The sequence below is a fragment of the Rhinoraja longicauda genome, chromosome 9 (assembly GCF_053455715.1).
Source record: "Rhinoraja longicauda isolate Sanriku21f chromosome 9, sRhiLon1.1, whole genome shotgun sequence".
NCBI classification, from domain to species: domain Eukaryota; kingdom Metazoa; phylum Chordata; class Chondrichthyes; order Rajiformes; family Arhynchobatidae; genus Rhinoraja; species Rhinoraja longicauda.
Window position 1 is genome coordinate 61,658,806 of NC_135961.1, and position 72,089 is coordinate 61,730,894.

A 72,089-nucleotide genomic window follows, 5' to 3' on the forward strand; every position below is an offset into this window, starting at 1 on the left:
ATCTGTTAAGCTCATAGGCTTTTAAGTAGTCAAATTTCATGTTGATTTTCAACAGTAGCACGCTCAGCTAATTATATTGCACCAAGCGTATTATTCTCTACTGTAGAACCTTTTGGTCTCTGCTCTGATTTCACCACTGACGAGAATCCCACCAGGCAGAGCTGTCTATTCATCTGTTTCACGGGGGATAATCAGTTCAATTAATGTAGAAACAAAGAAAGGCAGATGCTGGTTAATACACAAAAGGACGTAGAGTGCTGGAGTAAATCAGCAAGTCAGGCAGCATCTCTGGTGAACAAGGACAGGTAAAGTTTCAGTTTGAGACCCTTCTTCAGACTCTGATTTCCTCCATTCATTAATTCAATTGGATCATGTTCAATTGGGTAGCGCAGCGGTAGAGTTGCTGCCTTACAGCACCAGAGACCCGTGTTCGATCCTGACTACGGGTGCTGTCTGTAGGGAGTTTGTACGTTCTCCCCACGACCTTCTCCGGGTGCTCCAGTTTCCTCCCACACTTCAAACACATGCAAGTTTGGAGGCTAATTGGCTTGGTAAAATTGTAAATTGTCCCGAGTGTGTGCAGGATAATGTTAGTGTTTAAGGATCGCTGGTCGGCGTGGACTCGGTGGGCCGAATGGCCTGTTTCCGCGCTTTATCTCTAAACTAAGCTAAACTAAATGTGCAGACGGAGGAGATCAATTTAACTGGGCATCTTGTTCGGCCCAACATTGTGGGCCGAAGGGCCTGTTCCTGTTCTGTGTTGTTCTGTGTTGTATGTTTCTAGTTCCTGTCATTCTTCAATAGGTTGGCAATGCTAATTCAGCAACCAAGCAAATTGATTCCCCTCTTTTCAAACTAATCTGTGGTGTGGACTCGACGCCTAAATGCTCCTTTTTATAATTTATTTTTGCTCTCAATTTATAAAACGTACCAGTCTGCACAAACTATCGTCAGCTTGGTCCAGTCAGTATTAAACCCCCTACTACTTTGAAAGGCATGACGTTGCAGGGAATTTTTCAAACATTTTTATAAAGTGCTACTTATTTGAGCTTATCTTGCCGAAACCCTCTCTCCTTTCAGTTAATGGAATGGCATGATATGGAATTGCTTTTTACGTTGATGCATTATTTCTAAATAGACATTCGAGGATGGTCTTATCGCCAGCCAGCTGCAGGAACGCACGATTAGAATCCAGAAGCCTCAAGACCTCACCCCTTCCCCTCCTCCTTCTTCCCCCACCCACTTTCGATCTTAACCTCTGATCTCCTGCAAGCTTTGACCCTTAATCTTCAGGGTGATCCTGGACAACAGAGTGATGGACTTATTTTGCAGCTAAATTTGAATGACGGTCACCTTGACAAAGCCAGGATGACCGGAAGACATTCGGACAGGTACATGGATCGCAAAGGTTTGGAGGGATATGGGCCAAACGCAGGCGGGTGGGACTATCGTGGAAGGAGCAGCTTGGTCAGAATCGGCAAACTGGGCCAAGGAGCCTGTTTTTATGCCGTGTGAATCTGTGACCCTACAAGTCATCGTATTGGATTCCTGGAGTCTTTAGAGTCATGGAATCATTCAGCACGGAAACAGGCCCTTCGGCCCAACTTGTTCATGCCGACCAAAATGCCCAATCCACGCGAGTCCCAGCTGCCTGCGTTTGGCCCGTACGCCTCTAATCCAGTCCTATCCATATACCTGCCTAAATGTTTTATTTAAATGTTGTGATAGTCCCTGCCTCAACTACCTCCTCCGGCAGCTCGTTCCATACACCCACCACTCTTTGTGTAAAAACGTTGCTCCTCAGATTTCTATTAAAACTTTCCCCCCCCTCAATTTAAACCTATATCCTCTGGTTCTTGATTCCCCTACTCTGGTTAAATAAAAATCCTATCTCTTCCTCTCATGATCTTATACACCTCTTGTTCTTGATTCCAGGTGGATTTCATTGGCTTCAGGTAAAGCCCTTGTGTGCTCACCTTAAACCTAAGTCCTCTGGTTCTTGATTCCAATGGAACTGCAATGATTCCAATCGCTCTGTGGGAAATTAAATGAGAGTCAAGCAATATCTACAGAGGGAAAAGGTTAGGTGATGTTTCAGATCGGGAACCTTCTTCAAAGGAATGTCTTCAAAGGAACCCATTGTTTAGAGGTACAGCGCGTAAACAATAGACAATAGACAATAGGTGCAGGAGGAGGCCATTCGGCCCTTCAAGCCAACACCACCATTCAATGTGATCATGGCTGATCATTCTCCATCAGTACCCTGTTTCTGCCTTCTCCCCATACCCCCTGACTCCGCTATCCCTAAGAGCGCTATCTAGCTCTCTCTTGAATGCATTCAGAGAATTGGCCTCCACTGCCTTCTGAGGCAGTGAATTCCACAGATTTACAACTCTCTGACTGAATTTTTTTTTCCCCATCTCCGTTCTAAATGGCCTACCCCTTATTCTTAAACTGTGGCCCCTGGTTCTCGACTCCCCCAACATTGGGAACATGTTTCCTGCCTCTAACGTGTCCAACCCCTTAATAATCTTATATGTTTCGATAAGATCCCCTCTCATCCTTCTAAATTCCAGTGTAAACAAGGCTAGTCGCTCCAGTCTTTCAACATATGACAGTCCCGCCATTCCAGGAATTAACCTAGTAAACCTACGCTGCACGCCCTCAATCGCAAGAATATCCTTCCTCAAATTTGGAGACCAAAACTGCACACAGTACTCCAGGTGCGGTCTCACTAGGGCCCTATACAGGGCCCTTCGGCCCACCAATTCCGTGCCGAACAGCGATTCCTGTACACCAGCGCTCTCCTACACAAGGGGCAATTTACAATTTTTACCAAAGCCAATTAACCTACAAACCTGCACGTCTTTGGAGTGTGGGAAGTAAACCGAAGCACCCGGGGAAACCCCACGCAGGTCAGGGGGAGACCGTACAAACTCCGTACAGACAGCAACCGTAGTCAGGATTGAACCCAGGTCTCTGGTGCTGTAAGGCAGCAACTCTACCGCTGCGCCACTGTGTCGCCTCTGGATAATTAACACCAAATTGTTTTTGAGATTGTTGGTATTGTTAACAAACACATTCCTAACTGGTGGCGATCGTGAATGCATGGAATAGATTTTACTGTTTTGTTGCGGGTCTGTTTCTCATTTTAGAGTGGACTAATTTTAATGTAAAGAACAGGTCGTTTCTATAGCAGGTGATTGTCTGGCAGGTTGAAAATAATATACCTGCCTGATTCTTCACCTGCCAGTAATTGCCAATTGCCAATTAGTGGATATTAAACTTAGATAGTAACATGAATAACATGAATATTAACCTTGCAAAGTGAGCCTAATTTTAAAATGACAGCAGGAGGTCATTAACTGACTATTATTAACTACGGAACCTCAGGAGGAGCACAATGGGATAAACTATTTGCTTTAACCTCACGCATATCTTATAAAAACAGGAGGCAGGCGGCAATCATAAGCTTTTTGAATTCTGATTCTCACTTCATCCCTACAGGGATAGTTGTGCTTAGTTTAGATTAGAGATACAGCAAGGAAACAGGCCTTTTGGCCCACCGAGACCGCACCGACCAGCGATCTCCGCACACTAACACTATCCCACACACGCTAGGGACAATTTACATTTTTTACCTAGCCAATTAGCCCACAAACCTGTAGGTCTTTGGAGTGCGGGAGGAAACCGGAGAAGATGGAATTCTCTGCCTCAGAAGGCAGTGGAGGCCAATTCTCTGAATGCATTCAAGAGAGAGCTAGACAGAGCTCTTAAGGATAACGGAGTCAGGGGGTATCGGGAGAAGGCAGGAACGGGGTACTGATTGAGAATGATCAGCCATGATCACATTGAATGGCGGTGCTGGCTCGAAGGGCCGAATGGCCTCCTCCTGCACCTATTGTCTATTGTCTATTGTCTATAAGATCTCGGAGAAAACCTACGCAGGCCACGGGGAGAACGTACAAAACTCCGTACAGACAGCACCACCCGTAGTCAGGATTAAACCCGGGTCTCTGGCTCTGTAAGACGGCAACTCTACCGCTGCGCCACCGTGCCGCCACTAAAGTTGTGATGTCGTGTGATGTGTTGGACATTAGTTTAGCTCAGTTTATTGTCACGTGGCATGGCAGCACAGTGCCACAGCGATAGAGTTCCAGCGCCAGGGACACTGGGCTTGACCCTGATTGGCACTATATCTTAAACGCCACCACCACCGGCACCTCGTTCCAGACACTCACCAGCCTTTGCACAAGACACTTGTCCTGCACTTCCCCATTAAACTATCTGCTTTGACAGACCGGCAGATGTCACGGCCTCCGAGAGGAGTCCAACGGTACTGGAACCTTCCGCCCAAAGATACTAGAGGAACAAGGTAGACCACTCGACCCTAAAAACCGTACTATGTCACGGCGCCATTTTAGTAGGCAGAAACTTGCAGAAACATTTAAGAAGAAAAATAAGAAAGATCTATGAATTGATAGATGAGATATATTCTGCATTTTGATGGTATCATCACACATACTGTTCCCCAAAACACTGATGACACTGCGAGAGCCATAGCGGACGGCAGGTTTCGCCTACTAAAATGGCGGACGTCACGCTCCTCTGCGCGCTACACTTCAGTGTAGGCGATTTCGACGGAGTGGTCCATCTTGCTCCTCTAGTATCTTTGGTTCCGCCTAGGCTGCTGGTTGGGCCGAGATACCGGCCCCGCAAAGTCGGCCTCGGGAGTCGGGCTACGGGAACGGATCTGCCGGCTCCAGCCGGGCCGGAGTTCCAGAGCCCCGCCAGCAGGGGGGGCAAATTCCACCCGCCGATCGGCCGCGGAAGTCCCGATGAGGTCGGGATCGGCCGCCTCACCCAGGCCAGGCACCACATTTTCTGGGGGACTTCCGGTGAGGATTTCCAGTGCGCTCTGGTACTTTTGCCCGGATTAAAGGAGGTGCCGAACCAACCGTTTGCCGGATAATCGGTGGTGGACCTATATTCGAATTTTCCATCCCGGGCAAAAGGTTCTGATTGTCTATCCTAGTACTGCCAGAAGGGTATCACAAGGGTGGCAGTACTAGGATAGACAATCAGTCTGAAGAAGGGTCTCGACCCGAAACGTCACCCATTCCTTCTCTCCCGAGATGCTGCCTGACCTGCTGAGTTACTCCAGCATTTTGTGAATAAATCGAGGGTATCACGAGGGACTGTATACCCTATCTATGCTTTGAAAAGGGAATTAGATAACTACTGCAGAGATATGGGGAAGAAGGACTATGGCACTGTGTTCGGTATCATAAGGTCATAAATAATAGGAGCAGAATTAAGCCATTAGGCCCATCAGGTCTAGTCCACCATGGCTGATCGATCTCTCCCTCCTAACCCCATTCACCTGCCTTCTCCACATCACCCCTGACACCCTAACTAATCAAGAATCTATCTTTCCCTGCTTTAAAAAGATCCACCGACGGCCTCCACAGCCTTCTGTGGCAAAGAATTCCACAGATTTGCATCCCTCTGACCAAAGAAATTCCTCCTCATCTCATTCCTAAAGGAACTTCCTTTAATTCTCAGGCTGTGACCTCTAGTCCTGGACTCTCCCGCTAGTGGAAACATCCTCTCCACATCCACTCTATCCAAGCCTTTCACTATTCGTGTTCTTTGAGTTGGGATGTCTCTTTGGGCTAAATACTGTGCTATTCCTAATCTTCATGGTTCACTAATGATGTCCGCTGTTTGTCATTGACATTTAAGCAATGCGAGTGAGCTAAATTTCCTGTATCCAAATTTACTCGAAGGTAGTCGTTAAATAAATACGTTAAAAAGATCTAAATGTACAAAGGCCATGTGCTTTCACCTTATCACTTCCTGATACTCGGTTCAAGAGGAATCACCAACGCAGCAGCTGCTTAATATACTGTCCGCTTTGGAACAAAGGTTAGTGTAAACTTCCACTCAACCTGACTTGCCTCGTTACCAAGCAAAACATCTTTGCTTCTCCATAAGCGAGCCTTAAAGCTTTAATCTCCACTCTCAGAAGGCAGTGGAGGCCAGTTCTCGGAATGCTTTCAAGAGCGAGCTAGATAGAGCTCTTAAGGATAGCGGAGTCAGGGGGTATGGGGAGAAAGCAGGAACGGGGTACTGATTGAGAATGATCAGCCATGATCACATCGAATGGCGGTGCTGGCTCGAAGGGCCGAATGGCCTATTCCTGCACCTATTGTCGATTGTCTATTGTCTATTTACAAACATTTATTGGATTTCTGGTTTCAGGAGAAGCTATTTGACGATGCAATGGGATGACATGATTTTTTTTTAAATATATTAAAAACAATAAAATATCTATCTATATATATATACCTATATCTTTCTATCTATCTATCTATCTATCTATCTATCTATCTATCTATCTATCTATCTATCTATCTATCTATCTATCTATCTATCTATCTATCTATCTATCTATCTATCTATCTATCTATCTATCTATCTATCTATCTATCCACATGTGTATATATATATATGCGTGTGTGTGTGTATGTGTGTGTCTATATGTATATATGTGTGTGTATGCATGTATGTATCTATATAACTATAGTTATATATATAGGCTATATATATATATACAAAGTATATGCACACACACACGCACACACACATACATATATATATATATATATATAGGTATCACAAAATGCTGGAGTAATTCAACGGGTCAGGCAGCATCTCTGGAGAGAAGGAATGGTGATGTTTCGGGTTGAGACCCTTTTTCAGATATATATATATATGTGTGTGTGTGTGTGTACAACCCGAAATATATATATATATATATATATATATTTATATTTATATGTGTGTGTGTGTGTTTATACACACACACACACACACACACACACACACACACACACACACACACACACACACACACACACACACACACACACACATATATATATAAAGTATCTGTACGAATGGTCTGGTTAGATATGATGAGATCATAGATTGAGCTCAGACGATACAGTGGTAAAGGAGGCGTTGAGAGGAAGGGCCCCATGTTAGAAAGTAACGCTCCTATGGCTAAGGGCTAAGTATGAGACAACCCACAAAGTATCTGGTACCGACACAATGAAAAGTTCATCGGCTACGAGACCTCCTATCTCAGGTGTAGTGAAAGAGAATAGGCCTCCATTGTTAAGACAGGATAAGGACACAGCTTTGTTCATTTCTGTCCTCTGGCATTTCAATAATGATATCTTGTCAGTCAAGAGACATGTTGGCATGGATGGAACGACTGATGGATAGACTGCAAATACATGGTCAAACTCGTGCATTCAAGCCGAGGGATGTTGTCGTAATTTCTTTCAATTGAGCTCGGAATCTGAACAACTGCAGTTAAAAGCTTGACATGCGGTGAGACATGATGAGAGATTTAGGGAAACAGAAACAAAAAGTTTTCCCTTTCTTTTGTAGTTTGACATTGTTGTTAACACGAGACGCTAGACTGAGCTGAACTTTCCAAATTGTAATTATTTCATTTCCATGTTTAGTCATCAGGGATTAGTGCGAAAGAAACCAAATGTACAGAGGGGGCCAAGTAGTCATTTAGAGGGAGGAGAGACACCAGAGGACAAAACTGAACTGACATTTAATATGAAACTCCCCAGTTCGGTTTGTTGTCACCTGTACCGAGGTACAGTGAAAAGCTTTTTAGTTTAGTTTAGTTTCGTTTAGAGATACAGCGCGGAAACAGGCCCCTGGCCTACCGAGTCCAGCGATCCCCACACATTAACACTATCCTACACACTAGGTACAATTTACACATTTACCAAGCCAATTACCTGTACGTCTTTGGAGTGTGGGTGGAAACCGAAGCACCTGGAGAAAACCCCCGCAGGTCGCGGGGAGAACGCACGAACTCCATGCAGATGGTGCTCGTAGTCAGAATTGAACCCAGGTCTCTGGCGCTGCAAGAGCTGTAAGGCAGTAACTCTACCGCTGCGCCACCAAGCCACCGCACTAACCAGCCAGCGGAAAGACAATACATGATTACAATCGAGCCATTCGTAGTGTACAGATTCATGATAAGGGAATAATGTTTAGTGCAAGGTAAAGCCAGCAAAGTTCGATCAAAGATAGTCTGAGGGTCCCCGATGAGGCAGTAAGTAGTTCATCACTGCTCTCTGGTTGCGGAAGGATGGTTCAGTTGCCTGAATCTGGAAGTGCGCGTGTTCACACATCCATACCTTTTGCCTGATGGGAGAGGTGAGAAGAGGGAGTGGCCTGGATACGACTCATCCTTGATGATGCTGCTGGCCTAGCCGAGGCAGCGTGAGGAGTAGATGGAGCCAACGGAAGGGAGGTTGGTTTGTGTGATGGTCTGGGCTGTGTCCACCATTTGCTGCAGTTTCTTGTAGCTTGTGACTACACTACTGCTAAACTACTGTTTTCATGAACTAAATAATGTATCAATAGATCGTAAGATCATGTGATTGGAATAGAATTACGCCATTTAACCCATCAAGTCTACTCCGCCATTCAATCATGGCTGATTTATCTCTCCCTCGTAACCCCATTCTCCTGCCTTCTCCCCATAAACCCTGGCACTTGTACTAATCAAGAACCTATCTATCTCTGCCTCAAATATATCCACTGGTTTTGCTCTTGGCAAAGGATTCCACAGATTCACCACCCTCTGACTAAAGAAATTCCTCCTCATCTTCCTAAAGGAACATCTTTTCAATTCTGAGGCTATGACCTCTAGTCCTAGACTGTCCAATGTCATAATTATAAGAACAATTTTCATTTGCGTAATACTCATCGCATATCTCAAGATGCTTCACAGAAGCATTCGCAAGTAATATTTAACTCTATCGGCTCTCCATCTCAATATCAGATCTAAATGTGTAGGAAGGAACTGCAGATGCTGGTTCAAAAATCATCAATAAACTTCAATACATTCAAAACTCCGCTGCCCGTCTACTCACACACACCTCGATCCGTGACCATATCACCCCCGTCCTTTATAAACTCCACTGGCTCCCCATCCCCCAGAGAATCCAGTACAAAATCCTCCTCATAACCTACAAAGCCCTCCATAACCTGGCCCCATCCTACCTGACCGACCTCCTCCACAGGCACACTCCCACCTGCACCCTCCGCTCTGCCGCTGCCAATCTCCTGTCCCCCCACATCCGGACTAAACTCAGATCCTGGGGGGACAGGGCTTTCTCCATCGCTGCTCCCACCCTATGGAACTCACTACCCCAAACCGTTAGAGACTCCCCCACACTCACCACATTCAAAACATCGCTGAAGTCTCACCTGTTCAGTACTGCCTTCAACCACTGAAGGTCACCTCACCTGCTGTCTCCTTTCTCTGTTCATTTATTTATTTACTTATTTATCTATTTATTAATTTCCCTATGTTCTCAAAATCTCTGTAAAGTGTCTTTGAGTATATGAAAAGCGCTATATAAATAAAATGTATTATTATTATTAAAACCAAAGATAGACTCAAAAACCTGGAGTAACTCAGCGGATCAGGCAGCATCTCTGGAGAAAAGGAATGGGTGAAGAAAGGGTTTCCCTCTCCCCTGACTCTCAGTCTGAAGAAGGCTCTCGACCCAAAACGTCACCCATTCCTTTTCTCCAGCGATGCTGCCTGACCCGCTGAGTTACTCCGGCTTTTTGTGTCTATCTCTGATCTAAATATTTGGTCATCATCATGTGTTCCAGAATAATAGAAACATAGAAACATAGAAAATAGGTGCAGGAGGAGGCCATTCGGCCCTTTGAGCCAGCTCCGCTATTCATTGTGATCATGGCTGATCGTCCCCAATCAATACCCCGTGCCTGCCTTCTCCCCATATCCCTTGATTCCTCTAGCCCCTGGAACTCTATCTAACTCTCTCTTAAATCCATCCAGTGATTTGGCTTCCGCTGCCCTCTGTGGCAGAGAATTCCACAAATTCACAACTCTCTGGGTGAAAAAGTATTTTCCATATTTCCATAGGCAGTAGGGTTGAGATATACAACATGGATTCGGGCCTCTCAGTCCACCAAGTCCGCGCCGGCCTTCGAACACCAGCTCTATGTTATCCCACTGTCTACACATTAGGGGCAATTTTACAGAAGCCAATTAATCTAGGAACCCAAAACGTCTTTGGGATGTGGGAAGAAACCGGAGCACCCACCCGGTCACAGGGAAGGGCGTGCAATCTCCACACAGACAGCTCCCGAGGTCAGGATCGAACCCGGGTCTCGCACGCTGTGAGGCGGCGCCTCTTCCCCCTTTTAATTCTCCTAAGGCCTTGGGTACATAAGTGCACTTCATATCATAACATTTGCCAGGGGTGCAAAGCCCTGAGGTAAACAGAAAGCACGTGCGATGAAGTTTGCACTTCGAGTGAACGGGGAGAAATGAAAAGTGGAATCCTTCATAGAACATGTCAACCTTTTTTGCCTAAAATGCTTCACGTTAGAGTAAAGTCCGTAAGTAAAACCATCTGGGAGAAACAAGCTTGTGTTCGCTGATAATAAATCTAGCGAAAGTTGTTGAAAGCCGACCTCTTATTTGTGGATTTTTGATCATTTCACATATGAATCGGTGCTGGGGGGGGGGGGGGGGGGGGGAGGGGGGAAGGGGGCTTGCACTCAAAGGAAATTGCCTTTAATTCGAACTCTTAGAGCTACTTTATGTCAGTGGATTACACGCTTGCCTGATTAGAAGCTTGAGTTACATAAACACACTGTGTTTAGGTTTAAGCTTTGCTGTCTGATCTCAAACAGCTGCCTGTGCTTAACTCCAGCAGCAAGCCCCCTTGGTTTAATCAAAGAGACAGGAGTATTTTACCTGTTTCTCTCACAACTGAGTAAGGAGTCAAGAGCATTACTGATGTGTGTGTGTGGATTTTGCTGGCAGCCAGTGCATGACAACATAGCACCTTCACTGTGAGTTGCAAAGCAGTTTCAAGGCACTTTGGGTGAGGATTTGTGAGAGGAGCTGGCTGAGCCCCAGGGGCAGCACAACTGCAGATGCTGGTTGAAAGCGAAGATAGACCCCACAAAAAAAGCTGGAGTAACTCAGCGGAGACTGGCAGCATCTCTGGAGAGTAGGAACGGGTGACGTTTCGGGTCGAGACATTTCTCCCGACTGGTCATTTTTTGTTATTTCAAATCGAGGTTTATGATGTCAAGGTGCTAATGGTTTCTATTTTTTTTTAAACTCGCTGGAAAGCTGAATAACGTTTACTATGTGTTTATGATTTTCAGCAGTCCCGGCAGAAGACGGGTTTATAAATAAACGACACACACACACACACACTACTTGATGCATAGTGGGGGGGGGGAAGGATTTGAAAGGTCAGGTGTTTGTGGGATTGTTTGAGACAGGTGTGGAAGGTTTAAAAGGAGCATTTTAATAGTCTGGATCATTCACATGCTCATACGCTAATTGAGTCCCTGGTAGGATAATTAACACCTTGGCCAAAAGAAAAAGCGCTCGATGTTTAGGTGTACGCGTGGACTGAGTTCGGTTTAGTTGTGACAAATGGGAAATTTGATCTCTAATCTGCGCGCGGCATTTCAATGGAGTCGGCTCTGAAATAAAACCCAGGTCAATTGGAGAGAAACAAATAGGAAATGGCCGGATCGATTCCCCCCCTGAAATGTCACCCATTCCTTCTCTCCTGAGATGTTGCCTGACCTGCTGAGAGTTACTCCAGCATTTTGTGAATAAATACGGATCGATTCATGATGTGAAAGTGAACAGGTTACAAGAGTATAAAAGCAATCCGTTTTCACTGTGCAAAATGTCTGTTGACCTGAGGACCTGGCTGTACAGGAAATTGTGGCCATTGTAACAGAAATTGCAGAGAGACCGCCCAGTTCTCAATACATGTGAGGGGGTGTTTGGAGTCACTGTGATGGACGTTTGTGTTGGGGTCATGTGTCTTGTGTTCTTTTTTGTGTGTGACTGCTATGTAATTTCGTTCGGTACCTTGGTACCGAATGACAAATAAAGCTCTGTTGAACTGTTTATGATTTTAACAAAGGCAAGCACACCAAAACATACAGAAGAAACTATCCTACCTTCGGTCTGAAGAAGGGTCTGAAGAAGGGTCTCGACCCGAAACGTCACCCATTCCTTCCCTCCAGAGAAGCTGCCTGATTCGCTGAGTTACTCCGGCATTTTGTGATACCTAACTTCAGTCCTGGTAGGTCTACAGTCTCCTTTGGCTGAGGTAATCTGAGAGGTTAGACCCGAAATGCTGGGGTAACTCAGCGGGACAGGCAGCATCTCTGGAGAGAAGGAATGGGTGACGTTTCGGGTCGAGACCCTTCTTCAGTTGCAGTTCCTTCCGACACGTAGTTTAAGAGGTGGTTGGTTGCCTCAAGTTTCCCTTTCCCCTGGCTCTCAGTCTGAAATAGGGTCTCGACCCAAAACGTCACCCATTCCTCTTCTCCAGAGATGGTGCATGACCCACTGAGTCACTCCAGGGGCAGTTTCTTCCCAGCTGTTATCAGGCAACTGAACCATCCTACCATGACCAGGGAGCAGTGCTGAACTACTAAGTACCTCATTGGTGACCCTCGGACTATCTTTGATTGGATTTTACTGGCTTTACCTTATTCCCTTATCATGTATCTGTACACTGTGGATGGTTCGATTGTAATCATGTATTGTCTTTCTATTTACTGGTTAGTGCGCAACAAAACCTTTTCACTGTACCTTGGCACACAATAAACTAAACTGAACTGAAATCGTCTAAGAGGTGATTCAATTAGTTATCTCTAGTGTCTCTAGTGGCGGTACAGGCTCGAAGGGCCAAATGGCCTTCTCCTTCACCTATTTTCTATGTATCTCTCTCCCCTGACTCTCAGTCTGAAGAAGGGTCTCGACCCAAAACGTCACCTACTCCTTTTCTCCAGAGATGCTGCCTGACCCATTGAATTACTCCAACATTTTGTGTCTATCTTTGGCCTCGTTGCTTAATTGGTGGCACATAATAGGGCCTAGTTTAAAATGTAGAAACAAAGAACAGCAGATGCTGGTTAATACACAAAAGGACACAAAATGCCGGAGTAACTCAGCGGGTCAGGCAGCATCTCCGGAGAACATGGATAGGTGATGTTTCAGGTCTAGACCTTTCTTCAGACGTTAATTGATCGATCGATCGATTCATTAATCAATTAATCAATTAATTAATCGATTGATTGATTGATTGATTAATTAATTTGATTCATCCTGCTTTAAACCTGAGCTCATTCCTGAAACATCACCCATTGCCTCTCTCCAGAGATGCTGCCTGACCCGCTGAGTTACTCCAGCATTTTGTGTCTCATCCCTGAATTGTTCCAAACACTAGGGTAGTAAAGTAAATATTGGGGTGAAAAAAAGAGACACAAAGTGCTGGAGTAACTCAACGGGTCAGAGGGCAGAACTCGGCGAGTCTAGAGATCGTGGATAAGCGACCTTCTTCAGACTAAAGACCTGAATCGGTGTCTATCCATGTACTCCCGAGATGCTGCCTGACCCGTTGAGTTACTCCAGCACTTTGCATCTTTTTTTTTGTAAACCAGTATCTGTGGTTTTCGGTCTGACGATAGGTCTCGATCCGAAACATCACCTATCCAGTTCCGCAGAGATGATGCCTGACCCAGCCGAGCTACCCCAGCACTTTGTGTCCTCGTTTAAAGTGTACTGTCAGCTGTTACTGCCACCTGTGTTTATCTTACCAAAGAGTTCAATGTGCTAGCGGAACTAAGACATAAGGAACTGCTGATGCTGAAATCTTAGACAATAGACAATAGGTGCAGGAGTAGGCCATTTGGCCCTTCGAGCCAGCACCGCCATTCAATGTGATCATGGCTGATCATTCTCAACCAGTACCCCGTTCCTGCCTTCTCCCCATACCCCCTGACTCCGCTATCCTTAAGAGCTCTATCTAGCTCTCTCTTGAATGTATTCAGAGAATTGGCCTCCACTGCCCTCTGAGGCAGAGAATTCCACAGATTCACAACTCTCTGACTCAAAAAGTTTTTCCTCATCTCTGTTCTAAATGGCCTACCCCTTATTCTTAAACTGTGGCCCCTGGTTCTGGACTCCCCCAACATTGGGAACATGTTTCCTGCCTCTAACGTGTCCAACCCCTTAATAATCTTATACGTTTCGATAAGATTCCCTCTCATCCTTCTAAATTCCAGTGTATCTTGAGCAAAACACAAAATGCTGGAGTAATTCGGCGGGTCAGGCAGCATCTGTGGGGGGGGGGGGGGGAAATGGGTAGGCGACGTTTCAGGTCAGGACCCTTCTTGTCTGCATTCCATAGTGAATAACCCACTGATAGAGTTACTGTAATAACTCAGTAATAGGATTATATGTGCGGTGGCGCAGTGGTAGAGTTGCTGCCTTGCAGCGCTTGCAGCGCCAGAGACCCGGGTTCGATCCCGTCTGCGGGTGCTGCCTGTACGGAGTTTGTACGTTCTCCCCGTGACCCGCGTGGGTTTTCTCCGAGATCTTCGGTTTCCTCCCACGCTCCAAAGACGTACGGGTTTGTCGGTAAGTTGACTTGGCATAAGTGTAGAACTGTCCCTAGTGTGTGTAGGGCAGCGTTAATGCGCGTGGCTCGCTGGTCGGCACGGACTCGGTGGGCCGAAGGGTTTGTTTTCGCGCTGTATCTCTAAACCGAAACCAAATGAAACATTCCCTCCACAGATGCTGCCCGAGTTACTCAAGCGCTTTGTGTCTTATTCCAGTGGGATGTGTTATTGCTGGAGAGCTCCTGCCACTGATCAGCCTGACTGCGGGGTGATGAATTGACATACCTGTTCTGCTAAACAGCAAGAGGCATTTCCGTGCCCCTCCGCCACCAAACCTGTCCCAGTAGCTTCTATCCTTCCCTCTCCAAAAGGAGGAGAGCCAGTAATTTAAGTTACCAAACATAGGTACTTTATTTATTATTGGGCGGCAAGGTTCGATCCTGACTACAGGTGCTTGTCCGTACGGAGTTTGTACGTCCTCCCACTGACCTGCGTGGGTTTTCTCCAGAATCACAGGTTTCCTCCCACACTCCAAAGACGTACAGGTTTGTAGATTAATTGGCTTGGTGCATTTGCAAATTGTCCCTAGTGTGTGTAGGACAGCGTTAGTATGCGGGGATCACCAGTCGGCGTAGACTCGGTGGGCCAAAGGGTCACTTTCTGCGCTGAATCTCTAAACTAAATTAATAAAAGTATGTAGGAAGGAACTGCAGATGCTGGTTTAAACGGAAGATGGACATAAAATGTTGGAGGAACTCAGAGGGACAGGGAGCATCTCTGGAGAGACGGAATGGGTGACGTTTCGGGTCGAGACGCTACTTCAGACTTCGTGTCTTCCCTTTGCTAGTATCCATGTTAGTGTCTTCCCTTTAATACCATGGGCTCCCATCTTCCCTGGCAGCCTGATGTGTGGCACCTTGTCAAAGGCCTTTTGAAAATCTAGGTTAACAACATTTACAGCCTCCCCTCTGTCCTGCTAATAACTTCCTCAAAGAACTCCAGCAGATTCGAAAGGCAAGATCTTCCCTTCGCAAAACCATGATGAGGGTGGCACGGTGGCGCAACGGTAGAGTTGCTGCTTTACAGCGAATGCAGCGCCGGAGACTCGGGTTCGATCCTGACTACGGGTGCTGTACTGTAAGGAGTTTGTACGTTCTCCCCGTGACCTGCGTGGGTTTTCTCCGAGATCTTCGGTTTCACTCCAAAGACGTACAGGTATGTAAGTTAATTGACTGGGTAAATGTAACCCTAGTGTGTGTAGGATAGTGTTAATATGCGGGGATCGCTGGGCGGCGCGGACTTGGTGGGCCGAAAAGGCCTGTTTCCGCGCTGTATCTGAAATATGAAAATAAAAATATGCTGACTTCGAGCTATTTTGTCATGAACTTCTAAGTAATGCATAACCTCACCCTTTATAATTGACTTGAAACCTTACCAACCCCCAAAGTCAGGCGAACTGGCTTCCGCTCTTCTGCTTTGCTGCCTTCTTGTACAATTTGCAATTTTCCAATCTTCAAGAACCACTCCTAACTCTAGTGATTCTTGAGATATCACAACTAATGCCTCCACAATCTCTGAGGCCACCTCCTCCGGAACCCTGGGGTGCAGTCCATCCGGTCCAGGTGACTTATCAGACCTTCAGTTTTCCTAGTACCTTCGCCTGAGTAATCGCCATCCGCTGCTCTAGATGTCAACTTATTTACATCGGCGAAAACAAGCGCAGGCTCGGCGATCGCTTCGCTGAACACCTGCGCTCGGTCCGCATTGACCAAACTGATCTCCCGGTGGCCGAGCACTTCAATTCCCCCTCCCATTCCCAGTCTGACCTTTCTGTCATGGGCCTCCTCCAGTGCCATAGTGAGGCCCACTGGTAATTGGAGGAACAGCACCTCATATTTCGCCTGGGCAGCTTGCAGCCCAGTGGTATGAACATCGACCTCCAACTTTAGATAGTTCCTCTGTCCCTCTCTTCCCCTCCTCCTTCCCAGATCTCCCTCTCTCTTCCCGTCTCCATCTATATCCTTCCTTTGTCCCGCCCCCCTCTTTCATATTATTGGCTGGCTTACATAGGTACTTCATCTTTTCTCTCTGTATTGTCCGTTTGGGGTTGCCTTTTGTTGTTCTTTAAAAACGTCCCAATCCTCCGACTTCCCACTAATCTTTGCAATGGTATATGCTTTCTCTTTTGCTTTTACGTTGTCCTTGACTTCCCTTGTCAGCCGTGATGGTCTTATTCTCCTCCTGGAATCTTTCTTCCTCTTCGGAATGAACCTTCCGAATTATCCGCAGAAATTCCAGCCATTGCTCCTCCACCGTCATTCCTACCACAGCCCCTTTCCAGTCAATCCTTGCCAGACCTCCCTCATGCCTCGTTAGTCCCCTTTGCACAGGTGTAATACCGACACATCCGGTTTTGCCTTCTCCCTTTCAAACTGTAGGTTAAATCTTATCATATTGTGGTCACTACCTCCTAGTGGTTCCTTTACCTCAAGTTCTCTTATTAAATCTGGTTCTTCTTCTTCTTGCGTTTGAGACAGCAGAAGTTATGAAGCTGCTTCTGCTTCTGATGTCTCTGTTTGACTGTCTCAGTCTGAAGAAGGGTCTCGACCCGAAACGTCACCCATTCCTTCTCTCCTGAGATGCTGCCTGACCTGCTGAGTTATTCCAGCATTTTGTGAATAAATACCTTCGATTTGTACCAGAATCTGCAGTTATTTTCTTATATTATATATATATATATATATATATTCTGTTTGTTGTCGTTCGCCTGACTGAGGTCAGTTGACAGGGCTCACCACAGGGAGGTCGACAACGTGACCCCATTAAATCTGGTTCATTGCATAAGACTAAATCTAGGATTGCATTATCCCTGCTAGGCTCCATTACAAGCTGCTCTAAAAAACTATCTCTGAGGCACTCCACAAATTCCCTTTCTTGGGGTCCAGTGCCATCTCGATTAACCATATAACCATATAACAATTACAGCACGGAAACAGGCCCGTTCGGTCCTACCAGTCCACGCCGACCACTTTCTCTGACCTAGTCTCATCTACCTGCTCTCAGACCATAACCCTCCAATCCCCTCCCATCCATATACCTATCCAATTTACTCTTAAATAATAAAATGGAGCCAGCCTCCACCACTTCCACCGGAAGCTCATTCCATACAGCCACAACTCTCTGAGTAAAGAAGTTACCCCTCATGTTACCCCTAAACTTTTGTCCCTTAATTCTGAAGTTATGTCCCCTTGTTGGAATCTTCCCCACTCTCAAAGAGAAAAGCTTACCCACGTCAACTCTGTCCGCCCCTCTTAAAATTTTAAAAACCTCTATCAAGTCCCCCCTCAACCTTCTACGCTCCAAAGAATAAAGACCCAACCTGTTCAACCTCTCTCTGTAGCTTAAGTGCTGAAACCCAGGCAACATTCTAGTAATATAAGAAAATAACTGCAGATGCTGGTACAAATCGATTTATTCACAAAATGCTGGAGTAACTCAGCAGGTCAGGCAGCATCTCGGGAGAGAAGGAATGGGTGACGTTTCGGGTCGAGACTCTTCTTCAAACATTCTAGTAAATCTCCTCTGTACCCTCTCCATTTTTTCCCAATCTACCTCCCATGACCACCGTAGCACTACCTTTCCTACACGCCAATTTTATTTCGGAGTCACGTGAGTGACTACGTGAAGACCCCGTCCAGCACGCATGCGCGACATTAGCGTTCACGCAGTGCACCCGCGACGAACGGGAGTTCAAGGTGCTCCCGCTACAAACTAAAAAGTCGGGCCGACAGGTAAGTCTACCGTGGCCGTGAGTATTTTCTCTGTGGTCTGCTTTAGGTACACAAGATGACCAAGACCAGAGGAAAGAAATTTCAGCTTGCCCCCGTTCGTCTTCCGTTGAGGAACGTTCTTTGGAGGGGGGGCAAGAGGCGGCAGCAACTACCGAGCCGAGCCCAGCATCGCTAGCGCAGCCTGAGCAGCGAGCTGGAGGTACCTGCAGCCAGAACCGGGCGGTAGTGTCCGACGTTTCGGATGAAGATGCCACACCGCTACACAGCGGCACTGGCAGCCGCCTAAAGCCAAACGGCTTATGGAGCAAATGCTCCAGCGAGATCTGCTGAGAGAGCAGCAGCAGACTCGCCAAGGGAGGGCCCAGAGCGCCCAGGCACTCCCGCAGTGCCCTTTACGGCACTGGCCATTGCCTCACCTTCTTTTGAAGGCAGCATTGGCGACCAGGTCTGGGCTGGTCAACAAGATGGGTTCTTGGCTGAAGATCTCCGGAGTACGCAGGGTGTACAGGATCAGGAAGAGCTGCTGGGTGTGGTCAACCGCTACGTGGTCATTCCACGAGGGGGTCGGCTTTTAGAGCCAAAAACTTGCAGCCAGCATTGACCACCTGTCCTCAAAACCCCTACAAGAACGGGTGGTCAATGAGGCTCTTAAACTATATTCAGCCCCAGAAAATTGTACATCATTGAATGTACCAGCTGTAAACAGCCAAATTTGGGGACATCTGGGGCAGAACATCAGGAACCTGGAGTTGAAGCTCCAGAAAATCATATGCTCGGTCCATTGATGGTGTGGACATCTCCACAAATCAGCAAGATACATTAGCTCTGCTGTGCACCACTCAATATGAGATCATCAAGCCTGCCCTCAACCCTAAGTTTGCAGGCTTGCAAAACACCGGGTTCAGAACCTCCAATTCTGCTTTTTGTAAAGGACCTTCCAAAAAAGGTGAAAGACCTAGAGGAAGAGTCCAAGACCTTTGGTCTCGTGAGGGCAGGTTTAGGACCGAGCAGACCCAACAAACCCAGGCGGCAGTACCCCACGGCGTCCACCAGTCGTCGACCACCATATGGGACTGGTGAAAGCTCGGGGCCCGCAACCATTCCCCGTAAGCCTTTTTTAGGCCAGGGCCCAGAGCGGACCCCATGGAAAATGTGCCACCCCCAACAACATCAACGCCAACAGCAGGCCTCTACAGCCCAGCAGACACCTCATCGTCCAGCGAAGAGGCAGAAGTAGCACCAGTAACCATGGAGGTAGGTGGGTCTGGTCCCTCTCAGCATATGACCAGTACGGGCTCTATACTATCAGGGGGGAGATTGCACTGGTTTTTGGATGCATGGGAAACCATCATTAATGACAAGTACATACTAAGCTGCATTCATGGCTATAAAATTGACTTTGTTCATAAAAATATTCCGCCAGTTCAGCTTATACCCCAAAGGGTATTCACCCTCTCACTCAAAGAGAAACAAGAGGGTCAAGCTGAACTTATGAGGCTACTAGCAAAAGGTGTCATTGAAAGAAAAACATGAACCTTTGGAATTTGTGTCTAATATTTTCACTAAAACTAAAAAAGATGGTGGATGTCGCATCATCATTGACTTAACTACGTTTAACGAGTCAGTTAACTATACACATTTCAAGATGGAAACTTTTGAAACCGCCAGACTTTTGATTTCTAGAGGGTACTTTCTAGCAGGCATTGATTTAAAAGATGCTTACTACTCAGTACCCATACACAAGGAGCATCGTAAATACTTAAAGTTTATCTGGATGAAACAGCTATGGCAATTTAAAGCCTTACCAAACGTTTGTTTGAAACTTTGGGGTTTGTCATACATCCAGATAAATCCAATTTTACACCGTCCACTACCATGGACTATCTTGGATTTACGATTGATACTGTTCGCATGTTTGTAACTCTGCCGAAGGGGAAAGCATCAGAATTGGCACTATCATGCCACGAACTAATGAATAAACGTCAGCCAACCATACGGCAGGTAGCTAGAGTTTGGTAAAATGGTAGCAGCTTTTCCAGCTGTACAATTTGGACCTTTGCACTACCAAAAATTTACAAAGAGCAAAAGTGCACGCACTAAAGCAAAACTCAGGTCACTTTGACCGAGCCATGTATTTAACTGCTGAATCCATTCCAGAGTTACAATGGTGGACAAGGAACATTAGGCTCAGTTCCAGTCCCATAATAATAACCAACCCAGTATTAGCCATGCAAACGGATGCCAGTGCTTTGGGCTGGGGAGCAACTAACATGCAATCCAGCACAGGGGGCAGATGGACTAATTCTAAATCATCTTGCCTACAGACACGGGGTATCAACTATTTAGAAATGTTGGGTGCGTTTTATGGTTTAAAAGCATATTCATCTAATACGCATCATGCACATGTCCGGTTGCAATTAGATAATACCACGGTGGTGGCTTATATCAAACACATGGGTGGTGTAAAGTCGATATCGTGTGACAAATTGGTCAACCTAATCTGGCAATGGTGTGTCGAAAGACATACTTGGTTATCAGCAACTTACCTACCAGGTAAGCAAAATACAGTGGCAGACACCAGGTCACGCAAATTTAACGATAACATCGAATGGATGTTAAATCCCAAAGTATTTGCCGAAATTACAAAGCAATATGGCACACCAGATATCGACCTATTTGCATCCAGGCTGAATCACCAGGTACCAACATATGTCGCTTGGGAACCAGACCCTGAGGCAGCAGCAGTTGATGCATTCACGCTGCATTGGGGGAAAATGTCCTTTTATGCTTTTCCTCCCTTCTGCCTCATCAGTCGGGTATTACGCAAGATTCAATTGGATTCCGCTTCAGGAATCTTGATAACACCCGACTGGCCTACACAGCCATGGTTCCCAGTGGCCCTCGACATGGCTGTCGAAACACCGTTGGAATTCCCCAGCAGTCCGGAATTATTAATCCACCCAGTGTCAGGCATTAGTCACCCGTGCCATGACAGAGTCAATCTCCTGGCTTGCAGATTCTAAAAAGACCTCTACTGGGCCTGGGACTGTCTGAGGACGCCATCAACATGATGACCGCATCCCACCGGGAGTCCACCAGGAGACAATACCTGACCAACATAAGGAAATGGGAACGTTATTGCTCCAAAACAGGAACTACCTACACTACAGCGACAGCCACCAGTGTTGTGGAGTTCCTGGTTGGATTACATCGGGAAGGACTCGGCTACAGCGCCATAAATACAGCCAGGAGTGCGTTGTCAGCTTATTTGGTTCCAGCAGCAGGACAACTGACTTTGGGGTCCCATCCATTAGTGGTAAAAATCATGAGGTGCATTTTTTAACACCAATTCCCCCAGACCAAGGTACACTCAGATCTGGGATGTCAGCATTGTGCTGACGTACCTTAGGGGATGGCCACCGCCCAGGGCACTCACGCTGGAACAACTTACACTGAAATCAGTCATGCTCATGGCACCAGTGTCAGCTCAAAGGGTACAGTCCCTCCACCTTCTGAGGCTGGACAGCATGACAGAGTCATTGGACTGTTTCACATTCCATATTCAGGGACTGGTCAAACAAACTAGACCAGGTACCACGCCTCCAGTCATGGAGTTCTGGGCATATTCATCTGACCCACGGCTGTGTGCCAAGACCCATCTCGCCAATTACATAGACACAACATACAACTTAAGAGGGAGAGAAAAAGCCTTATGGATAAGCCACAAGAAGCCTCATGGTCAGGTGACGAGCCAAACCATTTCAAGGTGGCTCAAGCAGGTGCTTAAGTCCGCAGGAGTGAATACTAATGTTTACAAATCTCACTCCACCAGGGCTGCATCTACGTCGGCGGCTAGTCGAATGGACGTGCCTATCGACCATATTCTGGCCAGACCAGGATGGTCCTCGGAAAGAACTTTCCAAAGGTTTTATAATAAACCGCTGGCGCAACCTGCTACATTTGCAGACAGAATTTTAGAGTCTGCAGATAATATTTAATTTGAGCCCTGGGGAGCTCTCTGTTCTTTGTTGTCATTAATAAACCTTTTTTGTTCACAAACAGGGTTCTTGATTGCGATAACATACTTCCTCCCTCTAAGGTCTTCAGACAGTGAGTGAAGCATGAGCTGGTACACGGTTCGGAATCACAGAGCTTTGAAGTCTTCACGTAGTCACTCACGTGACTCCGAAATAAAATAGTAAGATTAAATGAGAACTTACCAGTTCGAAGTTTGATCTGTATTTTATGAGGAGTTACGATGAGGGACTACGTGCCCTCCGCTCCCACCCTCTTTTATACAGATCAACTGGTAATTAAGTTCTTATCCTTTCTTTACTATGTTTATTTCAATCATTGTGTTTTTTCTGTGAATCCACACCGCTGCTTTGAAGAATGTCGCGCATGCGTGCTGGACGGGGTCTTCACGTAGTCCCTCATCGTAACTCCTCATAAAATACAGATCAAACTTCGAACTGGTAAGTTCTCATTTAATCTTACTATTTTATTTCCTGTCGCAACTTGTAACTTGTATCCTGGCTACTGTTTGGGGGCCTGTAAATAACTCCCATTAGAGACTTTTTACCCTTGATGTTTTTCATCTCTACCCACAGGGACTCTACATCTTCTGATCATATGTCACCCTCTGCTAAGGGCTGAATTTCATTCCTTACCAGCAGAGCTACCCCGTCCACTCCGCCCACCTGCTTGTCCTTGCGATAGGATGTGTAGCCTTGAATATTTAGCTCCCACCTCCAATCCTCTTGCAGCCACATCTCTGTAATGCCTACAACATCATTCTACCAATTTCCAACTGTGCTACAAGTTCATCCACTTTGTTCCTTATGCTACGTGCATTCAAATATAATACCTTCAAATCGGTGTTCACCGCCCCGTCTCTCGCTAACATCGTGATTTTACCCGACCTTACTCTCTTCCCCCTTTTTAAACTTTCTATCGTGTTCTTTGTGGAGACTTCCAGAAATCCATAAAACGTGGGCAGCACAGTGTCGCAGCGGTAGAGTTGCTGCCTTACAGCGCTTACAGCGCCAGAGACCAGGGTTCGATCCTGACTACGGGTGCTGTCTGTACGGAGTTTGTACGTTCTCCCCTTGACCTGCGTGGGTTTTCTCAGAGATCTTCGGTTTCCTCCCACTCTCCAAAGACGTACAGCTTTGTAGGTTAATTGGCTTGGTAAATTTAAACATTGTCCGTAGTGTGTGTAGGATAGTGTTAATGTTCGGGGATCGCTGGTCGGTGCGGACCCAGTGGGCCGAAGAGCCTGTTTCCGTGCTGCATATATCTAAGCTAAACTAAACTAAAAGTTGGAGAATTAGTACGGGTGTCAGAGGTTATAGACAATAGATAATAGAAAATAGGTGCAGGAGTAGGCCATTCGGCCCTTCGAGCCAGCACCGCCATTCAATGTGATCATGGCTGATCATTCTCAATCAGTACCCCGTTCCTGCCTTCTCCCCATACCCCCTGACTTCGCTATCCTTAAGAGCTGTATCTAGCTTTCTCTTGAATGCATTCAGAGAATTGGCCTCCACTGCCTTCTGAGGCAGAGAATTCCACAGATTCACAACTCTGACTGAAAAAGTTTTTCCTCATCTCCGTTCTAAATGGCCTACCCCTTATTCTTAAACTGTGGCCCCTTGTGCTGGACTCCCCCAACACTGGGAACATGTTTCCTGCCTCTAACGTGTCCAACCCCTTAATAATCTTATACGTTTCAATAAGATCCCCTCTAATCCTTTTAAATTCCATTGTATACAAGCCTAATCGCTCCAGTCTTTCAACATATGACAGTCCCGCCATTCCGGGAATTAACCTAGTAAACCTACGCTGCACGCCCTCATGGGGAGAAGGCAGGATAATGGGGGTTAGGAGGGAGAGATAGATCAGCCATGATTGAATGGTGGAGTAGACTTGATGGGCCGAATGGCCTAATTCTGCTCCTATCACTTATGAACACGATTGAATGGTGGAGCAGAGTTGATGGGCTGAATGCTCGTACGATTTATGAATTTATCTCCAGCAGCAGATGCTCGGCTGAAAACTCCAACATTGCTAATGTTGTAGCAGTAGGTCACATTTTACAAATCTTTAAGTGTTTGGAGCAGATGTGTGTGGGTGCAGACCTTGGCTCTGCCAGCCTTGGTCCCAGGCTGTCTTTAGCTTCATCCCAAGTGTACCAAGTCCATGGATGATGATGCGTTTTCCATGGCTTCACTTCGTTTTGCTCCGCAGGAACGTTAAACCTTCCACGTCAGAGCGTGAATCACAGCAATGAGTTCACTTGTCCCGCCTCGTACTGACTTCCCTTCACTTTAGAGATACGACGCGGGATCAGGCAGGCCCTTCGGCCCACCGAGACCGTGCTGACCAGTGATCACCCCGCACTATCCAACACACACTAGGAGCAATTTACAGAAGCTAATTAACCAACAAACCTGTACATCTCTGGAGTAAAGATACTAGAGGAACAAGATGAACCACTCCGTTGAAATCGCCAATACTGAAGTGTAGTACGCAAAGGAGCGTAACGTCCGCCATTTTAGTAGGCAAAACCCGCCGTTCGCTATGCCTCTCGCAGTGTAATCAGTGTTTTGGGGGAACAGTATGTGTGATGATACCATTAAAATGCAGAATATATATTATCTATCAACTCACAGATTTTTGTTATTTTTCTTTTAAAATGTTTCTGCACGTTTTCTGCCTACTAAAATGGCGCTGTGACATACTACGGTTTGTAGGGTCGAGTGGTTGATCTTGCTCCTCTAGTATCTTTGCTCTGGAGTGTGGGAGGAAAGCGGGGACAACCAACGTGGGTCACGGGGAGAGCGTACAAACTCTGTGCAGACAGCACCCAGAGTCAGGATTGATCCGGGCCTCTGGCGCTGTAAGGCAGTAACTCGACTGCTGCGCCACTACTCAGTGCAGCCCTACTGAGAGTCTGCTTTCCTGGCATCTGATTCTGGTGCGTAGATTCAGTGAGATCCAATTATCACCGTCACAGAATCATACATTATGGAAACAGGCCCTTCGGCCCAACTTGCCCACGCCAACCAAGATACCCCAGGTACACTAATCCCACCTGCCTACATTTGGCACATTGGCGAAACCAAGCGCAGGCTCGGCGATCGTTTCGCTGAACACCTGCGCTCGGTCCGCATTAACAAAACTGATCTCCCGGTGGCCGAGTACTTCAACTCCCCCTCCCATTCCCAGTCTGACCTTTCTGTCATGGGCCACCTCCAGTGCCATAGTGAGGCCCACCGGAACTTGGAGGAACAGCACCTCTTATTTCGCCTGGGCAGTTTGCAGCCCAGTGGTATGAACATCGACTTCTCCAACTTTAGATAGTTCCTCTGTCCCTCTCTTCCCCTCCCCCTTCCCAGATCTCCCTCTATCTTCCTGTCTCCACCTATATCCTTCCTTTGTCCCGCCCCCCTGACATCAGTCTGAAGAAGGGTCTCGACCCGAAACGTCACCCATTCCTTCTCTCCCGAGATGCTGCCTGACCTGCTGAGTTACTCCAGCATTTTGTGAATAAATCGATTTGTACCAGCATCTGCAGTTATTTTCTTATACATTTGGCACATGTCCTTTTAAGCCTTTCCTGCCCATGTACCGATCCAAATGTCTTTTAAAGGTTCCAGTACCTGCCTCCGCTGGCATCTCATTCCATACACCCAACACCATTTGGGGTCGAGACCCTTCTTCAGACTTCAGATTATGAATTATGATTATGATGATATTATGGAATATGAAAATATTTCCACAGTATTCTGCAAATTTAGTTAGCTGGTGAGTCTGGGAGAAGGGTCACGCCAGCTGTTTGGCTCAGCCAAGAGTTGGAGTCTTTTACCAAGAGTAGGGGGAAATCAAGAACCGGAGGACATAGGCTTGAGGTGAGAGGGGAAAGATTTAGTAGGAACCTGAGGGGCAACTTTATTCTTGGTATGTGGTGGGTAAATGGAACGAGCTGCCCAAGGAAGTAGTTGAGGCAGGTACAATAATCACATGTAAAAGGCAAGTGTGCGGGAAGGTTTTGGAGGGATGTGAGCCAAATGTGTGCAAATGGGACTGGTGTAGATGGGGCATCTTCTCCGTGGATTGTCACCGTGTCGTGGTGGAGAAGCTTGTGTGGTCCTGAGATCCTGAGAGCGATGCCATCTGGAGCCACGCTCCTGGTAGGGTCACCCATGGCGGTAAGGTCGAGGGGCAGGTCCCTGACAAAGAGCAATCGAACCAAGACCTCAACGGTAAAACAGGCGGAGGGAGGATGATGGCTGACTTTAGTGGAGCGTCACAATGGCTGGGAAGGCGGATGGATGAAGGCTGCAGCAGAAAAGGGTCCCCGGTCGTCTTGGACTCCACACCACTGGATCCTGACCCAGATCTGTCAAGGACCGTGTGGTGGCTGTCTGTGCACCAGTCTCCCCACGTTAAACAAAGTCACGCACAGGCGTCCTCCATAAAGGGAATGACTCTACGGGGAGGGCAGACATACTCGCTTCGAGTGACCACCGATGACGAGATGGGGCATCTGGGTTGGCATGGATGAGTTGGGCCATGGATGACTCTATGGCTCAATCTCATACTCTCTGTAGTACTCACCTCCTGTTCTCTGTTCATCTAGTGGTTCTTTTCAATAGGGTTCTGGCTCAGAAATCGAGTTCATGCTTTCATCGTACGATGTCCTGGGTTTAATGTCTGATATTTCTCAATCAAACTTTTGACCATTTCAGATGTACGTACACACAATTAACGACACACTGGCGCAGTAACAGAGTTGCCACCTTACAGCACCAAAGACCCATAGATACATAGACAATAGGTGCAGGAGTAGGCCATTTGGCCCTTCGAGCCAGCACCACCATTCAATGTTATCTTGGTTAATCATCCACAATCAGTACCCGGTTCTTCTCCCCATACCCCTTGATTCTACTTGCCCTACAAACTCTATCTAACTCTCTTTTGAATGCATCCAGTGAATCGGCCTCCACTGCCTTCTGAGGCAGAGAATTTCACAAATTCACAACTTTCCGTGTGAAAACGTTTTTCCTCATCTCAGTTCTAAATGGCCTACCCCTTATTCTTAAACTGTGGCCCCTGGTTCGGGACTCCCCCAACATCGGGAACATGTTTCCCGCATCTAGCGTGTCCAAACATGTTTCCCGCGCCACCGTGTCTAGCGGCACGGTGATGCAGCGGTAGAGTTGCTGCCTTACAGCGAATGCAGCGCCGGAGACTCAGGTTCGATCCTGACTACGGGTGCCGTCTGTACGGAGTTTGTACGTTCTCCCCGTGACCTGCGTGGGTTTTCTCCGCGATCTTCAGTTCCTCCCACACAGGGACAATTTACATTTTCACCAAAGCCAATGGACCTTCAAACCTGCACGTCTTTTGGAGTGTGGGAGGAAACAGCAGCAACCGGAGAAAACCCACGCAGGTCACGGGGAGAATGTACAAACTCCGTACAGACTCCATGGTCAGGATCGAACCCGGGTCTCTGGCGCTGTAAGGCATCAACTCAATCGCTGCGCCACCGTGCTGCCCTTGGGTATGAGACAGGCCCAATCGCATTTTAGGATGCATGCTAAGTTAGCATTTGTAAATTAAAGGCATGATGGATAGTATAAGAAAATAACTGCAGATGCTGGTACAAATCGAAGGTATTTATTCGCAAAATGCTGGAGTAACTCAGCAGGTCAGGCAGCATCTCAGGAGAGAAGGAATGGGTGACGTTTCGGGTCGAGACCCTTCTTCAGACTGATGTCAGGGGGGCGGGACAAAGGAAGGATATAGGTGGAGACAGGAAGATGGAGGGGGATCTGGGAAGGAGGAGGCGAAGGGAGGGACAGAGGAACTATCTAAAGTTGGAAAAAGGCATGATGGATGGTCACTGAAAATGGAGCCTATTAACAATAAAACTGAATTGAAAACTGATTAACAAACCACTCATTTGTCGGGCTCCTGAATGAAATAATCTTATGGAGTTCATGTTTCCTTGATTTTCTCCGATCATGTCTGATCACTTTATAGGATAGATGTCAGATTCCTGCCCTAAACAGCAGCAAGGCAGTAAGGTTAGTGCATCAATGTAAAGAGGCCTAGACCATTGAGGCCAATAGTCTATTGGCTTTCAGCCAATATCCAAGTCAATGGATATTCCTAAGGCAGAGATAGACAGATTCTTGATCAGTACGGGTGTCAGGGGTCGTGCAGAGAAGGCAGGACAATGGAGTTGAGAGGGAGAGATAGATCAGCCACGATCAAATAGCGGTGGAGACTTGATGGGCCGAATGGCTTAGTTCTCCTCCTTGAACTTATGAATTCAGACATGCAAGTTCCTCCCACACTCCAGAGACGTACGGGTTTGTTGGTAAATCGGCTCCTGTCAATTGCCCCTCGCGCGTAGGATAGTTTTAGTGTAAGGGGGCCTCTGGTCGTTGCAGGGTCGGTGGGCCGAAGGGCCTGTTTCGGCGCTGTATCTCTGAGGTGATGAAAAGCCAGTACAAGGCGGGCCAAGTGAACTCAGTCCTGCGAATCCCACCAAAATAGCTGGGGAATTTACTTTCCAGGAATGATCTTCAGCAAAGATTACGAAGTTACCAGATTGCTATTTAAAAATCCATCTGTTTCACTCATGCACTTTAGGAAAGGAAATATGCATATTTCTCCACCATGCTGTCTATTTGTGTCTCGAGACCATCACGTGCGGTTGGTTTTCTAATGGCTCTCCGAAATGGCTTGGCATGACACTTCTGGGACCTGTGTCTGGGACCAATTAAGAATGGATAATAGGAGTTTTCAACCAGGCACTGTCACACATCTTGGGAATCAATGTGCTGTTGATTCCAGTTGAGCAATGCACACTACCACGTTTCAGTTCAGTTTAGAGGAACAGAATGAACCCAGGAACGAGCGGGTTAACTTATCATGAGCGTTTGACGGCACTGGGCCTGTACTGGCTGGAATTTAGATGAATGAGAGGGGTGAGACCTCATTGAAACATACCGGATAGTCAAAGGCGTGGATGTGGAGAGGGTGTTTCCACCAGTGGGAGAGTCTAGGACTACTGGTCATAGCCACAGAATTAAAGGACGTTCCTTTAGGAAGGAGATGAAGGGGGTTGGTCACGTTAGAGGCAGGAAACATGTTCCCAATGTTGGGGGAGTCCAGAACAAGGGGCCACAGTTTAAGAATAAGGGGTAGGCCATTTAGAACTGAGAACTGAGGAAAAACTTTTTCAATCAGAGAGTTGTGAATCTGTGGAATTCTCTGCCTCAGAAGGCAGTGGAGGCCAATTCTCTGAATGCATTCAAGAGAGAGCTGGATAGAGCTCTTAAGGATAGCGGAGTCAGGGGGTATGGGGAGAAGGCAGGAACGGGGTACTGATTGAGAATGATCAGCCATGATCACATTGAATGGCGGTGCTGGCTCGAAGGGCCGAATGGCCTCCTCCTGCACCTATTGTCTATTGTCTATAAGAGGAATTTCTTTGGTCAGAGGGTGGTGAATCTGTGGAATTCTTTGCCACAGAATGCAGTGGTGGCCAAGTCAATGGATATTTTTAAAGCAGAGATAGATAGATTTTGATTAGTACGGGTGTCAGGGGTTATGGGGAGAAGGCAGGAGAATGGCACGAGGAGGGAGAGATAGATCAGCTATGATTGAACGGCGGAGTGGACTCGATGGGCCGAATGGCCTAATTCTTCTCCTATTACATGACCTTATGACTTACGACTACAATTGCCAAAATATTGGGAGCAAGTACCGAATGAACCTTTGGTATTTTGAACAGAGGAGTCTCCCAATGTTGTACAATTTTATCATTTTTTAAAATGAAAGCAACAAAATGAGAAGCTGTTTACATTGCAGATATTTCACTGGATGTTTCATAAGCAACAGTGCACCATGTTGGTAAAAGTCTAACCAGGATAAATAGTCCCTAAAGTAAAACAGTTTTACGGTTATTGAGTCCAGCTGCCGTTTATTGTCGAGAAGCCTTTCCAAGACAATATTGGGAACCAAAGGGGCAGATGCAATGCATCTTGTTGCAAATTATAAAGAATTAACCGGCTTAACCCAAACATTCTTGACAGATGATCTTATTATTTTCTGTGTTGTTAAACAGACCACTTCACTTGGTATGGTTAGCATTTCATATCGTATATCATTTAATAAAAATCCACAGTTTAATTTTCTGTGGCATATTGTTTGTGGAGTGAAAGGGAACAGGCTGTTTATGGGTTTTAATTATACTGTCTGGAAACAAAAAAAAAGCACCAGCGGTACTGCTTATATCACATATAACATCCTATTTCAGGGCATTTAAAGGCACCGAGCCTTTTTTTTTTGTCAATGGTCCACCCAGCCGATTCTGTTTGAGGAAAAAGAAAATTGTATTGCATAAACCTTGAGCGTACTGCGCTGCTACAAAGTTCAGTTTAGTTTATTGTCACGTGTACCAAGGTACCGTGAAAAGCCTTTGTTGCGTGCTAACCAGTCAGTGGAAAGACAACACATGCTGGGCCGGATTAAGCTAGTGTGGGGCCTGTAGCTAAGGTTGCCAACTTCCTCACTCCCTAATACGGGACAAGGTGACGCCACCCCACGTGATCTCACCCAGCCAGCGGCCACGTGCTCCCGCTCCACCAATGGCGGCCGCCTGGCCCGGGAGGCGGGTTGCTAGGCAACCTCCATTAGGCGGCGCCCGGGCCTAGACTGTCCGGGGGTTAGGGTTGCCGACTGTCCCGTATTAGCCGGGACATCCCGTATTTTGGGCGCAATTGGCTTGTCCCGTACAGGACTGTCCTTATCACGTATTAGGCCCGGGGGGATGCTGTAGGCCCGGACGCTGTAGGCCCAGACAGTGTAGGTAGGAAAAAACTGCAGATGCTGGTTAAAATCTGTGCCTACCTTACGGAGGTCTGAACAGCGCAGGCCCGGGCACAGCCTGACGGAGGTTGCTTATCAACCCGCTTCCCGGCCCGGGCGGCCGCCATTGGTGGAGCGGAAACGCGCGGCCGCTGGATGGTTGAAGTCACGTGGGGCGCGCGGCGGTGACATCGACTTGTCCCATATTTGGGAATGAGATAGTTGGCACCCCTACCGGAGGTAGACACAAGATGCTGGAGTAACTCAGCGGGTCAGGCAGCATCTCGGGAGAGAAGGAATGGGTGACGATTCGGGTCGAGAACCTTCCAGAGGGTCTTGACCCTAAACGTCACCCGTCTTCTGCTGGACCTCCATGAGGCGGGCGGCGAGGACTTCACCGTGGATGACGAGGGCGACGAAGGAATCCACAAACTGAAGGAGAAGGCGAAGAAGAGGATGGGGCGAGGATTTGGCTCCGAGGAAGGTCCTCGATCCAGGCTGCGAGAACACTACGACTCCGTAGAGCAAGACAGCGAGGAGACAGGCCCTCGACACTCAGTGGAAGGGTGGATCCTGTTTGTGATCGGGGTCCACGAGGAAGCCACCGAGGAGGAAGGACATCCACCACAAGTTTGCCGAGTACGGTGAGATCAAGAACCTGGACCGGCCCACCGGCTACCTCGAGGGCTGCGCTCCGGTGCAGTACGGGACCTAGGCCACAAGGAGGCGCAGGGTGTGAATGGGTCGGAGCTGGCCGGGCAGCCCATCAGCGTCGTGGACTGGGGCTCCGTCAGGGGGGCCCCCATGGGGCAAGAGGCGGAGTGGCCGTAGGAGAAGCCGGAGCTGGCTGGACCGGAAGCGAAACTGAGCCGGGACGGAGCGACCGGTGGGACGGAGCGGCCCGCGCAGCGCCGGCGACCGAGACGCCCACAGATCGCCGTGCCCAAACTGGGCCGTGCGTTAAAGGGGCCGTTTAATCTCAGTCGGGATTGCCAGGGGCCTATGGAGAGGGTGGGGAGGGATGGGTAAGGTTGCCTTGTGCAAAGCAACGCTCAGAAATAAGGTATGTTATGGCGAGTCCGAAAACTTGTTGGTTGTAGAAGAAGTTTATTGCAGCCGCAATATTCGAATACAGAGTTAAACAACAAGGTAAAGGACAACCATCAAAAACTTACTGTCTTCTTCGAAGACTTCGCCGAACTGAACATTTCGGGCGCCAAAAGCGCACATGACCACGCTGGCCAATCAGCGATGTCGCTCTCTGGACCAATCCCCATGGTCGCGTTCACACGTGACCTCGCTGGCCAATCTGAGGGTTCGACGACCTGGACCATTCTCTATGGTCGCTACATGACCCCCCCAGAACCCGAGGTACGGAACCTAGCAGGGAGCCGGATTTCGCGACCATAACGAGTACGGAGAGGGGCAGCCTGAACCACAGGAGCCGGGGGTTCCGGACGTGGAGGAACTGCCGGAACGGGGGGTCCTGGAGGAACTGCCGGAACGGGGGGTCCTGGAGGAACTGCCGGAACGGGGGGTCCTGGAGGAACTGCCGGAACGGGGGGTCCTGGACTGAGCGGAACTAACGGAGGTCGGCCTCTCCTAGGGGTTTGGCCGACCAGGACTGGTTGATCCGGATCCAAGTGTGCAGGTTTGAGCCGGGACACCGAGACGAGCTCACTCTTGCCGCACATGTCTAAGGTGAAGGTAGCCGTTCCCTTACGCAAAACCCGGAACGGCCCTTGATAGACCGTCTGCAACGGGGCGCGATGGGAATCTTTTCGCAGAAACACAAACTCACAGTCCTTCAGGGAAGGCGGTTCATGTACCATGGGACACCCATGACGTGAAGTCGGAACTGGAGCCAGGGAACCCACCCGTGCCCGGAGAGATGCTAACACTGATGGGACTGTAGGCAGCTGGTCTGAAGGGTCCGGAAACAAATCTCCGGGTACTCGAAGTGTCGAGCCATATACTAGCTCCGCGGACGACGCACCGAGATCTAGCTTAGGAGCAGTCCGGATGCCCAGAAGAACCCAGGGGAGCTGGTCTACCCAGTCCGGGCCTTCAAGCCTTGCACTGAGGGACGCCTTAAGTTGACGGTGGAACCTTTCTACAAGTCCATTTGCCTGGGGGTGATATGCAGTAGTGGGTTGTAACTTGGAACCGTACAGTTCTGCGAGCGCGGCCCAGAGGGACGAAGTGAACTGCGGCCCCCTGTCAGTGGTAATAACTGCCGGGACCCCGAAACGAGCTACCCAATGGAGGGCCAAAGTCCTGGCACAAGACGCTGACGAAATATCAGACAATGGGAAAGCCTCTGGCCACCGGGTGAACCGATCCACCACCGTGAGGAGGTGGGTGTAGGCCCGTGAGGAAGGCAAAGGCCCGACTAAATCCACGTGGATGTGGAAAAAACAAACTGCTGGGACCTCGAACTCCTGTACGGGGGGCTGGACATGGCGCTGGACTTTAGCGGTCTGACAGGGAACGCAGGAACGCGCCCAACCCGCTACCTGTTTCCGTAGGCCATGCCAGACAAACCGAGCTGCTACCAAAGCAGAGGTGGAGCGGATGGACGGGTGCGCCAGCCCATGAATAGCATCAAAAACCCGGCGCTGAAGGGAGGGCGGTACTACCGGCCTGGGACGGGGAAGAGAAACATCACACCAGACTTTCGTGCCTTCCGACCCGCAGGCTACCTGAGCCAACTTCAATCCCGAAGTGGTGGACTGGTATGCCGAAGCGGTATCCGCTAGAAGCTGTGCCTCCGCAAACTCCTGGGGATCCACCTCGCAGTCCACCGCCGAAATAGGGGAAAAAGCAGGTCTAGACAGGGCGTCAGCAACGGCATTAAGCTTACCCACGACATGACGGACATCGGTGGTAAATTCGGAGATAGCAGTCAGGTGCCGCTGCTGGCGGGCCGACCATGGGTCAGACAATTTTGCAGCTGCCGGAACGAACCTATGGTAGAAGTTAACCATGCCTACGAACTCCTGTAGTCCTTTTACTGTGGTGGGCCTGGGAAATGCCCGGATAGCCTCCACCTTCTCGGGCAAAGGGGAGGCGCCGGCAGGGGTAATTCTGTGCCCTAGAAAATCAAGAGAAGGGAGGCCGAATTGACACTTGGAGGGTTGGATAATGAGCCCGTGGTCTTGGAGCCGCTGGAACACAGTCCGCAAGTGGACCTGGTGTTCCTGCACTGAGGGACTGGCGACCAGGATGTCGTCTAAATAAATAAACACAAAGGGTAAACCCCGACCCACATGGTCCATCAGTCGTTGGAAAGCCTGTGCCGCGTTCTTTAAACCGAAAGGCATACGCAACCATTCAAACAACCCGAACGGAGTAATCGTTGCAGTTTTCTGTATGTCCTCCGGTCGCACCGGAATCTGGTGGTATCCTCGCACCAAATCGATTTTGGAGAACACCACTGCTCCTTCCAGCCCAGACGAAAAGTCCTGTAGGTGCGGTATGGGGTAGCGATCAGCCGTGGTGACAGCATTGAGACGCCGATAATCGCCACATGGTCTCCACCCCCCAGATGCCTTGGAGACCATATGCAACGGCGAGGCCCACGGGTTGTTGGACTGACGGACAATTCCCATTTCCTCCATCTTCCTAAATTCCGCCCGTGCCACCACCAGTTTGTCTGGCGGTAGTCTCCTGGCCCGAGCGAAAACGGGAGGGCCCTCGGTGCGGATGTGATGGACCACGCCGTGCTTGGCCGAAGGCGTGTCAAAACGTTGGATGAGCAGCTCTGGAAACTCCGCCAGGATCTCAGCATACGAGTCAGGGGCCGCGACGACGGCCTGGACAGTAGGGCTGGGCGGGGAGGCGATTGTCGGAGCGACGGGCTCCTCGCCTGCGGAGGGTCGGAGGTCGTTACCGCGGACATCAGGGACCAGTGAAAAAGCCCAGAGAAAATCTGCGCCCAGGATCGCTTGTCTGACGTCTGCTATGATGAATGGCCATTCGAACGTGCGGAGGCCTAACACAAGGGACATCTTCCGTATACCGAAAGTGCGAATGGGGCTGCCATTAACCGCGATGAGGGTGGGACCTGTCTTACCCGTTCTGGTTTCGAGGTCGGTCGGCGGCACTATACTGACGATGGCTCCCGTGTCCACCAAAAATTCTGTGTCCGTGAATCGATCGTGGACGTAGAGGCGTCGGTTCTGGCCAATCGTAACTGCCCCTATGTACGATCGGCCGAGGCATTTCCCGCGAAGGTACAAGGTGAGCGGTAGTTGCGGGATTCGCTACCCCATCGTAGGTGATAATAGCACCAGCCGCGCTTGTGCGGATCTTTTTGGCGGTCTTTCGGAGAACTGGCGGGAGACGCGGCACCATCTTGATGTCGCTGTGGCGTGGTCACTGATGTCGAGACCTTGTTGATCGAACCGCTTGCCTTGTTTTTAGCCGTTATGAGCGCGTCCGCTTTCGCTGCATATGCTTCGGGGTCCTTAAAAGAACAATCCGTGAGCAGCAGTCGGACATCCTCAGGAAGCTTCTCTCGGAATGCCTGTTCGAACATAAGGCAATCCGTATGCTCACCGGCTAGCATCATCATTTCGGCCATGAGAACGGAAGGCCGTCGATCTCCGAGGTCCGGTAGGTGCAGAAGTCTTTCAGCGCAATCATGCCTATTAAACCCGAAGGTTCGCAGTAACACTTTCTTCATGGCCTCGTACTTGCTTTCCGCAGGCGGATTAACGATGAACCGCATCACGCGTGTGGTCGTCTCCGGTGATAGAGCGCTGACGAGGTAGTAATACATCGTCGAGTCGTCCGATATCTTCCTTATATGAAATTGAGCTTCGGTGTGGACAAACCAAGATTGCGGTTGATGTGTCCAAAACAACGGAAGGTGAATGCTTACCGCGCTTAACTCCGGTGTGCCAGGCGCGGCAATCAACAACGAGGCGTCGTGTCCCTGCATAGTCGGTGATCGTCCAGATCCCGTCGGGGTCACCAATATGGCGAGTCCGAAAACTTGTTGGTTGTAGAAGAAGTTTATTGCAGCCGCAATATTCGAATACAGAGTTAAACAACAAGGTAAAGGACAACCATCAAAAACTTACTGTCTTCTTCGAAGACTTCGCCCAACTGAACATTTCGGGCGCCAAAAGCGCACATGACCACGCTGGCCAATCAGCGATGTCGCTCTCTGGACCAATCCCCATGGTCGCGTTTACACGTGACCTCGCTGGCCAATCTGAGGGTTCGACGACCCGGACCATTCTCTATGGTCGCTACAATGTCAGCTTTAAAAAAATCTTCAGTCTGAAGAAGCATTTAGTGCGGGACCTAGAAAATGCAGGGCCCGTAGCATATGTGGCTTCTGTTAATCCGGCACTGAATACATGATTACAATCGAGCCATTCGCAGCATACAGATACGTGATCAGGGAATAACGTTTAGGGCAAGGTAAAGCTAGTAAAGTCCGATCAAAGATAGTCCGAGGGTCACCCATGAAGAAGATAGTATTTCAGCACTGCTCTCTGGTGGTGGGATGATTCAGTTGCCTGATAACAGCTGGGAAGAAACTGTCCCTGAATCTGGAGGTGTGCATTTTCATACTTCTGTACCTTTTGCCCAGTGGGAGAGGGGAGAAGATGGAGTGGCCGGGGTGCAACTCGTCCTTGATGATGCTCCTGGCCTTGCCGAGGCAGCGTGAGGTGTAAATGGACTCAATGGAGGGGCTGTTGGTTTATGTGATGGTCTGGGCGGTGTCCACAATTAACAAATAGTTAGAAAGATAGAAACATAGAAAAATTGGTGCAGGAGGAGGCCATTCGGCCCTTCGAGCCAGCACCGCCATTCATTGGGATCGTGGCTGACCATCCACAATCAGTAATCCGTGCCTGCCTTCTCCCCATATCCCTTGATTCTGCTAGTCCCTAGAGCTCTATCTAACAGTTGCATCTTCAACATCTGAAACAGGCATCATTTTTGTTTAGAGTGAGAATTAATGTTGCAGGCTCAAAATTGTGGGTGAAAGTGCCATACTGTTCTATGTTCTTTGCCAATGAGTATAGAAGTTGGGAGGTCATGTTGCAGTTGTGTGAGGCCACGTTTAGAGCATTGTGTTTAGTTTACGGCACAATGTTATAGGAAAGATTTTGTCAAGTTGGAAAGGGTACAAGGAAGATTTACAAGGATGTTGCTAGGATATGAGGGTCTGAGCTTTAGGGAGAGGTTAAGTAGGCTGGGTCTCTGTTCCTTGGAGTGCAGGAGGATAAGGGTTGATCTTATAGAGAGGAATAGATCGGGAAGACGCACAGAGTCTCCTGCCCAGAGTAGGGGAATCGAGGACCAGAGGACATAGGTTAAAGGTGAAGGGGAAAAGAGCTAATAGGAATCTGAGGGGTAACTTTTTTTCACACTAAGAGTGGCGGGTGCATGGATCGAGCTGCCAGAGGAGGTACTTGAGGCAGGTACTATTGCAGCGTTTAAGAAGCAATTAGACAGATATATGGATAGGACAGGTTGAGAGCGATATGGGCCAAATGCAGGCAGGAGGGCCTAGTGTAGATGGGGTATGTTGGCCGTTGTGGGAAAAGGCCTGTTTTCGTGCCGGAAGACTGTATGATCCTTTGACATTCAATTAAATCCCATCATTAGATCCCATTCTGTCACCATTGTAAGAGTCATCATGATGGGAAACCTTCTAGGGACAGCCACATAAATGACATAACTTCAAGAAAGAGGCATGGAATAGATGGTATGTGATTCACCCACTGACTCTCCAAAGACTTCCCTATATCGAAGGTTATGGGGAGAAGGCAGGAGAATGGGGTTAGGAATGAGAGATAGATCAGCCACGATTGAATGGCGGAGTAGACATGATGGGCCGAATGGCCTAATTCTACTCCTATCACTTATGACCCTTGTGAAAAGCAAAAAGAGTTTGGATAGTGTAGTTAACAAGGAATGACAATATAGTCACATGAATATGGCTCAGCAGAGATTGGATTTGTAGATCAGTTCACATTGCATGGCCACAGTTTAAGAATAAGGGGTAGGCCATTTAGAACTGAGATGAGGAAAACCTTTTTCAGTCAGAGAGTTGTGAATCTGTGGAATTCTCTGCCTCAGAAGGCAGTGGAGGCCAATTCCCTGAATGCATTCAAGAGAGAGCTAGATAGAGCTCTTAAGGATAGCGAAGTCAGGGGGTATGGGGAGAAGGCAGGAACGGGGTACTGATTGAGAATGATCAGCCATGATCACATTGAATGGCGGTGCTGGCTCGAAGGGCCGAATGGCCTCCTCCTGCACGTATTGTCTATTGTCTATAGTATATTGAGGTGCTTGCCGTGAATACAGGATTTTAGGTTTTGTACCATGCAATGTGAAAGGGTGAATTAATAATCTTGTTGTAAAGAGGCCTCTGTATAGAATGACCACAGTATAATAGAATTTGTGTGAACTTTGAAAGTGATATGGTTAAATCTTAAAACAAAAAGAAACAAGGTATAAGACAGAGTAGATTGGCTGGGCGAGATTGGAAAACGATATCAAAGTTATTGGATTGATCAAGGCAATGACAAGCATTTCAATAAATATTACATGATTTAAACCAAATATACATTCCTTTTAGGCACCAAAACACAAAACAAGATAAGTGCTCCAACCATGGATCCCAGGAGGAATTAAACACAGCGATAAATCGAGGGGGAAAAAAAGCTTTTAAAGTTGCCGGAAAAAGCAGTCAGGCTGAGGATTGGAACTTTCCTGCCCCATCGGAATATTACTACCACGCAGGTTGCCCTTCGGATGGCCGCTACGGAGCGGACACGGTCGCCCGACTCTTTGCAGAGTGTGGGTTTGCGCAGGGAGTCTGGAGTCTGGAGTCAGAGGCAGGGTCCCTGTCACGGTTTACCCCGACCTGCTACGTTACAGAGGACTGTCTGATTTGCGCACTAGGGACCGACGTTAAATAGTCAAATGCTGTTGGTAGACCATCAACTCGGTTAGTCAATAGTCAATAGTCGTTTATTTGTAGTGAAATGAAACATTACCCACAGTTCAACAATAAGACCAATAAGAATAATCAATAAAAATGCAATAACACATACAATCACAAACTAACACCAAACAAAAGAAACATCCATCACAGTCAGTGTCCTCCAGTCACCTCCTCACTGTGATGGAAGGCCAGAATGTCTTTTTCTCTTCCCCTGCCGTCTTCTCCTGCGGTCAGGCTGTTGGAGTTGCCACGTTGGGGCGGTCGTGGCTCCCGACATTGAAGCCCCCGCCGGGCGTAGAAAATCCCACGGCCTATTTCAGGCCGCGCCGGACGGTGAAAGGACCGCAGCGGGCCGACCCAAGCCCCGCGATTCGGGGCGGGCGAAGACGCTGCCGCTGCCGGAGCTCTCGATGTCGGCCCCCACCCAGGGGCCTGTGGGCTTCCGACGTCCACGCGGCCCACGCCGGAGCCTCCGGAGACGAGTCGCAGCCGCTTCCCCAGCATCCGAAGGCGGCCAGTGCCGCAGGTGGTGAGTCCGGGCCGCGGGCTCTGCGAACCAGAGCCCCAGGTGGTCCCAGGTGCATGGCCGGTGGTAGGCCGCAACGGGAACGGAAACAAAGGTCGCGTCTCCGTTCGGGAGAGAGAATTTTACAGTTCCCGTTCCCTCCCTCCCACCCCCCCACATAACATACAAACACTACACCATATTAAAACTACAATTCAGACAAAAACAACAAAAAACACAAAAGACAGAAGGACTGCAGGCAAGCCGCAGCTGCGACGGCAGCGCTGGCTCCTCCTGCGATGCTCTTTGGTCTGCACGAACCTTGTTGGTCTCCCAGCAGAACGAGAAGTCCGTTGGGGAACGTTGCCGACTGGCCCTGATTTGAGGGAGGACGTTCTTGCTATTGAGGGAGTGCAGCATCGGTTCACCCAGGTTAAGTTCCGGGATGGCGGGACTGACATAAGATGAAAGAATGGATCGACTGGGCTGGATTAGAAGGATGAGAGGAGATCTTATCGAAACGTATAAGATTATTAAGGGGTTGGACACGTTAGAGGCAGGAAACATGTTCCCAATGTTGGGGGAGTCCAGAACAAGGGGCCACAGTTTAAGAATAAGGGGTAGGCCATTTAGAACTGAGATGAGGAAAAACATTTTCAGTCAGAGAGTTGTGAATCTGTGGAATTCTCTGCCTCAGAAGGCAGTGGAGGCCAATTCTCTGAATGCATTCAAGAGAGAGCTAGATAGAGCTGTTAAGGATAGTGGAGTCAGGGGGTATGGGGAGAGGGCAGGAACGGGGTACTGATTGAGAATGATCAGCCATGATCACATTGAATGACGGTGCTGGCTCGAAGGGCCGAATGGCCTCCTCCTGCACCTATTGTCTATTGTCTATTGTATTTGTAATGAGTGGAGTCGTACACACGTCGTAATGCAACAAACATTTATTACAGTCCACTTACAGCATAGATCTGCAAGACTTCACAGTGACTAACAACTACTCCAACTGCCCTACATAGGCAAGCTCTTGGTAATATATATCGCATATTAGGCGGAGCAACTACTAATTAGGCAACTACTAACAAGCGCTGCAATTGGTTAGTAGGAAATAACCAATCTACAGTATTCACTGGAATTTAGAAGGATGAAAGGGGATCTTATAGAAACATATAAAATTATTAAGGGATTGGACACGCTAGATGCAGGAAACATGTTCCCGATGTTGGGGGAGTCCAGAACCAGGGGCCACAGTTTAAGCACAAGGGGTAGGCCATTTGGAAAGGAAGAATTTCATGTCATTCCTTAACTACACTATCTATCTCTTTTTCCTTTTCATAAGTGATGGGAGTAGAATTAGGCCATTCGGCCCATCAAGTCTACTCTGCCACTCAATCATGGCTGATCTATCTCTCCCTCCTAACCTCATTTTCCTGCCTTCTCCCCTTAACCTCTGACACCCGTACTAATCAAGAATCTATCTACCTCTGCCTTAAAAATATCCATTTATTGGCCTCCACACCCTTCTGTGGCAAAGGCCTCCACAGATTCACCACCCTCTGACTAAAGAAATCCCTCCTCATCTCCTTCCTAAAAGAACGTCCTTTAATTCTGAGGCTGTGACCTCTGAATGCATTATGCGACCTACGAATCTTTAGAATACTATCCTACACACTAGGGACAATTTACAAGCCAATTTACTGAAGTCAATTAGCCTACAAACCTGCACGTCTTTGGAGTGTGGGAGGAAACCGGAGCACCTGGATAAAACCCACGCGGTCAAGGGGAGAACGTACAAACTCCACGCAGACAGCACCCGTAGTCAGAATTTGACCCGGGTCTCTGGCACCTCCTCCCACAGTTCCTCCCACACTAATTTATTGCTCATAGTTGTGGCAATATGTTCTATGCTTTGACCTGCCCTGCTTCTCTTAATAGATGACATATCTCAATAGACTCCAAGGTCTCTTTGCTCTGCAACGGCACCCAATATCCCAGTCTAGGATTTTATTCCTTGAAGCACAGGAGGATGAGGGGTGATCTTACGGAGGTGTACAAAATCATGAGAGGAACAGATCGGGTGAACACACAGAGTCTATTGCCCAGAGTAGGAGCATCGAGAACCAGAGGACACAGGTTTAATGTGAGGGGGGAAATATTTAATAGGAACTTGAGGGGGTAACATTTTGTCTGACACAAAGGGTGGTGGGTGTATGGAATGAGCTGCCGGAGGAGGCAGTTGAGGCAGGGACTACCACAATGTTTAAGAAACATTTAGAAGGTACATTGATTGGATAAGGTTAGAGGGATATGGGCCAAACGCAGGTCGGTGGGACGAGTGTAGATGGGGCATGTTGGCCGGTATGGGCAAGTTGGGCCAAAGGGCCTAATTCCATGCTGTATGCCTCAACGATGCTACAACTCGCCTTTCTGGCAAACCGGCTACACGTGCCTCACTAGTGTAGATGGGGCATGTTGGTCGGCATGGGCCAGGCGGGCCGAAGGGCCTGTTTCCATGCTCTTATTATGTGACCTCTTGCTTTGCGGTCCGCCTCAAATGCATTTCAGATGAAATATTACACAGCGTTAGCCTGCGAAAGATACAGATGGTCATTGCATGCTCCCTTTCTCGGATAATGTGGGAAGGGAAGCAGTCGTCCAGAACAACTCTCGTCTCAGCTTGGCCTGGATCACGTCAGGCTTAAGCCCACACACACAAACACATGCACACAAGTCCACACGGACGGTTTCTTCACAAAGCTGGCCCTGGCACCAGCGGCTTGCTGCAGGTGCTGGGTGGGCACTTGGCAAGATCCACTCCTTTTTTCAGACAAGATTGATGCTGGCAACCACGTCTAAGAGCTGGCAAGTGGTTCTTGGTGTTGTGCCAAAGTGCAGGCAAGATGGGAGAGAACCACTGCAGCTGAGAGCGCTTCAAATCGTTGGTGCAAGACGCCAGCGGAGTGGAGTTTTCATCCTCGTTAACAGAACAGTGGCCCCCTTTAAAGTGGCAGAGGAACAGTCGGGGAATAAAGTAGGGAACGTATTTTCTCTGATGGGGTTTATAACAGAAGGCATTATTTCACAGAAAGTAGAGCTCCCACTTTGTCAGGAGGAGCCGAACATTTTTCCTGCTGTTACAACGTTTAGACATTAGAGATACAGCGCGGAAACAGGCCCTTCGACTCACCGAGTCCGCGCCGACCAGCGATCACCCCGTACACCCGGTACAGAATCAACTTCAAGCTCCTCCTATTCACATATAAAGCCCTAAATGGACATTCCAACCCCTACATCAAAAATCTTCTAACCCACCTCTCTAACTCCAGGTCCCTCAGGTCGGCCGACTTGGGGCTACTCACTATCCTGCGGTCTAGGCTTAAGCTCAGGGGTGACCGCGCTTTTGCGATTGCAGCTCCTAGACTGTGGAACAGCATCCCTCTCCCCATCAGAACTGCCCCCTCCATCGACTCCTTTAAGTCCAGGCTCAAAACCTATTTCTACTCCCTAGCGTTTGAGGCTCATTGAGGAGGCGCTGTGAACTGTTTTGTATGTGCTGTTATGTTTGTGTGCTACTGTATGTTTCATTTTTTCCTTTGTACCTAAACAGATGTACAGCACTTTGGTCAACGTGGGTTGTTTTTAAATGTGCTATACAAATAAAATTGACTTGACTTGACTTGACACTAACCTACACACTAGGGGGCAACTTACAAATTTACCGAAGCCAATTAACCATACAAACCTGTAAGTCTGGAGTGTGGGAGGAAACCAGAGCACCCGGAGAAAACCCACGTTGTCACGGGGAGAACGTACAAACCCCGTACAGACAGCACCCGTAATCAGGATCGAACCCGGGTCTCTGGCGCTGTAAGGCAGCAGCTCCACCGCCGTGCCACCATGCCACTTCTAAAACCCCTCTCGTTCCAGTCTTTCTTTAGAATGGTACAAAGTGCTGGAATAATTCTGCAGGTCAGGCAGCGTTGCTGGAGAATAGGTGATATTTCAGTTGACATTGTTGGTCCTGACCCAAAATGTCACCTGTCCATGTTCTCCAGAGATGCTGCCTGACCCGCTTAGTTAGAATTCCACAAATTCACAACTCTCTGGGTGAAAATGTTTTTTCTCACCTCAGTTTTAAATGGCCTCCCCTTAATTCTTAGACTGTGGCCCCTGGTTCTGGACTCCCCCGACATTGAGAACATATGACAGCACTGGGCCTGTACTCGTTGGAGTTTAGAAGAATAGGACTCTGCGAGCCAAAGGGCCTGTTTCCACGCTGTATCTCTTAGCTAAACTAAACTAAACTAAACTAAACTAAACTAAACTAACACAATAGGCCAGGCAGCATCTGTAGAGGGGAATGGACAGCCTATAGTTCGAAGGTAGACACACAATGCTGGAGTAACTCAGCGGGACAGGCAGCATCTCTGGAAAGAAAGAATGGGTGATGTTTTAGCTCGAGATCCTTCTTCAGAATGTAAGAAAATAACTGCAGATGCTGGTACAAATCGAAGGTATTTATTCACAAAATGCTGGAGTAACTCAGCAGGTCAGGCAGCATCTCAGGAGAGAAGGAATGGGTGACGTTTCGGGTCGAGACCCTTCTTCAGACTGAATGGTTTGTATTGGGACCCTGCCTTCAGACCTGACCATAAATTCAGTACTGAGAACATTATTGCAAAGATGGGATTGCACTGGAAAGGGCCCAGCCGAGGTTTGCAGATATGGTATGATGTATGACTGGAAACTTGTAGCACTGCGGAAAAATTGAATGATGATTTTTTCTTTGGAACAAGGGAAGATGAAGAGAGACTTAATTGAGGTGTGTACATTTATGAAGGGCCCAGAGAGTAACCCGAAGAGGATATATTTCACCTGGCAGCGTGGTTCAAAATCACGAGGGATCAATGTAGACTAATAGGTAGAGAGAGGGATTAGTGGGAAAGGAAGAGCTGTCCACTTGTGATCTCAAAGGAACGCAAAGTAAAATAGTGGAAGCACAGTGGTCAGCCATTATTGAGCCAAGTTTGATCACCTAACCTTAGGTCGAGCGCTTTTACCGCACACGGCCTGCAGCGGTGGAGGATACCACGGCTAAGCTTGGCCAGGCCGACCCTGCAACATCGCCATGGCAATGGGCCTTCATGGTCAGGTCAAGACCCCTGGACTCACGACAACTGGGACTTGGAAATGGCGCCAAACTGGCCACTCTGCAGACTGTCTCAGTCTATTACTGCTACTGCACACTTGTACTGTACCTGAGATGCTTATCTAATATGTATCTAAGTGCTTATGTTTAGTGATCCTTGTACCAAACTATACACAAAAATTAGTCTCACTGTACCTCGGTACACGTGAGAAATAATAAAGCACCATACCATACTATACCACGCATACCTCGATTTTCTACTCAGCTGTTATCAGGCAACTGGGTAGTTCTCCCATCAGCTAGATTGTGGTCCTGATCTCCCATCTACCTCATTGGAGATAGACACAAAAAGCTAGAGTACCTCAGCGGGACAGGCAGCATCTCTGGAGAGAAGGAACGGGTGACGTTTCGGGTCGAGACCCTTCTTCAGACCTCACTGGAGATCTGTAAACTATCTTTAATCAGACTTTATCGGAATTTATCTTACACTAAATGTTGAACCTGTATCTGAGCACAGTGGACGGCTTGATTGTTATCATGTGTAGTCTTTCCTATTTCTGGATAGCATGCAAACAAAGGCTTTTCACTGTACCTCAGCGCATGTGACAATGATAAGCTAAATTAAACTTGTCCTTATATTCTTTATCATCCATAACAAGTTCAAAGTTTGTTTCCAATGTCTGAATAAAGCTGCTGGTGTACGAATTAAACACTGATTAATTTGTAATGGTGAGGATAATTCAGAAATGCATAACCCAGTTTCTTCATGCTCAAGGAATAAGTTCCCAGAAAAGAGAATGGAGCATTGGAGAAATGATGTCGCAATTGCACGTATGTTTTTCCCTAAGGCATTACTCGGGGAAATGCATCAAAACGCTATTTTAGTTTTGTTTAGAGATACTACATGGAAACAGGCCCCTCGGCCCACCGAGTCCGCACCGACCAGCGATCCCCACACATCAACAGTACCCTACACACACTAGGGCCAATTAACCTACAAACTTGTCGGTCTTTGGGGGTGTAGGAGGAAACTGAAGATCTCGGAGAAAACCCATGCAGGTCGCGGGGAGAACGTACAAACTCCGTATAGACAGCACCCGTGGCCGGGACCGAACCCGGGTCTCTGGCGCTGTAAGCGCTGTAAAGCAGCAACTCTACTGATGTGCCCAATGTACCGCTTTTCTTTCTCTGCCAAATCAATCTATATGTGATGCCAATAGTTTGGGAACAGGACATCTCCTAACTTGGCTTCTACGAGTGGCAGCATTAGGTGGAAAAGTAACTTGCAAGATTCACGTGCACTAAGTTATTGTAAAGCTGCCGTTAGATGCTGGAGAATTGACCAGATACCTTTAGCTCAAGGCCAGGGCTCTGGTGTTAATTCAGTACGACAAAAGTGGACATTTGACACTCAACACCCCTTTCACCATTCTTTAGGATGGGAAGCAGAAACTATCTTTAATCGGACTTTTCTGGACTTTATCTTGCACTCAATGTTATCCCCTTTATCCCGTATCTGTACACCTGGGACAGCTTGATGGAGAACATGGATAGTGCTTTTCGGCTAGGGACCCTTCTTTAGACTGGGGAGCGGGATAGATCAGACTGAGTCTGAAGAAGGGTCCCGAACCGAAATGTCACCCTTCCTTTTTCTCCATAGATACTGCCTGACTCGCTGAGTTACTCCAGCACTTTGACAATAGACAATAGACAATAGGTGCAGGAGGAGGCCATTCGGCCCTTCGAGCCAGCACCACCATTCAATGTGATCATGGCTGATCATTCTCAATCAGTACCCCGTTCCTGCTTTCTCCCCATACCCCCTGACTCCGCTATCCTTAAGAGCTCTATCTAGTTCTCTCTTGAATGTATTCAGAGAATTGGCCTCCACTGCCCTCTGAGGCAGAGAATTCCACAGATTCACAACTCTCTGACTAAAAAAGTTTTTCTTCATCTCTGTTCTAAATGGCCTACCCCTTATTCTTAAACTGTGGCCCCTTGTTCTGGACTCCCCCAACATTGGGAACATGTTTCCTGCCTCTAACATGTCCAACCCCTTAATAATCTTATACGTTTCGATAAGATCCCCTCTCATCCTTCTAAATTCCAGTGTATACAAACCTAGTCGCTCCAGTCTTTCAACATATGACAGTCCCGCCATTCCGGGAATTAACCTAGTAAACCTACGCTGCACGCCCTCAGCTTTGTGTCTATCTTTGGTCGTCTTTTTGCTGTCTTGGATAGCACACAACTAAAAAAGTTTTTCACTGTACACGTGACAATAATAAACTGAACAAATCATAACAGAATCATTGGAGTTTTGAGAAAATATAAATCCCAGGCAATTCTTGTAAAGGGAATCTCTTGTGCCAGGGCTAACAGTATCATATGCTGAAGGTAGACGCAATAAGCTTGAGTAACTCAGCAGGTCAGGCAGCATCTCTGGAGAGAAGGAATGGGTGACGTTTCAGGTCGAGGCCCTTCTTCAGACTCAATCATATGCTGATCTGTGTTCAATCTTATTAAAAAAATAACAAGTAAATTGGACAAACTTACCATAATGCAATCATATAATACAGTAAATTATTGTAGAGAATGGAGTAGTGGCTTGCTGATGCATAAATTTCTTGTCATAGATGTTGGCAGTGTCTAATGGCACCTTGACAACTAATTGTTATTGATTAATAAATTATTGGGCGGCCTGGATAGAGTGGATGTGGAGAGGATGTTTCCACTAGTGGGAGAGTCTAGGACCGGAGGTCACAGCCTCAGAATTAAAGGACGTTCCTTTAGGAAGGAGCTGAGGAGGGATTTCTTTAGTCAGAGGGTGGCGAATCTGCGGAATTCATTTCCACAGAAGGCTCTGGAGGACAAGTCAATGGACATTTCCAAGGCAGCGATCGGTAGATTCTTGATTAGTAAAGGTGGCAGGGGTTATGGGGAGAAGGCAATGGAATGGGTTAGGAGAGAACAGCCACGATTGCATGGCGGAGTGGACTTGATGGGTCGAATGGCCTAATCCTGCTCCTATCACTTACGAGCATAAAATTACTATTATAACATATAACAACAATAACATATAACAACTACAGCATGGAAACAGGCCTGTCCGGCCCTACCAGTCCACGCCGACCATTCTCCCTGACCTAGTCTCATCTACCTGCACTCAGACCATAACCCTCCGATCCCCTCCTATCCATATACCTATCCAATTTACTCTTAAATAATAAAATCGAGCCAGCCTCCACCACTTCCACCGGAAGCCCATTCCATACAGCCACAACCCTCTGAGTAAAGAAGTTAATAACATTGTTACAAACCTGGATTAACTTTACTTTTCTCTGGAATGTCGGAGGTTGAGGGGAGGCCTGGCAGAAGTGCATAAAAATATGGGCGGTACTTACAATGGGTAGACCTTGCACTCGTACATCACCGTTGAAGAACGCACGATGACCCTAAGAGAGTCAACGAGGTACTTTCGAAAAACAACCACCCCCCCCCCACCTACCCCCAAGAGTGTTTGTTTTTTGTTGAGTGAGCAGGGTTTCTTGCTCAGCACTGTTCACCATGCTCCCATCTCCTCACCTCCCCTGGCTCCCACACCGTTAGAACCTTGCCAGTGAGCTGGCTATGGACGGGATCATATTTGGCAGTCATGATTCCCCACAATTGAATAACCTGTCAACGGAGTCTAGGCCGAATCAGGACATCAGCCGAGAGTCTAAGTGCTGACAGATCGTCGAGATCCATGGACCCCATTGCCTACAGTGGGTCAGCATGTTCGTTTTTAGCTGTGGAGGAGCGAACAAACTTCCATTGTATAGCTTCAAGGAGTCAGCCGTGCAATTACAATTAATCTTTTGCTGCTGTTAACATCTATGAGCTGGTCCGACAGCTGGCATGTTTCGTTTCGTTCCTGCTAGTGAAATGGGGCAACTTCCAACAGGCTCAACGGTGCCAAAGGAGAGCGCTCCAGGCTAAACCTTAGAGGAAGAGAGAGTTAGTTCAGTTTAGTTTATAGTCACGCGTACCGAGGTACAGTGAAAAGCTTTTGCTGCGTGCTAAGCAGTCAGCGGAAGGACAATACCTGATTACAATCGGACCATTTTCAGTGCAGAAGATACATGATAAGGGAATAACATTTAGGGCAAGGTAAAGCCAGCCAAGTCCAATCAAAGATTGTTCGAGAGTCACCAATGAGGTAGATAGTAGTTCAGGACTGCTCTCTAGTTGTGGTAGGACGGTTCAGTTGCCTGATAACAGCTGGGAAGAAACTGTTCCCCAATCTGGAGGTGCACGTTTTCACACTTCTGTACCTTTTGCCCGATGGGAGAGGGAAGAAGAGGGAGTTTGCCAGGGTGCGACTCGTCCTTGATTGTGCTGCTGGCCTTGCCGAAGCAGCGTGAGGTGTACACGGAGTCAATGGAAGGGAGGTGGGTTTGTATGGTGGCCTGGGCTGCGTCCACAATTCGCTGCCACTTGCTCACGGAAGAACAAACGACGTTTTGTCTGGCGGGTTCGGGTTACTCGAGCAGCTGAACAGGAACACCATTATTGTTGAGCTTGGGCTTTTATAACTTGTAGTGCGCTCGGTTTGAGCTTGCTGGGAGAGTTTCTCCTGCTCGTGACACTTGGCATTAGAATCGGCCCAAATGCCTTGTCACTGGGGTAATGGTAAAAGAACATTTGAAGCTACCCACGGTTCGAATGAACGTCAGACGATGTGGATTAGACACATTCGAGGAGCATATGTGGAGGAAAATGGGTGGAGGCCTGGTCATACGTTAATAATCCAATAAAAATGAATGAAAACATTATGACTGACATCCATGATCTCATCCAAGACCATGGGCACATGTGGACTCGCTGCTGAAATCAGCACTGCTGAAATTTCTTTTGCCAGGCTAACTTTGTAATTCAAGATGGATTTTCTGCAAAGGAACATTGAATTGAATAATTTTTGTATTAGCCAAGTATGTAGACATACAAAGCCTTGGTGCTCCGCTCGCAAGTAACAACACGACATGCTGTAAACAATTAAGAATAAAACTTAAATCATTAAAACATTAAGAATAAAACTTAATATAGTTTAAACATGTAAAGAATGAAATAAAATACATACAAAGATTTTTATGTCTACATACTAAAGCCTTGGTGCTCCGCTCGCAAGTAACAACACGACATGCTGTAAACAATGTTCCCAATGTTGGGGGAGTCCAGAACAAGGGGCCACAGTTTAAGAATAAGGGGTAGGCCATTTAGAACGGAGATGAGGAAGAACATTTTCAGTCAGAGAGTGGTGAAGGTGTGGAATTCTCTGCCTCAGAAGGCAGTGGAGGCCAGTTCGTTGGATGCTTTCAAGAGAGAGCTGGATAGAGCTCTTAAGGATAGCGGAGTGAGGGGGTATGGGGAGAAGGCAGGAACGGGGTACTGATTGAGAGTGATCAGCCATGATCGCATTGAATGGCGGTGCTGGCTCGAAGGGCTGAATGGCCTACTCCTGCACCTATTGTCTATTGTCTATTGTCTATTGTCTATTAAGAATAAAACTTAAATCATTAAAACATTAAGAATAAAACTTAATATAGTTTAAGCATGTAAAGAATGAAATAAAATACCAGAGCAAAAGGAGTCTACAGGTGAGAGGGGTCAGAGATGATCTTGCCCGCTCGCTTCCTGGCCCTTGCAGTGGACAGTTCGTCAATGGGGGGAAGGTTGCAGCCAACAACCTTCTCGGCTGATCGAACGATGCGTTGCAGCCTTCTGACTGTTCTGGAGAGTGCAACATTTTGACTGTTCGGGAGTGACTAAGAATAATCACAGACCAGGAACAGTCAACTAGTAGGAATAGGAGGGTCCAGAAATGGAGGGTGAAAAAAAACAAACTTCTCGTTTCCAAATGTTAAAAACTATCCAAAGTATTAATTTTGGATAGAAAGCTTGTAAGTACTGCTGGGCACATAAAGTAAATTTCATTTAATTTATACCTTATGCATCATTTGAGATGGCCGTAATACTTTAATATTGTAATCTTGTAAAACAAAAACAGAATCTTAAGTTTTATATGGAGACTAGACCAAGTGGACCCGTTGGGCCCAAACCTCTCCTGCATTGGTGCAGCACCCTCTCCTCCCCCCACCTCTCCTCGACCCCCTCCTCCCCCCTTTTCTTCTCCCCCCTCTCCTCCCCCTACCCTCTCCCCCTCCCCCCTCCCCCTCCCCCCTCCCCCTCCCTTCTCCCCCTCCCCCTCCCTCCACCCCTCCCTCCTTCCCCTCCCCCTTCCCCCATCACCCCCCTCAACCCCTCTTATGCTCCCTCCTCCCCCTCCCTCCCTTCCCCCCCTCCCTCCCTTCCTCCCTCCCCCCTCCCGTCCTAGGAGATAGATTTAAACTTTAAAATGTGAATAACCGATTTCAATGAAACTTCTTCCATTAGCACCAAAGGGACGACGGTGAGTAAGGTGGGCCTAAAATTGTCGTGCTATCGTGTACCGTTTTGGCTGTAGTTCAGGAACAAACAAAAAAACAAACGAGAGTTTTAGTATATAGAATATATTATTATTGGTCACAGGAAGAACATGCAAACTCCACACAGACAGCATCAGTGGGCAGGATCGAACCGGGGTCTCTGGCGCTGTAAGGCAGCAACTTCACCGCAGCATGACTGTGCAGCCCTTGGTTCTCTCTATTTTTGGTTGGCTATTGGTAACATTATGTTAACCTATGATTTAACAATACGTAGGGCAAATGACTTGGCTCACAAGACACAATACATTGAATGGCAATGTTAACATGCTCAGTCTTTTAAAAAAAAGCAGAGATGGTGGATTTAATTACCAAAAACCACAGGAAAATCTCCCAATAGAAGCAGGATAATCTCTACAGAAACACTGCAGTGAGTTTGTCTTCATATAAAATGATCTGGCACGGTGGCGCAGCGGTAGAGTTGCTGCCTTACAGCGAATGCAGCGCCGGAGACTCAGGTTCGATCCTGACTACGGGCGCCGTCTGTACAGAGTTTGTGCGTTCTCCCCGTGACCTGCGTGGGTTTTCTCCGAGATCTTCGGTTTCCTCCCACACTCCAAAGACGCACAGGTATGTAGGTTAATTGACTGGGTAAAAATGTAAAAATTGTCCCTAGTGTGTGTAGGATAGTGTTAATATGCGGGGATCGCTGGGCGGTGCGGACTCAGTGGGCCGAAAGGCCTGTTTCCGCACTGTATATATATGAAAATATGAAAAATATGAAAATATGATGCGCTTAATATCAGTCTTAGTGACACACTGTGGAGTCAACACGTTTAGTTCAGTTGAGGGATACAGCATGGAAATGAGTCCCAGCCGAATCCCCATAGACTAACACAAACCTACACACTCAGGACAATTTACACTTTTTAACCAAGCCAATTAGCCCACAAACCTGTACACCTTTGGTGTGTGGGAGGAAACCAGAGAAAATGCATACAGGTCACAGGGAGAACATACAAACTCCGCACAGACAGTGCCCGTAGTCAGGATAGAACCCGGGTCTCTGGCACTGAAAGGCAGCAACTCTACCGCTACGCCACCGTGCCACCTAAAAATTCCCATTCAAAAGTCCCAAAGCTGCTTGGGCAAATAATAGATGAGCTGGAGATGAGTTGAGCCTTGTGGCTCCAAAGAGGGGCCAACTTTGAGATCATTGATTGAGAGAGTGAGGTGGGGCAGATGTGTGAAGTCAAATGGCAAGTTGAATCTACGATCTCAAAGTCTCAAGGTGGCGCAGTGGTAGAGTTGCAGCCTTACAATGCCAGAGACCCGGGTTCCATCCTGACTATGGATGCTTATCTGTAAGGAGTTTGTACGTTCTCCCTGTGGACCTGCGTGTGTTTTCTCCGAGATCTTCGGTTTCCTTCCAATCTCCAAAGACGTGCAGGTTTGTAAGTTAATTGGCTTGGTATAAATGTAAAATTGTCCCTGGCGTGAATGCGCGGGGATCGCTGGTCGGCGCGGACTCGGTGAGACGAAGGGGCTGTTTCCTCGCTGTATCTCTAAACTAAACCAAACTCAGCCTTTATACCTGTTAAGTCAGCCTGAAAGTCAGACTGGTTATCTGCCCCTGAACAGATGTCATATTTTTGCTTAATAGAAACCTTTCAACGTATAATGAAGTTTCCAGAGAAGGAAGCACGAGAAGGTTGCCAAAACAACTGTGAAACCTTCAAAATGACAGGGCGTATTAATTAAAGTACAAGTAAATCATCTGTGTACCATGCGCACTCCAAATGTTCTCGGTCAGACTCGAGGAGCTGGCATTTGTCTTTACCTAAGTTGTTTTCCAATCTAAGTGAAGTGATTCTTTTGGTAAGTAATCCCGCTGCATAAATAGACATTTTTCACATTCCTCAAAGATATACTTTCTCTTGAAACATGTTATTGGCTTGACATGACTTTAAGATGTGGGCAGGAACCTTGGCTCATGTGCGACTCCACCTTGAAATAGATAGATAGACACAAAAAAGCTGGAGTACCACAGCGAGGCAGACAGCATGCAGGAGAAAAGGAATAGGCGTTGTTTCAGGTCGAGACACCTTCTTCAGATCCACCTTGAAATAGTCCGAGATTCTCCTTGTGTGTACAGTACCCCTCTTATCTTGTTTTATATTCAAGCTCAACATTTCAGCTAGTTAACCTCTGTGGAATTCATTGCTGAAGCTCTATAAGGCGATGGTCCAGCCCAAAGATAATAGAACACTTTTTTAGAAAGGGGGTGAGAAGGAACTTCTTTAGTCAGAGGGTAGTTAATCTGTGGAACTCATTGGCGGCGCGGTGGCACAACGGTAGAGTTGCTGCCTTACAGCGAATGCAGCGCCGAAGACTCAGGTTCGATCCTGACTAGGGGCGCTGTCTTCTGGGCGTCCAGAACCAGGGGCCACAGTTTAAGAATAAGGGGTAGGCCATTTAGAAATGAGACGAGGAGAAACTTTTTCAGTCAGAGAGTTGTGAATCTGTGGAATTCTCTGCCTCAGAAGGCAGTGAATGCATTCAAGAGAGAGCTAGATAGAGCTCTTAAGGATAGCGGAGTCAGGGGGTATGGGGAGAAGGCAGTAACGGGGTACTGATTGTGAATGATCAGCCATGATCACATTGAATGCCAGTGCTGGCTCGAAGGGCCGAATGGCCTCCACCTGCACCTATTGTCTATTGTCTATTGTCTGTACGGAGTTTGTACGTTCCCCCCGTGACCTGCGTGGGTTTTCACCGAGATCTTCGATTTCCTCCCACACTCCAAAGACGTACAGGTTTGTAGGTCAATTGACTGGATAAAATGTAAAAATTGTCCCTAGCGTGTGTAGGATAGTGTTAATGTGCGGGGATCGCTGGGTGGCGCGGACTCGGTGGGCCGAAGGGCCTGTTTCCGTGCTGTATCTCTAAATCTAAATCTAAAAGCAGAGCAAGATAGACCACTCGACCCTAAAAACCATAGTATGTCACGGCGCCATTTTAGTAATCAAAAACTTGCAGAAATATTTTAAAAGAAAAATTACAAAAATCTATGAATTGATAGATGAGGTATATTCTGTACTTTTATGGTATCATCATCACACATACTGTTCCCCAAAACACTGATTGCACTACGAGTGGCATAGCGAACGGCGGAGTCTGCCTATTAAAATGGCGGCCGTTATGCTCCTTTGCGTACTACACTTCAGTATAGGCGATTTTGACGGAGTGGTTCATCTTGCTCCTCGAGTATCTTTCGTCAGTCCGCACTTGGAGTACTGTGAGCAAGTTTGGGCCCCATATCTGAAGAAGGATGTGTTGGGTCTAGAGAGGGTCCAGTGGAAGTTTACAAGAATGATTCCAGGAATGAGTGGGGTTAGCATATGATGAGTGTTTGACAGCACTGGGCCTGTACACGCTGGAGTTTAGAAGGTTGAGGAGGGACCTCATTGAAAGTTACAGAATAATGAAAGGCATAGATAGAGTGGATGTGGAGAGGACTTTCCACTGGTGGGAGAGTCTAGGACTAGAGGTCACAGCCTCAGAATTAAAGGGCGCTCTTTTAGAAAGGGGGTGAGGAGGAACTTCTTTAGTCAGAGGGTAGTTAACCTGTGGAACTCATTGCCACAGAGGGCTGTGGAGGTCAAGTCAGTGGGTATTTTTAAGGCTGAGATAGACAGATTTCTGATAAGAACGGGTGTCAAGGGTCATGGGGAGAAGGCAGGAAAGTGGGATTAGGAGGCAGAGATCAGCCCGGATTGAATGGCGGAGTAGACTCGATGGGCCGAACGGGCTGTGGAGGCCAAGTCAGTGGATATTTTTAAGGCGGAGATTGGCAAACTCTCGATTAGTACGGGTGTCAGGGGTTGTGGGGGAGAAGGCAGGAGAATGGGATTGGGAGGGAAAGATAGATCGGCCACGTTTGAATGACGGAGTAGACTTGATTGGCCTGATTCTGCTCCCATCACTAATGAACAGTGGTGGTCTATAATGGCCAGTGCTGAAAGATGTTACTGCATAATGCCAAGACGTATCACTGCAAGTGCCAGGATGTGCCGCCCTATAAAAGCGGGCATCATTATTGCATCAAGCCAGTTAATGTTATGTTTACCTCAACTTCCGCTTGGGTAGCTTAAACCCAATGGTATGAACATTAGATTCCCTAATTTTAGGTAACCTCTAACTAACTTCCAGCCACCCCCTTTCTCCCCCACCCTCTCCCTTTTTCTCCCCCTGCCCTCCTCTGTGCCTCACCTGGACTCCCACCTATTTCCCCCCCTCACTCCTGCTACTTTCCCCTCCCCTCCTTTGGCTTCACTATTCACAGCTACTGGGCGGCCATGGTGGCGCAGCGGTGGAGTTGCTGCCTTACAGCGCTTGCAGCGCCGGAGACCCGGGTTCCATCCCGACTAAGGGTGCCGTCTGTATGGAGTTTGTACGTTCTCCCCGCGACTGCGTGGGTTTTCTCCGAGATCTCCGGTTTCCTCCCACACTCCAAAAGGCGTACAGGTTTGTAGGTTGACTGGCTTGGCGTATGTGTAAATTGTCCCTAGTGTGTGTAGGAATGTGCAGGGGATCGCTGGTCGGTGCGGACCCGGTGGGCCGAAGGGCCTGTTTCGACGCTGTATCTCCAAACTAAACTAAACTACTCAGTCCTATCTCACACCTCTGCTTTCATCGGCCTTTGTTCCTATCATCTACCTATTTAACCCCCCACCCTCACCTGTGTCCATATATTACCTGCCATGCTTTGTCCTGAATCTCCTCTCTTCCAGCTTACTTCTCCCCTACGATTTGCCTGAAGAAAGCTCTCGACCTGAAACGTCACCAATCCATGTTCTCCAGAGATGCTGCCTGACCTGCTGGGTGACCCACACCTACTGACTGACCTATTGGCATTTTGTGTCCTTTTCTGTATTAACCAGTGTCTGCTGTTCCTTGTTAGTAAACGTTATGTACAGTATAATGAGGAGTCAAACAGTGTTATTGCAGTACGGCAAAATATGCTGTCCTATAATAAATGGACTGTATTCTTATGCCATAATGAATCATAGTTCTATCTTATTATTCCAGCTGGGTTTAGTTTAATTTACTATCAAGTGTTCCGGGGTACAGTGAGAAGTTTTGTTGCGCGCTAAATGTTCCCAAGGTTGGGGGAGTCCAGAACCAGGGGCCGCAGTCTTAGAGTAAAGGGGAGGCCATTTAAAACTGAGGTGAGAAGGAAGTTTTTCACCCAGAGAGTTGTGAATTTGTGGAATTCTCTGCCACAGAGGGCAGTGGAGGCCAAATCACTGGATGGATTTAAGAGGGAGTTAGATAGAGCTCTGGGGGCTAGCGGAATCAAGGGATATGGGGAGAAGTTGGGAACGGGTTACTGATTGTGGACGATCTGCCATGATCACGGTGCTGGCTCGAAGGGCCGAATGGCCTCCTCCTGCACCTATTTTCTATGTGTCTCTGTTTCTATGCTATCCAGTCAGCAGAAAGACACTCCAACCTGCTGGCTCACCCGCTGCAGACTCCGAAATCGGCCCCGAGCTACTGGTGGGGGGGTCGCCGAGATAGATGGCTGGACTCGGTGGGGAGCCGCTGTGAGGGAAGGAGGCCCGGCGGGGGGGGGGGGGGGGGGGGGGTGGGGGGGTAGAGTGGCGTTTGCTGCCACATTGATCCCTGGGATGGCAGGACTTTCATATGAAGAAAGACTGGATAGACTCGGCTTGTACTCGCTGGAATTTAGAAGATTGAGGGGGGATCTTATTGAAACATATAAAATTCTTAAGGGGTTGGAGAGGCTAGATGCAGGAAGATTGTTCCCGATGTTGGGGAAGTCCAGAACAAGGGGTCACAGTTTAAGGATAAGGGGGAAGTCTTTTAGGACCGAGATGAGAAAGTTTTTTTTCACACAGAGAGTGGTGAGTCTGTGGAATTCTCTGCCACAGAAGGTAGTTGAGGCCAGTTCATTGGCTATATTTAAGAGGGAGTTAGATGTGGCCCTTGTGGCTAAAGGGATCAGGGGGTATGGAGAGAAGGCAGGTACAGGTTACTGAGCTGGATGATCAGCCATGATCATATTGAATGGCGGTGCAGGCTCGAAGGGCCGAATGGCCTACTCCTGCACCTATTTTCTATGTTTCTATGTTTCTATGTTTCTATGTGGTGACGTCAGGTAGTATTTAGGACTGTTCGGTGAACTTTGGTAACTTTGTTGGCGCCAGAAACGTGACAACTCCTCTGTACTCCCACGGTGAGGTCTGCTGTATGGCTTTACTGGGTTGTGTGCAGAACGAAGCACTTCACTGTACCTCGGCACAACTGATGATAAAGCATCGGCGAATCATTGAACCCATGTCTCTGGTGCTGTGAGGCAGCAGCTCTACCAGCTGTGCATGTTTCATTTATCCTGGTGACGTTGAACATGATTGAACGTAGATCTCATCTGAGTCATTTCCAAAACTCATCTGCTCCAATGAAATTATAGACAATAGACAATAGGTGCATTCGGCCCTTCGAGCCAGCACCACCATTCAATGTGATCATGGCTGATCATTCTCAATCAGTACCCTGTTCCTGCCTTCTCCCCATACCCCCTGACTCCGCTATCCTTAAGAGCTCTATCTAGTTCTCTCTTGAATACACTCAGAGACTTGACCTCCACTGCCTTCTGAGGCAGAGAATTCCACAGATTCACAACTCTCTGACTGAAAAGGTTTTTCCTCATCTCCGTTCTAAATGGTCTACCCCTTATTCTTAAACTGTGGCCCCTGGTTCTGGACTCCCCCAACATTGGGAATTATGTGATTGATGCTTGTATTGTGCTGAGAAGATTGGCCTCCAATGGTTATTTTTTGCCCAAGTAAACACTCCAGACCAGTTCTTGGTCTACACCTCCTGAGCTTCGACTTCAGTTGAATAGTGATCTCTTGTAACCTCGTCAAATACAGTATTCCCTCAGAGTTGGGCCCTCCTGCTGGGATATGAACCAAGCACATTGTGAAGTCTGGAGTTGAACGATTTGCAGTCATTAGGAAGGTAAGAAGTGATTGTGCGGCACGGTGGCGCAGCGGTAGATTTGCTGCCTTACAGCGCCGGAGACCCGGGTTCGATCCCGACCACGGGTGCTGTCTGTACGGAGTTTGTACCTTCTCCCCCGTGACCTGCGTGGGTTTTCTCCGAGATCTTCGGTTTCCTCCCACACTCCAAAAACGTACAGGTTTGTAGGTTAATTGGCTTGGTAAATGTAATAATTGTCCCTCGTGGGTGTTAGTGTGCGGGGATCGCCGGTCGGCGCGGACCCGGTGGGCTGAAAGGGCGTGTTTCCGTGCTGTGTCTCTAAACTAAATTAAACTAAAGTGAGGAAATGGACTACCTCCTCAATCAGTCTGAAGATGGGTCTTGGCCCAAAACGTCACCCGCCCATTGCCTCCAGATGCTGACCGCTGAACTGGCTACAGCGCCTGGAGGTCGTTACATAACTTCTGCTGCCTCAAACGCAAGAAGAAGAAGAAGAAGAATAAGAAGAAGAAGAATAAGGAGGTCAATGTCAGGTGGATACCAGTGTTATAACTGTACTGAAGCATCTTCTCCTAGGGCAAGGCTGGTTCTGGAGTATCGACCTTCAGCAACACAGACAGCACTTTGCTGAGTTCAATCTCCTTTGCTGGGATGGCACGGTGGCACAGCGATAGAATTGCTGGCTTGTAACACCAGGGACCCGGGTTCGATCCTGACCACGGGTGCTTGTCTGCACGGAGTTTGTACGTTCTCCCCGTGACCTGCGTGGGTTTTTTTTCCTGTTGCTCCGGTTTCCTCCCACACTCCAAAGGCGTGCAGGTCGGTCGGTTATATGGCTTCAGTAAAAATTGTAAATTGTCCCATGTGTGTGAGACACAGGGATCGCTTTCCCAGCGCGGACTCGGTGGGCCGAAGGGCCTGTTTCCGCGCTGTATCTTTAAACTAAACTAAAGTAGCCTTTGCTGTGGTGATTTTTCTTAGCATTAGTTGATGTCATTTTGCTTAGCATTAGTTGATGAAATAAAGTGACTGAAAATGAGAATAAGATGGGATTTCCTTGTAGATGTTTTAACAAACAGTTCTTCATTTTTCCCCCCTTGTTGTGTGCTCCTTGTTCTTTGTTACACTTCAGCTATCCTGTCTTTGATTACGATATTCCCGGCTTGGCACTATCTCCTGCCTTTGATCTCACTATTCCCCAGTTCAGCCATCTCTTGGCTGTCTAACTCCATCACCTGCCTCTGTGTTTACAATCCCCAGGCATGATCCAAGAAATCTTCCAGTCCTGAATCAGTTCAAATTAGCACAAGGATGCTCATCACTGCCATTGGTTTAATATAACAACAAAACCATGGATTGCTTCATTTAAACCTTCATTTAAACCTTCAAAACCTATTTCTACTCCCTAGCATTTGAGGCCCTCTGAGGGGGCGCTGCGAACTGTTTATGTATGTGCTGTTATGTTTGTGTGCCATTGTATGCTCGTTCTTAATACCTGAACTGATGTACAGCACTTTGGTCAACGTGGGTTGTTTTTAAATGTGCTGTACAAATAAAATTGACTTGACTTGACTTGACTTCATTTAAACCTTCATTTAACCATGTTTGAAAAGGCTGCAGAAGCCTAAAATTGACCGCCAACAATGAAATTTATACATGAATCTGAAAAAAGGGTTATCTGATTTTTTTAAAAAATTCAAAAGGAAAATTGACATAGATAAAGGTGAGTTTTTTGTTTTGAGGTACAACACGGAAACCGGCACTTTGGCCCACCGCGTCTGTGCCGACCAGCAATCCCTGTACACTAGCACTATCCTACACACTAGGGACAATTTACGATTTTTACCGAGGCCAATTAATCTACAAACGGAATGTCTTTGGAGTGTGGGAGGAAACCGGAACACCCGGAGAAAACCCACGCGGTCTTGGGGAGAACGTACAAACTCCGCACAGACAGCGCCCGTCGTCAGGATGGAACCCGGGTCTCTGGCACTGTAGAGGCAGCAACTCTACCACTGCGCCACCGTGCCATCTTGTGAGATGGAAAGCATCGTTATTTGCAACAGTGTCTTTAGCTTGCTGAGTTTAATTTTATTGAATTTCTACCACTTCCATCCAAGGTGACATGGCTTCTTGGTTCTTGGTCCTCCAAAATATTCCAAATGGAATTTAAACTGGAGGTGACGGAGTATGGACTTAAGCAAGAAGGGCTTCCCCCATAACTAAATGATACACAGCGTTGGAGGGGACTGTTCTTGTAATAGAACTCTTCTCCCAGGGTGGGGTCCACCTGCTGGTATCAAGAGGTCGATATGCCTTATCTCAGTCAATGTATTAGTGTCTTGATTTAAGCCAGGTCATTTGAAGGCCGCGGAAACCGGAGCAGCCAACATAGGCAAAATTCATCCTTGTATCTGAGGTGTTGACAGTGTTAATATAATAGTGTTTGGACATCATATTCTCGTTGCGAAATCCAGTCTCATTGATATCTGCGGACAGTAATTAGCCATGAATTCAGTTTTGCTGATTTCAAGATAGATTACTAGATGCATGAATCGCATTCCGTGATCTCTCTTCTTCCATATCGGCAAGGTTTGTTTGTTTGTCATAGAGTGATGCAGCGTGGAAACAGGCCCTTCAGTCCAACTTGCCCACACTGACCATCTACACTAATCCCACCTGCCTGCGTTTGACCCATATCCCTCCAAACCAGTCCTATCCATGTACCTGTCTAATTGTTTCTTAAACATTGCGATAGCCCCTGCCTCAACTACCTCCTCTGGCAGCTCATTCCATACACCCACCACCCTTTGTGTGAAAACGTTACCTCTCAGATTCCTATTCAATGATTTCCTCCTTCATCTTAAACTATGTATGTCCTCTGGTTCTCCATTTCCCTAGTCAGGGCAAGAGACTCTGTGCGTCTACCCGAACGATTCATTTCACGATTTTATACACCTCTGTAGTTCTGCTACAAGGTTAAGACCTGGCATTTCCTGGTCATGGCAGCGTTTTCTAACTTGATCCATCAAAGTCCCACCAGACAGAGTTGTGGGTAGAGACTTTGCCAGAATACAGGAGTCCATCAGAGTACTGAATAATTCCAAAGTTCCTCGGGTGGTGCTGGATCTGGATGAATAAGAGTGGTGAATCTGTGGAATTCTTTACCACTGAAGGCCGTGGAGACCAGGTCAATGGATATTTTTAGGGCAGAGATAGATAGATTCTCGATTAGTGCGGGTGTCAGGGGTTATGGGGAGAAGGTAGGAGAATGGTGTAAGGAGGGAGAGTTAGATCAGCCACGATTGAATGGCAGAGTAGACTCGATGGGCCGAATGGCCAACTTCTGCTCCTATCACTTATGAATTTATGAACTTATGATCTTCCATATTGGCACTTCCTAATTTTCGTTCCAATTTTGTGCTTGGTTTATTGATTTCACCCAACATCGACAATATGGCCCAAAAAGATTTTCAAATGCGTAAGAAATTGGAAATTATAGAAAAGCAGAAGGTTTTGGGAGATCTATTGTATATATTATTAATTGCCATTTGAGAAGAGCAAGGATAAACAAATGTTAGAACGGGCTAATGGTGTGCTGGAGAGCCTTATAGCAAAGAAACAGGCCCTTCAGCCCAACTTGTCCATGCTGATCAAGATGCCCCCATGCTAGTCCTGTTTGTCCCTCTGAACCTTTTCTATCCATGTACCCGTCCAAATGTCTTTAACTGCATCTGCCTTAACTACCTCCTCTGGCCATATGTTTAGTTCAGTTCAGGGATACAGCGTGGAAACAGGCCCTTCGTCCCACCAATCTACGCCAACCAGTGATCATGTTACCCACTGGATTGCCATTGCAATGGTATTCCAATCTACATTAGGTACTCCATGTGCAGTTCTTTCCTACACATTAGGTACTTTACGGATCAGTTATGAACCATAAGTTTATATAACCATCGGTTTATGATCCAGCATCTGCAGTTCTTTCGTATTCATTAGGTACTTTATACGGGTTTAGAGGGATATGGGCCAAAAACAGGCAGGTAGGACTAGTGTTGATAGGACATGTTGGTCAGCGTGGGCAAGTTGGGCCAAAGAGTCTGTTTCCACACCGTATGACTCTATGACTGTCTCAAGACTGAGGTCAAAGGATTTATGTGGGGTTAAGAAAAAAATCAAAGATTATGGAACACAAGCCTAAAAATGGAATGATGTGTTGATGGAAAATAAGCTTATTGAATGGATGAATTGGCAAGGGTAGCTGAAAAGCATCCTAATGGTGTTATGTGCAGGAAGGAACTGCAGATGCTAGTTTGAACCGAAGATAGACACAAAAAGCTGGAGTAACTCAGCGGGTCAGGCAGCATCTCTGGAGAGAAGGAATGGGTGACGTTTCGGGTCGAGACCCTTCTTCGGACGTTATGTCTGATGATGTTACGTTCCTTTAGCAGTATGTAAGGCGATAGGGGAAAGCATAATTCCTGCTTCTGATCACCCATGGATTATCATGGTCACCTTCGGATTATCCTGCAAAGACCCTGGTACATGGTGTGTCTCGAGACAGCAGCTGAGAGTAGAAACTGCTCTTGTTTGTGAAGATTATTAAGGGGCTGGAGACGTTAGAGGCAGGAAACATGTTCCCAATGTTGGGGGAGTCCAGAACAAGGGGCCACAGTTTAAGAATAAGGGGTAGGCCATTTAGAACTGAGATGAGGAAAAACTTTTTCAGTCAGAGAGTTGTGAATCTGTGGAATTCTCTGCCTCAGTGGAGGCCAGTTCTCTGAATGCATTCAAGAGAGAGCTAGATAGAGCTCTTAAGGATAGCGGAGTCAGGGGGTAAGGGGAGAAGGCAGGAAAGGGGTACTGATTGAGAATGATCAGCCGTGATTACATTGAATGGCGGTGCTGGCTCGAAGGGCCAAATGGCCTCCTCCTGCACCTATTGTCTATTGTCTATTGTTTCCTGTTGTGGAAACATCATAGACAATGAAGAAGCAGGCTCAATGTGGAAGAAGGGTCATGGAATTGGCAGTGGCTTTTCAGTTTGCAGACAAGACTCCATTCAAGTCCTTCACAATCCACATCGGGATGCCAAGAAATTGCCCACAGTACACGTTACAATCTGAATCTCAGCGATAGATCGTGTCTGGGGAGGTGAGAAGCTGAGGATTTGTTTTAGAAATGAATGAATACTCGATTTGATAAATAAAGCATGAATGAATCTTGTCATTCAGACTGGCAGACTGGGACAAGGGAAGATTCTTTGGAACAGAACAATGCCACAGAACAATTTATTTCTGCATGTGCTTTATTTTTTCCTGGTTTATGATTTGCCATTTTGCTGTAGGATAAGAAAACAAGTTTTCAATAACCTGAAGGCAAACAAAAATGTAACACCACTGCAGCACAGTCTTATTAAAGGGCGACCCGGTGGCACAGCGGTAGAGTTGCTGCCTTACCATGTTCACGGCACCAGAGACCTGGGTTTGAACCTGACTACGGGTGCTGTCCGTAAGGAGTTTGCACGTTCTTCTCATGACCGTGTGGGTTTTCTCCGAGAACTTCGGTTTCCTCCCACACTCCGAAGACGTACAGGTTTGTAGGTTACTTGGCTTGGTATATAATGTTAAAAAAATTGTCCCTAGCGTAGGATAGTGTTAATATGTGGGGATCGCCGGTCAGTGCAAACTCGGTGGGCCGAAGGGCCTGTTTCCGCACTGCATCTCTAAACTAAACTAAAATATATATATAAATATATATACATTCATTGTTTTTATCTCCCCACATCACCATCTATATCTCTCATTTCCCTTATCCCTAACCAGTCACAAGAAAGGTCTCAACCCAAAACGTCACGCATGCCTTCTCTCCAGAGATGCTGCCTGTCCCATTGAGTTACTCCAACTTTTTGTGTCTATCTTCTTTATATATATATAAACAAATAAATAAATAAATAGATAGATATATATATAAATGCACACTTATTTATTTATTCATCTACTTATCTATCTATTTATTTATTTATTTGTTTGTTTATATATATATATATATATATATACTACAGCTGCAACCAGACTATTACATTGTAGACACAGAAAAGTGCAGGTGCTGGTTTACAAAAATAAAACACAAAGTGCTGGAGTAATGCAACGGGTCGGGCAGCATCTCTGGAGGACATGGTGAGATATCTGTTTGGGACCCGTCTTCAGACTCAGGTTTGTCTGAAGAAAATTCCCAACTCCAAACACCGCCAATCCATATCTTCCAGAGATGCTGCCCGACCTGTTGAGTTCCTTCCGCACTTTACGTGTTTTTTTACAATAAAGACATTACCATCCATTGAGTTCCTTCAAAATATAAACGCACACGTGTACGTACAAAAATGCGTTTGAGATTCAGTAATATCTAAGTGCAAACAGTATACAGTGAATGAGACCATCCTGGTCAAAAAAACAGTGAACTCAAAATAGCCAGCTTTTTGATGTTTTCAAGCAAATTCCGAAATCTAGTTTAATTGAAGTTTTGGACTTTAGAGATACAACGTGGAAACGGGCCATTGGGACAGGCCAAACCTGAGTCTGAAGAAGGGTCCCAAACAGATATCTCGCCTAGTCATGTCCTCCAGAGATGCGGCCTGACGCGTTGCATTACTCCAGCAATTTGTGTTTTATTTTTGTAAACCAGCACCTGCACTTTTCTGTGTCTACAATGTAATAGTTTGGTTGCAGCTATCGTACACTACCACCATCCTACACACTGGGGGACAATTTACAATTTTACTCGAAGCCAATTCACCTAAAAACCTGCACGCTTTTGGAGTGTGGGGGGAAACCAAAGCACCAGGAGAAAACCCACGCGATCACAGGGAGAATGTACAAACTCTGTAACAGACAGCATCTGTCGTCAGGATCGAACCAGGGCCTCTGGCGCTGTAAGGCAACAACTGTACCGCTGCACCACCGCCTCGAACTCAGTCATTTAATGATCCTGCTGACCAAGTCAGCCTTGGGCCAGAATTCACGGCTGTCACAGTAAGTTGTTGTATTCCAATTGTAACTAGGTGTTGGCAATTCATGCAGCAATGCAGAGTGCTGTACAAAGTGCTGCCCTTCAGATGAGATATTAACAGCCTCAAGACAAGAGGGGCAAGGTCGTTCACCTTGCAGTCCAGGCCCATTGTTATCTCTCACCCAAGAGCATTTAGAAACGTTGCTCTTGACGTTTATCTCATTGTTGTTTATGAGATTTCGAGTGCATGTTGGTTGCTGCGTTTCCTACATTAAAATTGGCGAATCCGTCCAAACGCAGACGACAACGAACTGCAGGAGCTGGAACCAAGAGCTAAACACAAAGTTTAGTTGAGTTGTAGTTTAGAGATACAGCGCGGAACAATAGACAATAGACCATAGACAATAGGTGCAGGAGGAGGCCATTCGGCCCTTCGAGCCAGCACCGCCATTCAATGTGATCATGGCTGATCATTCTCAATCAGTACCCCGTTCCTGATTCCCCGTTCAGTACCCAGTACCCCGGAACCAGGCCCTTCGACCCACCGAGTCCGCACCGACCAGCGATCCCCGCACACTTGCACGAGTAGCAATTTACAACTTTTTACCGAAGCCCATTAACCTACAAACCAGAGTGGGAAGAAATCGGAGCACCTTGGGAAAACCCACGTGGTCACGGGGAGAATATACAACTTCCGTACACATTGCACCCGTAGTCGGGATCGAACCTGGGTCTCTGGCGCCGTAAGGCAGCAACTCTATTGCTGCGCCACCAAAATATCCGTACTTAATCCGTATGTCCTCTTTAAACTTTGCCCCTCTCAGCTTAAAGCTATGCCCTCTAGTATTTGATTTTTCCATCCTGGGAGAAAAGTCCTGACTGTTTACCCTATGAATCCATGCAGGGCAAGATGGCATGTGGTTGCAAAGGAGGTTTATTCCATTTAGATGCTACTGATTTTCCCCTGTGTATATATAGAGATATCTAAGATCTCATAAGCAGCTCTGTGAATATTGTTTCTCTATCGTATGTACCAACCTAGCTTGGGTTGCGGGTAAAAGAAAATGCCAATGATCAGACAGCTGACAGATTTCAAGTCCTTCAATGCTTCTACTCTGGGGCTGTACAGAGCATCCTGTCCGGCAACATTACAGTCTGGTTTGGGAACAGCTCTGCCCAGGACAGGATGGCCCTGCAGAGAGTAGTGCGTTCGGCAGAACGCACCATGGGAACTACACTCGCCCCCCTGCAGGACCTATACATCAGGAGGTGCAGATCCAGAGCAAGCAAGATCATGAGAGACCCCTACCACCCCAGCAACGGACTGTTCCAGCTGCTACGGTCAGGCAAACGCCTCCGCTGTCACGCTGTGAAAACGGAGAGGATGAGACGGAATTTCTTCCCACAGGCCATCAGGACTGTTAACTTTTATAACTCCAGGGACTAAATTTTGTCTTCTCTGTATGAACTTTATTTATATGCTGTAACTGTAATTCTTTTTTGTGCACAATCCGCAGGCATTGCCACTTTCATTTCACTGCACATCGTGTATGTGCATGTGACAAATAAACTTGACTTGACTTGACTTTATGGACAAAGTCCTTTATTTAAGGCAGCAACTCTTTCACTGAGCCACCTTGCCACCCATAAACTAAACTGAAGTAAACAAGGTGCTTGAGCAACTCAACAAGACAGGCAGCATCTGTGGAGGGTTTGGAGAGGTGGCGTTTCGGGTCAGAACCCTTCTCCAGACAGCGGGAAAAGAGGTGGTGGGTGGGACAAAGCCTGGTGAGTGATAGGTGGATACTGGTGAGGAGAGTTTGATAGGCAGACGGGTGGAGTAAGTGACAAAGGCTCCACTCATCTGCCAATCCAACCTTCACCTGCATCCACCCACCTCTTGCCTGCCTTCGCCCAGCCTTCACCCACCTCTTTTCCAAGCTTTCTCCGCCCTACGACAATCGGTGTGAAGAAGGGTCCCGACCCGAAATGTCACCTGTCCATCCCCTCCGGACACGCTGGCCGACCCACTGAGTCACAACAGCACTTTGAGTTTTGCTCCTTCTAGCTTTATGGTCATAGTCATAGAGTCATACAGCGTGGAAACAGGCCCCTCAGCCCAACTTTCCCACACCGATCAACATATCCCATCTAAAGACTGGAGCGACCAGGCTTGTATACGCTGGAAATTAGAAGGATGAGAGGGGATCTTATTGAAACATATAAGATTATTAAGGGGTTGGACACGGTAGAGGCAGGAAACATGTTCCCAATGGTGGGGGAGTCCAGAACCAGGGGCCATATTTTAAGAATAAGGGGTAAGCAATTTAGAACGGAGATGAGGAAAAACTTTTTCACTCGGAGAGTTGTAATTCTGTGGAATTCTCTGCCTCAGAAGGCAGTGGAGGCCAATTTTCTGGATGCTTTCAATAGAGAGCTAGATAGAGCTCTTAAGGATAGAGGAGTCAGGAGGTATAGGGAGAGGGTAGGAACGGGGTACTGATTGAGAATGATCAGCAATGACCACATTGAATGGCGGTGCTGGCTCGAAGGGCCGAATGGCCTACTCCTGCACCTATTGTCTATTATTGTCTATTGTCCATTAAACTAGTTTGAATTGCTAGTTGCGAATTGGCCCCAGTGTGTGTAGGATAGAGCTAGCATGCGGGGATCGCTGGTCAGCACGGACTCGGTGGGCCGAAGGGACTGTTTCCGCGCTGTGTCTCTAAACTTAAACTGAACTAAACTGAACTTAATGCTGGGGCTGGCGATTTATCGTTTTCCTAGTTGCTGCTGCTGCTGCTGCTGCTTCCCATTGAAGCGGAGAATGCGGAGGCTGTGGAAGGGGACAGTGCCTCGACGTTATTGTCTGGTCAACGCAGTGCCCGTGTGTGTAAGCAGCACATGGACTGACAGGAAACCAGCAGGCAGGGCTGGGAAGCATCTGTCTTTCCTGTGAACATAAATCCTGACGGCACTGAACAGTCAGGCATGGGGGTAGACCAGGAGCTTGTAATTCCTCCATGGTTGGCTCATCCCTTCTAGCTCATCCCTGCTCCCGACAGACAATAGACAATAGGTGCAGGAGTAGGCCATTCAGCCCTTCGAGCCAGCACCGCCATTCAATGCGATCATGGCTGATCATTCTCAATCAGTACCCCGTTCCTGCCTTCTCCCCATAACCCCTCACTCCGCTATCCTTAAGAGCTCTATCCAGCTCTCTCTTGAAAGCATCCAACGAACTGGCCTCCACTGCCTTCTGAGGCAGAGAATTCCACACCTTCACCACTCTCAGGCTATTAAACACCCCAGCCTCCATTAAGCTCTGAACTATATAGACTAGTATTATTATTGCACTATTAATGTTTGTTTGTTTTTTGTGTGTACATATATGTACATATGAAACATACAAACAATATTAGTGCAATAATAACAATAATATATATATATATATATGCTGTATAACACATTCACATCTTAGGCCCCCTCGGGTCATGGCTGACCATGGGTGATGCATCCTAGTTGGCTGCTTGCTCCACACCTCAGCTAGAGCAGCGTCGCTTGTGGCTGAAGAGACCAATGCGGGAGTGACAGTCTCTGTCGCAAAGGTCACGTTTGTGTGTGGTCTCTGGTCTGTTGAAGTTGCTGCGCTCCTTTCTGCGTGCCCGCTTGTCTGCCGCTGCGTTCATCAGTTTCTCTTCCCCCGTTTTGAGACGTTGGTCCAGGGTACCTCTCCACCTGGTGCGGTCAGCTGCAAGGCACTCCCAGGACTCCACATCGATGTCGAGCGCCTTCAAATCTCTCTTGCAGACATCCTTGTAACGTAGCTATATACAAAAACAATTATATATATATACTAGACCAAGTGGACCCGTTGGGCCCAAACCTCTCCTGCATTGGTGCAGCACCCTCTCCTACCCCCTCCCTCCCCTCCCCACTTCCCCTTCCCCCTCTCCATCCCCCTCAACCACCCTTATCCACCCTCCTCCCCCCCCTCCCTCCCCCCACCTCCCTCCCTCCCTCCTCCCTCCCTCCCTAGGAGATAGATTTAAACTTTAAAATGTAAATAACTTTTAAAATATAGCACCGATTTCAATAAAACTACTTGCTTTACCATTAAAGTGATGACGGTGAGTAAGGTGGGCCTAAAATTGTCAAGCTATCATGTACCGTTTTGGCTGTAGTTCGATCACAAATAAACAAACAAACGAGAGTTTTAGTATATAGGCTGGACTACTGCAACAGCCTCCTCTATGGCTCACCCTCAAAAATCATCAGTAAACTTCAATACATTCAAAACTCCGCTGCCCGTCTACTCACCCACTCCCCGATCCGTGACCATATCACCCCCGTCCTTTACAAGCTCCACTGGCTCCCCATCCCCCAGAGAATCCAGTACAAAATCCTCCTCATGACCTACAAAGCCCTCCATAACCTGGCCCCATCCTACCTGACTGACCTCCTCCACAGGCACACTCCCACCTGCACCCTCCGCTCTGCTGCTGCCAATCTCCTGACCCCCCCATCCGGACCAAACTCAGATCCTGGGGGGACAGGGCTTTCTCCATCGCTGCTCCCACACTCTGGAACTCACTACCCTAAACCGTCAGAGACTCCTCCTCACTCACCACATTCAAAACATCACTGAAGTCTCACCTGTTCAGCACTGCCTTCAACCACTGACCGTCACCTCACCTTCTGTCTCCTTTCTCTGTTCGTTTACTTATTTATCTATTTATTTTCTTCTCTATGTTCTAGTAATCCCTGTAAAGCGTCTTTGAGTGTTTGAAAAGCGCTATATAAATGTAATGCATTATTATTATTATTATTATATATATATACACACCGATCAGCCAAAACATTATGACCACTGACAGGTGAAGTGAATTACATTGGTTATTTTGATAAAATGGCACCTGTCAAGGGGTGGGATATATTAGGCAGCAAGTGAACAGTCAGTTTAAGAATAAGGGGTAGGCCATTTAGAACGGAGATGAGGAAGAACTTTTTCAGTCAGAGAGTGGTGAAGGTGTGGAATTCTCTGCCTCAGAAGGCAGTGGAGGCCAGTTCGTTGGATGCTTTCAAGAGAGAGCTGGATAGAGCTCTTAAGGATAGCGGAGTGAGGGGGTATGGGGAGAAGGCAGGAACGGGGTACTGATTGAGAGTGATCAGCCATGATCGCATTGAATGGCGGTGCTGGCTCGAAGGGCTGAATGGCCTCCTCCTGCACCTATTGCCTATTGTCTATTGTCTATTCTTGAAGTTGATGTATTGGATGGAGGAGAAATGGGCAGGAGTAAAGACCTGAGCGACTTTGACAAGGGCCAAATTGTTATGGCCAGATGACTAGGTTTCATCTCTGAAACGGCAAGGCTTGTAGGGTGCTCCCGGTCAGCAGTGGTGAGTACCTACCGATAGTGATCCGAGGAGGGACAAACCACAAACTGACAACAGTGTGTGTGTGTGTGTGTGTGTGTGTGTGTGTGTGTGTGTGTGTGTGTGTGTGTGTGCGTGTGTGCGTGCGTGCGTGCGTGCGTGCGTGCGTTTGTGTGTGTGTGTGGCATCGGCCCATTGAGTGCATGCCGACCATCAATCACCCATACACTAGTTTTATGTTTTCCTACCTTTGCATCCTTTACACTGGAGGCGACTTACAAAAGCTAATTAACTTACAAACCTGCACGTCTTTCGGATGTGGAAGGAAACCAGAGGACAGGGGGAAAACCCACGCAGGTCACGGTGAGAACATACAAACTCCGTACAGACAGCACCCGTGGTCAGGATCGAACCCGGGTCTCTGACGCTGTAAGGCAGCAATGTATAGTTTAGCAGCCAAACCTTTCAGGGCTTTCATGCATGTACAGACTTTGTGACTTGATCTGTGTTTGGTATGTTGTGAACAGTTCTGTCTTTTTGAACTTATGCTCGTCTGTTTTCAGTCAGGTTACACATTGCCTGAGTGTCAGTTTTCATGTAACACAAACTACATACAAAGCAGGCCATTAGCTATTTGTAGAACGTCTCTCAAGGTAATACAAAAGTAGTGTCTGCTTATTGTCCCTTATTAAACAACATAGAAACATAGAAACATAGAAAATAGGTGCAGGAGTAGGCCATTCGGCCATTCGAGCCAGCACAGCCATTCAATATGATCATGGCTGATCATTCTCAATCAGTACCCCGTTCCTGCTTTCTCCCCATATCCCTTCATTTTGTTAGCCCTAAGAGCTAAATGTAACATTTTCTTGAAAACATCCAGTGAATTGGCCTCCAATGCCTTCTGTGGCAGAGAATTCCACACATTCACAATGCTGGGTGAAAAAGAATTCCTCATCTCAGTCCTGAATGACCTACCCCTTATTCTTAAACTGTGACCCCTGGTTCGAGACTCCCCCAACATCGTGAACAACCCACTAGAGAATTGCATATGCAATTATAAATCGCTAATAGGATCTGCTTGAGAACAATTCCAATCTTCAGATGCTGAAATTGAACACGTTCCCTGGTATATACAACTCTGTGAATCTGCAATCCATTTCACTGCTACAATTGCAGATGCTGGTTTAAACCGGGGATAGACACAAAAAGCTGGAGTAACTTATAGAGGTGATCTTATTTGATCTCATCAAGGTGTATAAAATCATGGGAGGTGTATAGATCGGGTAGATGCGCAGAGTTCCTTGCCCAGAGTAGGGGAATCGAGGACCAGAGGACCAAGGTTTAAGGTGGAAGGGGAACAGATTTAATA